The sequence below is a fragment of the Polypterus senegalus genome, chromosome 17 (genome assembly GCF_016835505.1).
Source record: "Polypterus senegalus isolate Bchr_013 chromosome 17, ASM1683550v1, whole genome shotgun sequence".
Classification (NCBI taxonomy): Eukaryota; Metazoa; Chordata; class Cladistia; order Polypteriformes; family Polypteridae; genus Polypterus; species Polypterus senegalus.
Genome location: NC_053170.1, coordinates 13,792,415 through 13,864,503, shown reverse-complemented (window position 1 = coordinate 13,864,503; position 72,089 = coordinate 13,792,415). Strand labels below are relative to the sequence as shown.

The window sequence follows — 72,089 nt, the reverse complement described above, 5'->3', positions numbered from 1 at the left end:
CCTTTTGGGGAAGGGTATTGTAAACTGATGGATTCTGCTTACATGGAATGGAGATCTGAAAATGCCTTGAAAAAGATCCAATGATGTTTCAATATCGATTTTCTTTTTCACCCCCCTTTTGCTATTGGATGTATAAAGAACATGTCAGAATTATATCAACAAATATTCAAATACAAAGAATGGAAACTGGGCTCTATTAATCGCTTCTTTCTAACTTCAGCAGGAAGAACACGGAGTCCGAACTTAATCAGATGCTTTCTCATCTACAGCTGGTCGAAAATATCATATGATTTATTTGATTCATTATAAATAAATAAATAAATAAATAAATAAATAAATAAATAAATAAAAAGATGAAAAAAGCCATGCAACAAAGGCAATAATTTACCAAATTGAATTTCAGTCTCTATTGTTGATGAAAGAGAACTATTTTATTTTTTTTACTAAAACATTAACGATCTGTGTTTACTATTTGCAAATAAGCAAAACTATTTTTTCCTCTGAAATTTAAAGCTCCTAACTTTTTTAACTGATATAACATATAGACAAAGATATACAATAAAAATTCATACCACATTACATATAAACATTTGAAAAAGAAATATGTTTCTGTCAGGACAATGCTGCTGTGATGAAATGGTACCTGTCTGTCTTTATCGCTAAATAAATATGAAGTCAAATGTTTACTCTTGCTGTTGTCTTTTTTATGCTTAAATCTATTGTTTATGTTAGTAATGTGTGCATTATTATGTATGTCTGATAATCAATTGAAGCAATAAAAAGTCATACACAATATCAAGTGGTTTACTGTATGGAGTATGAAACTAAAAAAAAATAAAATCCACGGTAATCATTAAGTATAGCTGGCAAACCCTACTCTAGTCTGAGAATCCAAAAGCTAAATAAAAAAATGGCATGCAACTTGAAATTACAGCAAGTTAATATCTCAGGACAGGGAAAGGAAACATAGAAAAAAGGACTGACATATCAAAAATATGAAGAAAAAAATCAAAGTAAAGTTTTCTTTTGTAAAGCACTACAAGCTGAGCGGTTCAAACTAATTGTCCATTAAGCTGGCTTGCCATATTCACGAATGTGTCATATAGTGAACAATACCATAAGTATGATTAGACGTATAGCCTATTATGCCAAACCATTTCCGAAGAAAGACTCATAAAGTTTGGAACGTACATGTAAATAGTGCAACCTTACCCTCCCCCTCCCTACCCCATCGCTGGCATGTAATTCGCTCAGAATTCTCCATTTTATCTTTATCTTGGTTTGTAATTCACATTAAACGTGAAACACGTTTATGATAGAAAGGATTACATCGTAGGGAAACCTTTTTTTTTTAATGATTTATCTGACAGGCGTCTCAAGCAACCGCTCAAAGAATTTTGTAAAAGTGGGATCTCAGGCAATCGTTTCAGAAGAAATCCCAGTTTTTACGGAAGATTTCTACGGCAAAGAAGGCGTTCCCTTTTTGCCAAATTTAAACAAATCTATCCTTAATTGGTATTCACACACGCTGTAACTCAAGACCCCGAGCTACACAGCTTTCATATTAGCCCCTGATCTATTACTGTAAATCGTCGGCAGTAATCAACTATTGGGAGATCAGCAAAAGAACGAGCAAGTGAGGATATAGGAGAAGCCCTTCCTCATTCCACAATATCATCACTAGCACATCATTTTCACTGAGAAATGATTTATCGAGGACACCACCATAAACAACACAACTCTCTCACAAACACACAATGGCAGCCGCACTACCGCTGACATACATATTGCAATAAATCACAGAATGAGAGTTTGTGGAGAGAGGGAGAGAGAGAGTGTGTGTGTGTGTATGAGAGAGAGAGAGAAAAAAAGACTGGAAGTGACTGAAAGAGGCAGAAGAAAAGAAAGAGGATTGTGTTGCTTTAAAAAAAAAAACATATATATATATACACCTGACATAATGGAGCGATGGGTTGAAAATGCAAACAAACTATACAACAACAGAAGAATCCACGCTGTTATTATGGCTCGAAAGTAAAATGTCATATTTGCAAATATAATAAAAAAAAAGAAAAACAATAAATAATAAAGGAACACTTACTGAAAGGAACAGATGACTACCGATATCGGGATCCCCCCTTGGCTACTTACAATATCCTAGCCCACGGTGTGACTCTGGCTTCCAAATTTGTTTTATTGCAGCTTCTGTGTGCGTCTCTCCCTCTCTTTTTTTCTCAGCTATAGGCTTGTTTTTAAAAGGACAGTTGAATTTCACGTCAGACACAAGGAGACCATGTCTGCGATTTTCCTGACGAATACATATCTATTCTGCAACCTCTGCATTAATTATTTAATGAATCACGTGACCAGTAGGGGGAAGGGGTCCCTTTCAGTTTCGTACTCGAAGGACCAAGATGACCTACCACTGGAACAACAGACTATATTGCAGAAACACATACTTATATATATATATATATATATATATATATATATATATATATATATATATATATATATATATATATATATATATATATATATATATATATATAAACACAATTCTCTATCTTATCCTTTTAACAGGTGAATCGGATTAATGATATAGTACCGTCTGCACGCCTTCAGGTGAAGTAATATAAGTCGTTATTATTTACGATTTTAACACATTTAACAAAAAATGAGAACAATTTCCCTGCATGCAGCATTGTGTATTGCAAATACTACTATTACTATAATTATCCGGGTTCGTTTCATTAATAAAGATTTTTTTTCTTTTATTTCCCTCTTTTAAGAATCTTTACTTGCATGAATAAAAGCTTTATGAACGTTCAGAACTTAATTTTATGACTTTATGCGAAAGTTAAGATAGCGGTATTAAAATGAAAGAGTGCGTATTATTTCAGAGGGTAGTAGTTTACCTGCATTATGCATGATTTATTATCCCCCATAAGCTTTATATCAATTCATTTGTTTTTCACACCATCCTGAATTCATTTTTGCGTAAAAATAACATTTCAAATCAAATAATTAACAAGTCGTTGAAAATACACGATTTTATCCCCATGTCGCAATAGCATCTAGAAACAAAAGACTTTGCAGTATGACAAAAGACTTACAAGACGCCAACAGAATGCTGAAGGTCGAGCAAAAGCACTATGTGGTCCAGTGATGACAATAGAGTATCAAAATGTTTTCTTTAAGAAAGTATAAATACTTGAAAACAGGAGCACGGAAAAGACAACAGTGGGAATAAGTAAATTGTTATCAATTTTAATATTGATTTTAAAAAAAACACGACAAAGTCAAAAACAGAAACAAAGAAAAGCAGATACCTTATGCAAATACATTTTGCAGGTCTCCAAACGGGTCCCTTTCAAGAATAAATACCTGCTATTATTCGATGTGATTTTAAAAGTCCAAATGGCAAAACCTGAAGTTAAACAATGAAACAATAGAACAGGACACATTGAAGCGCATGCAAGTTCATGTTGAAAAGCGAAAGCCGCCGTAAAAATTACATAGTTTTCTAAAACAAACTAGTATATATTCTTATACATTTAACAATAATAAGAAATAATAATATATATTATTCATTCTACAAAATTTAACTTGCAGCATGCATTTACTTTTAAAATAGTGCTTTTTACATTACAATTCATTTCATAATAATAGTGATAATAAAAAAATAGAAATAATAATAATATTTACTCTTAGAAAAAATACACTAACATAGCAAACAGGTTAAAAGATTATCGACTGCAATACTTAAAAATAAAAACTGAATTTGATAAGGTCTCTTTATTATTAATATTTAAAGCAACACAATAGCGTCTCGTTTCACTTACGGTTAACGAATATTATAATATATATGAACTATCACACCCATCATTTTTAGGTATAATTTTGCAAAGAATGTCTCCATCAAATATCAACGCCAGGTATGAAAGTGTGAACGCGATGTTTTTTACGAAGTCTTTGGTTTATATAGTGGAACAAGAGATTGATTTACGAATCTGGACACCGCTGCCTTTATTGGGGATCATAAATCTGTCAAAGAGGGGCACCACGCCGCGGAATCTTTTAAAAATAATGGTACCACCGGGTCTTTACTACAAGAAATAATCATTTTAAAGACGACGACAACGTTTAGACACAGCAATATAAACACAGATAGACGCTGACACAAATGCACGTATAGGAGCTGCGTGAGTAAGTGTGTCTGCAAGTGTGAATCGCTTTTGTACATACATGGTGAAACTGCTTGTACTGATGTTTATTAATGTATGATCAATAGGTACACGTACTTCATCTGTTCGTCTGTAATATTCACCCAATCTACCTTAGCCCTATAGCAACCTCTCCAGCAATGGTAATCGTTTACTTATCAAAAAAATATTTCACATATTGAAATTTGGAAATAGCGTTCAAAACGAATTACACCATAAATATTAAAACTCAACTTAATATCACATATCTATCTATCTATCTATCTATCTATCTATCTATCTATCTATCTATCTATCTATCTATCTATCTATCTATCTATACAAGTAATACCCTCTATGTCACGTTTCAATAATACAGCAATGTTACAGACAGCTGTAAACGAAAAGGCATGTGGAGGGCTGTATCGGTTTACTTGCACAGCATAACAAATGTAATCATCAGAATAAGGATAATAAGGTCATATCTGAGCTGCATACCTATGTTTTCCAGCATAAGAAATAGGTAGGCATTCATTTCAATACAATTCTGTTTCAGTATACAAACTGCTTTGTTTTCATAGGCTGAACAGCAAAATAAAAGATTGGTAAGACAACATGGTTATGACTTTAATAACGTACTCGATAACGCATAATCAACAGGATGGTCGAATTAAAAGAAACTGGCAACTAAAATGCGATTCTCGGAAAAATATCGTTCTTTAAATCAACCAGATAATGATGAACATTACACCGTTCTGCGATTCCAACGAAGAAATTCACAATTTCCAGGCAGCAGTGGTTTTGAATAAACAGTAGGATGCTATAGTTTGTCCTAAGTAATATGCTACATAACATATTGCAACTAAGAGCCTTCTCAGTAAAACCGCAAAATGGATTGAAGTTCGAGGATGCATGGTTAATATTTAATATCTCCAAAACTGTTAGCATCTAAAGGACATGTCATAATAATTAAAATAATTAAATAAACATGCTAAATATTTAAACACACAACGCAGTGATTATAGTATATGAAAAGTGAAGCCAAAACAACTGGAAAGAATCCTTTCAACGCATTCCTACTCCGTCAGGGTACTTTAAAGCACACACAACTGGCTGGAATCTGCTTTGTCATTGAGGAACCCAAACGACTAAGAAAGAATTCGACAAGTCACTCAAAGGTTGAAATAATATCAGCGTTAAAACCCGCAAATAGTCGTTCACGCACATCGTTTCAAATCGAAACACTAACTTTCTGAAAACAGTAATAAAAGCATATGGACTACAAGTGAATTTTGGCGTATACAAATTCGCATTGCAAATCATGCTGGTAACCTGCGGACATATTTTCAAACTATTGGTTTGTGTTTAGATTTAAGTTGTTTTGCTCTCTTGCAGTCCTGGCCTGGGCTTTGTTCTGAAAATGTAACAAAGTGCAGTGTCCAGTCTAAGAAAGGTCAAGGGATCCTGAGGTCAGACAGAGAGTATTAAACAGAGCTAATCGCTCAGAAAACGTGTCCTCTGGGTGAACCCATTGCTACCACGCTGCTGTCCAATCCTACAATCGATTTCTGCGCCTATATATTCTTTTCTATGTATATCTTTTTTTACTTTTTTCAATTACTTTGCTACCAAAAACACGGAGTACACCAAACCAATGAAATTCAGCGAGCTCTGTAAGAGAACGAAAATGATATTCATTGTTAATCCGAATTAAAATACCCAGTAATTACACATTTATTTTCCAGCACTTTTATCTTGATTATGATAGATAGATAGATAGATAGATAGATAGATAGATAGATAGATAGATAGATAGATAGAAAATGCACAATCTGCATGATTAGATAAAAAAGTTAAGTATAAAATTAGCAAAGCAAGACAATAGTAACCAATTAATGGAAAAAAACATGCATCTCTTGGTTTTAAAGATTTTCAAAATTAATAAACCACTTATGCACCAGGGGAAATTACACAGAAGGAATGTGTATGTCTGTGAAGAGTATTTCTTTTATTATTACTTTTTTATTTATAGTTCCAAATATCACAGGTGCAAAACAGATAAGCTGCATCCGTTACTTTATATTTGTCACCAACACCCATCTGCCACCTTCACTTTCAAGCAACACAACTTCAAAAAACTTCAATTTCAAACAGGTCTTCACAACTACTTTGCGTGCTTTTAGGCTATTTTCGTGCCAGGATGTGAAACTAGGGTAATAAAACCATAAAAATAGCAAGCCAGAGATTCCTCATTACCTTTAGTGCATCCATGCTTTGCCGGCATAGGTCTTCTCTAAATGTTTTCATTAGAATTCTTTACTTTAAAAAGGAGGAAAGGCAATAAAAAATGAAATAGTTTATCAGACTTCTTGGTTTTGTGGTCAAAAACTGAAGAATCTTCAAGTGACTTCAAGACTTTCTCATCTCTTAACAGAAGGTCTGTCCAGATTTGCTGCTGAATAACAATAGGAGAGAATAAGTATTTAAAAGAAAAGGAGTGATTAATGATTTTCTGCATAATTCTCACATTTTTCTTAGGTCTGTCTTTAAAATAATGGCTCTGAACCTCTATAGAAACACATTCGATCCTATTCATAAAGCCCGAGACACATGCTTTGATTTAGGGTACAGAAAAGCATTCCAGTGGGCATATTGTATTTGTACCACACAAATTCATTTATTTCAGATTCTGTGATTTTGTGAACCTTTGTATTTGCGTGCGTTAGTATGCGAGTTCAAGCTATATTAACATATTAATATAAAAAAGAAATTGGATTTAAAAAAAAATAAATCTATTTAGGGAGTCCACAATAAAATAACACTTAATGCTTTATTTAAAAAAAAAAAAGTCTAAACAATTTTAGCCTTCCAAAAACAAGCAATATTCAGGAGTTTAAACAACGAGCTATAATAGAAAATCCAATTGGTTTACGTTGTTTAGTTATTGGCCATTTATCAGCTGGTCATACATGATATCGATACATCTTATCAATGCACATCTTTTACGAGTTTACCAGGACGTGGAGAGAAATTTTTTAAGCCAATTTGAGCCCCCCAATGCAGGCAAGGAATGAGAAGGATGCACCAATAACAAATACTTTCACCATGTAATAGATTGCTCCATGGCTTTTCCAGAAGAGCAATTCTAGAGTGTTATTTTGTTTAAAGTTTCTGAAACTGAAAATGGAATGTTATTTTCTTTTGCAGTGTATTTTTCAATAGTTGTTCTAAGAAAGAAAATGAAAATTAATACAAGACCAGCGCCTCACAAAAGAAGTCATTTGTCTTCTTGATTATCTATTTGCTTGTCAGGATTTGAGCTATTGCAGTGGTCCGCTCCTTTGTAATATAAAAAATACACACGAAACCTGCAAACTCCGAGAGACATCTGTGCAAAAATTACACTCATTAATGCATTAAATAGCTCGGAGCAAGAAAACTATTAAACCTGGTATAACGGGGTACCCAATTACAAGCATCATGAAGCATCGAATAGTAAGAATCGTGAACCCCAGCAAAACGAGGAAGGAGATACGGGAAAAGCGAAGGCTTGTGATTTAGAACGAGATTACAGGACGTAATGCTCTAGTATTACTCTTCTATATAAGATATAAATCATAATATAGAAACCAGCGGTAAGCCTAGGTATGTTTTCCAAATAAACGAATTTTGTTAAAAAAAAGATAAATATATAAAACTTGTGTTTCTATAATAAATTACCGTGCGTTAACGAAATCCTTCGCACACATACACACACATACAACAACTATACATTTTATGTAAGAAAAAAATCTTCAGTAAATAGAAACGGTGTCGAGAGTGTATGTGTTTGTGTGAGAGTAGGGGGTTGTGGGTCAAGAAAGACACGTGGAAAATGTATATTTGGTTGTTTTGTTTCTTTATTTATTTCTATAACTATATACAAATACCAGGGCAGATATACGAAGAACAACAAGAAAATCATGAGCTAGAAACCACAACACAGGCTTCGTACTCTCTGAATGGCAGAAACCAGATCTAGGACTATATGGAATGTAAAGAATATTGTGATAAAACATAGATGATAAAAACAGCGTGTCCCGCTTTAAATAATAATGCGTGTTTGAGAAACAACGTTAGAGAGACAAAGAAAGAGTGTGTGTGAATGTGTGTGTGTGTGTGTGTTTGGTGATGGGGTGGGGTAGGGGGTAAAGATAGTAGGAGAAGGTGGAGAAAGAAACGTTTACGCACCTTAATATCTTACATGTACTTAAATAAAGTGTGATTTACAATAGCTTATAGCTTTATATTCAACTTTCTGAAATGAAAGATCGACTTTGTAATTCTGGAACAACAGCAATTAAGAAAACAAATCACAAATGAGGTAATTCATAACACAAGGCCGAAAAAAACTTAGTAACAGTCTGATTCCGTTGGCTATAAATGGAATTTCCACTGGCTAAGTGCAGAGTCTTCGTCCTTTGGGTTGAAGAATGTCATTTTACACTCAGTTTTTGTTCATATGAAAAGTTAAAATGAAGATATTGTCTCTCTCTTATATATAAAGACTTAAACATGGCATTCACGACAGAGTGCATGATTCCTTTACATTCTGCATCAGATCCGGAGAACTGAAATTCACAGTGCATTTCCTGTGATTTCTTGATATATGTCTGAACTGAACTCTTTTTCATTTTTATATTTATTTTCTGTAGAAGGAGCAGTAAAGGGAAAAGAAACACTGTTCCTCTTGACGAAAAAGGACCTCATTTATTAAAGTGAGCGTTACTTGTCGAGGTAATGGTAGGCATAAGGTTCGTCCTTTGTACCGCAGAGTAAACATGACAAATGGGGCTGAGTTTGGCATGATTAAAGATGAAACAGGGATCCATCTTCGCCAAATCTGAAAACTACTACTATCTGCTGTAGCCTTCTTCTTAATGGGGGCGGGGTGGGGGGTGTGGAGTGGATTTGCGGGGTGCTCAAGGACTGCGAGCCACAAACAGAAAATATTGCAAAAGTGTGCTTTTATGGAAGTCTTGTCCACCTCCCGTTTTTAGCATTTTAATAAATAAGCAGTCCCTTGGTTTTCCATGTTTCTTTTAGGCTGTGTTGTTCAATTCCCTTCGAAGAACGGATAATTATGCATTAATACACACAAGACAGCAAAAAAATGAGCGGAGCTATAGACTTGGTGGAGGACCGTTGGAGACTCGATTCTGGGACCCTCCTTGTGCTTGCTGCGCTCCAGCAGAGTTTGTAGCCGGCGAACTGTTAGACCTGATTTTGGTGTTGGGCAGCTTGTGGTCCTTTTTCCATTTCATTCTACGATTCTGGAACCATATTTTGATCTGGCGCTCTGACAAGCACAGAGTATGGGCAATTTCCACTCTGCGTCTGCGGGTTAAGTAGCGGTTGTAGTGAAACTCCTTCTCCAGCTCCAGGACTTGCTGTCTAGTATAAGCTGTACGCGAACGCTTCGGCTCTCCCCCAGTGTAATTTGGATTCACTAAAACAAGAGAATAAAGAGAATAACTTCAGTCATCTATCTATCTATCTATCTATCTATCTATCTATCTATCTATCTATCTATCTATCTATCTATCTATCTATCTATCTATCTATCTTTTTGATAATGCCCAATTATTGCAAAATATTTTAACGCACAATATTTTAAATATTCCGGTATACTAAATGCATATATATTTTCCAATTTTGTTTAAACAATCACATGCTTTTTTTTCACTATCTATATTTTTAAGTATACGAAACTCTGAAATTTCTAATATATTCTGTATGAATTCCTTGTATTTGATGTATATTTAAACAATTCAAAAATCAGTATACACGGATGTTTCGTTTCACTAAAATAATATAAAATAATTATCAACATGAAAATTTCCAACCACTTAAATACGAATTACAAAACATAAAACCTAAGTTACGGACTTAAGAGTCATAAAAGGTTTCCCTGAATGAAATTAGAGTAGGAAGGTTGCAAAGACTTCAAAGGCACTTGGCCAAGTAGAGCAATAAAAATTTATGGAGGATGTAATTATACTGCCCCGCAAACAGACGATCGTAAATCTCGAGAAAGGGCCAGTTTACAACGGGTGGAATAGAGTTAACACCGGACACTTAGCTTTCTCTCTAGTCTGAATAAAAGCTTTGAAGGTGCTGTAAAAGTTAGTTGACTTACCGATGTTTACATGGACTTTTTTCATCCATGGGTAAACTACTGGCTCCTTGCAAGAAGTGGAAGAAGTGGTTTGGTTCGTAGAGTTTTGACTACAGGCGGGCGGAGGACTGGGGGTAACCGATTCACAAGGGTTGCTGGGTTCCGTTACTTGGCTCTGTAGTCCGGTTTGTGCATGGACGTGACCTCTGGAGGGCAAGACTACGGAGGGCTGGCCGGGACCCTGGCACGACGAGTAAGGCTGATCCGTGCAAGCTGACCGCTGATGAAACATCGCCTCATGTTGGAAAGCAGTCTCTCGCCTCTGGCTGCTGTAATAGTCAGGAGAGTGGCTTGGTAGGTAATCATTTTGAGAATATTCCTCACAGGGTGGAAACTTCGGGTCCACATAGTTGGAGTTGATCAAAAAAGAACTCATGGCCATTAATTTCTTTGAATTGCACACAAAAATATACTAAAATTTATTTCTATCCCTTTACTCGTTTTCCTGTTTCGTAAACCCTCCTACTTTCTGTCAAGTGAACAAAGTTAAGATTCCACGTGACACCTATAGCCAATGGCGAGAAACTGTGCATTTCCCGGATAAGGAAACGGGATCAGACTCAGCTTACTCTAAACAGCCGCAGTTTTTCCTACATATTCTATTGTATCGTTTTTTTATCTCTTCCATAAGCATCACGAATGACATACTTCAAAATTATATCAAACGTACCTCTGCCAATAATGAAAACTGCATGTTATCTTGGCATTTTCAAGGGCAAAATTACCATGAAATGTTTGCGCTGATCGGGAGGTGTTGCTTATCTTTCATAGTTAGGAATTTTTTTTTTAAACTTGAAATGATTTTGGCTCGTGTTCATGAAAATAAATTAAAGGCAGGGCGCTGGATATCTTGGCTTGGGTTTTACTTTTTGCTCCTATTAGCGACGATAGAAGGATCTGGAGTTTTCAAAGCACAGCCAACGCTTGTCAGAGATAAATCTGGGCTTGTTTGGATCGATAAAAAATTCATCAACTAATTCGGGATACCAAGCTCCTAAATCACAGTTAGTCTTGCATTAACCTAACGGCTTCAGGGAGACTAAATACCTCTTTGCTTGTGGGCGCGTTTTCTAATCGAGCAGATGATGAAAGTTTTCAAAATATACTTTTTATTCAAATACGTTATACTGTTTAATCAAGAGAAAATATTATAATAAATACTTGAATACAGATTAAAAGCTGAAAACAGTTATACTGTTTTGTGTATTTATTTTTCATTTCTGCATGAAACATGCGTTATCTCAATATGTTTGGAATAAAATAAGAATATAACCCTAATCACACTTCTTGAAATTGACCCGCAACTAAACCCTTATATTTTGCTAACAATCTTCAATTAAATTGCCCTATATTATAATTGTTTACGAATTACGCCAATGCAGTCTAATTATAGTTCTTAACAATATAAAAAGTTATCAGATTACTATTTTCTTTTTAATCAGGCACACGTTCAAAATTCTTGTTTCTCATACTTCTTTATCTCTGGTATCATCTTTGTCAGCTGGCAGCGTAGCGTATATATCTACTACATACTCCCCTAGATACGAATTTGTGACCGCTTCTCTGTTCACACAAATTCGGATCTACAGGGTATATATAGAAGACATGTGTTTCATTGTCATCTTTTTCGCTGTAAAATCCTTCATCGCAGATCGCTGCCTTGCATTGATAAATGTATATATATATATAATGCATCGACTAACTGAAAAGAAAGAAATCGCGTGATCCTTAAAATACCATTGTTACTGCAAAACACCAAAATTATACGTTTATGTGTATATGTCATATCCACTTGCCTTTCTCATTTTTTAAAATTCCGTTTCTGTATCTGCATGTTCGCATAGATGGTTATATAATGTCTGGACAAATTACAATTTCAACTAGAAATTTGAAATACATAAAAAGTCATGTCTTTTCACGACAGTCCATCACGTCTTACCAAACAAAGCAGCTACTGAACAAACAGTAAAAAAATGATCTTGAATTAGTGGCTTGCAATTATTGTTGCCAATACACAGTTACGTAAAATGCACATAAAACACGGAAAAAAAGAGTGCGTGAACTTTGTGGTAGTTACATTGTGTCTGCTACGTTTTAGAAGATGATTTTGATTCACTGTGGATATTTCATGAGATGTTTACAAAGGCAAAATTCAACCTTTTAAAAGATAAACAGGAGTGCTGAAAGTTCGAAGCGATAATACACTAGCTAAGTAATTATTATTTTGCTTTTTTAGTGTATGTACCGTTTCGAGGGCGTATAGAAAATGGCACGCGTCGGTCTTCAGAGACAAGTCATACATTCATAAAAACACCCAGATTCACACTTAAGCAGTTTTTAAAACATTTGATTAAAGACGCATGAAACCATTTAACAAAGACAACACCTCTTTCATTTATATTGGAGACATACTTAAACATAAATATCTCGTTATACATTTTAGATTAATATCACGTAGATATTTAATCAAAATCATAGAGGGTTAATGAAATGACATATTGCACAACAGCACAATTAAAGAACATTTTGCATGTACAAAAAAATCGATTTTTGTGAAAAGCCACATAAAAATACAAAAAAACGATATATTTCTTTTGCGTATATTAACTATTGTGTACAGTAATAATTTATAATCATTTAATAAAATACAGCAGCCATCTCACACTCCCTACCCCCCTGCTAAAGGCACCTCAAATGCATTTACTGTAGGGTATTAAAATGCGATTTTTTCGTTTACGATCTCCAGGTTATTTCCAATACATGAATTATCTCAGTAAGAACGGGTTATATTCATTGCTCCATTTTTAATCTTAAATTCTGGTAATTTCTGATTATATTTATTTTAAAATATTCCATATGAAAGGTACCCTGTTTACAATTTTTACATATAACGTTATAAAATGAACAGATCCAGTGTGTACATCCATTATCAAGCATTTTAATTCCTATTTTAAGTAATAAAAAAATACATCAAGTGAAACTCTTCAATTATACACAAATGTTTACTTATTGCTGAGTGACACAGACATCTTTCTGGGCTTACAATATTCACATTTTTAAAATGTGAATTCTCAATTAAAAATACCATTATCTCAAATGCTATTTGGTCCCTAAACGATCCATTGCGTTTTGTCTGGTTAAAAAAAAAAACTACACCCCTTAGGGTTTTTCCATTTTGTGAATTTGCCCCCAGCCACCCCCCCCCAACACACATATGCACACCCAGCCCCCGCTTCATATCATATCAATGACTCTATCATTCTTTTAACCTCTTACTAGTCTCCATTCACATAGAAAATCAAAATAATAAAGTAAGTGGCTCAGTTTCTGCATAGAAAAGCAAAAGACTAACAAAAACTAACCCGAATTTTAAAAAGGTTAAGTTCACAAACACGTGGTCATTTAAGAGAAGCACCTGCCGCGAGACCCAAGTTAAAATGTCATCTCCAGATTAATTAAACGATCCTGTTTTATCGTGTCTTTGTTCTTTATTTCAGGTTTTAGGAACTTCCATTACTTGCGTTGCTTTCAAGCAACGTTTCAAAGAAAATTCTAAACATCTATCGCACTTTTAAAGCTCTCATTTTCCTTCATTTAAACGTTAGCCTTACCATTTTGAGTTCCGTGCTACAGGTTGTGTCCGTGGCCTTTTTATTTCCTATTGCAGTTTCTGTCCTTTCTTTCCGTAGACTGAGCCAAACTTTTCGCCATTACTACAGAAAACGATATCTTAGAAGATAAAAAGAAAAAAAAAAAACAAAACACTGCAAACCGAGAAAGACTTCGAGAAGAAGCAAACAATAAAACGTAGGGGAAAAAAAAAATAACGTCGTAGAAGATGAACTTCATCTCCTTACACAACCCCTCCTTTGACGTCTTACCCCAAGTGAAACGTACCCTGTACAACATTGCTGCGTAGTTAGTACAACTAAAACCACAATACCTTTACAAGTGTTCTAAATGCGAGAAACCCTCGGGCCTCTCGAACATTTTGCTGTGAAACCCCAAGTTTTCGTATTAATCTAATACTTTGGCAGTCTTTGTTAAACAGCTAGGCGTGTCATGCATCCCAGTACATTTTAATATTTGTTAGACGCGCTGACCTGCGTTTCACCCCTTCTAGAGGGCTCTCCCACTTGCGACTTCTATAGTAATGCATACCGCTTGCTCGGTCATATTGAATTTTGCCCAGGTCATTACTTTGGAGAAAAATAGCCAGAAAGGGGGATTTATTCAAAACAGTCCCCAGAGCCTGAAAAAAAAAAAAGCTCTGAAGAGCCAAGTCTTACATTTCGATTACTGCACAAATATTGCTTTTATTTGCGATAGTAAAAAAAAAAACAACAACTTGTATTCACAGACACAATTCAAACTTTCATTTACAAAATTAATTTATTAGACAGCTGAATAAATCACGACCAGTTATAGACGTAAAAATACATATACGCTGATACATCGAATTAAACAAATTATGAATATGAAGCATGCAGCATAAAACTAATACGGGAAGAACGACACTTATAACTGACTTGGTACATAACCGAGTAAAATAACTAACTATAGTATGTATTTAAATTATTCTTATTGATTGGGAATGTAATTATATGTCAATGGCCATTACTATTTCTTTTCATTTAATTATATTTCCCTTGCAGATATTAAAGATGCATTGCGATTCCCTGCCAGGCAACGTAGAGGGTCAGAAGGGAATCCAAATTAATGCGGTGCCCCGCAGTTGAACTCAAACGGGTTGTGTTTGCTAATGGAATTATTTTCCGTTTACTATGTCTTTTTCACACCACGTCTTAACGAGTATACTGATCTACCACATAGTGCACTTTTATAAGCTGCTATCATACAGTCTTATACCCTCGCTGCCTTGATTAGGTATGTGTGCTTTAAGGTTTAAAATCAATAAAATAGAATGCAACTTGCCTTCTTGTCCTTATAATTTCTAAGTCACTTTGCGTAACACGTGATATAGAAATGACAATGGAAGACTAAAAGGAAAGAAAGAAAGAAAGAAATAATCCAGCTATCGTATTGTGGATTTAGTGGTATCTGAAGACTTTTTTCTAATGCAAAGTAATGTTAACTGCATATTAGCCTGCGGTGCATTTTCAATTTATTTTGCACCTGTGATATTTGGATGTATATAAAAAAGCTAAAATACTCTTCAAAGGTATAAAAATTACTTCTGTGTTATTACCCTTAGACTTAAGTAGTTTTTGAAACCGAAAGATTTCCGGTAGTTATTTACTGGTGTTTTGATTGGTTAATTTTATAAGCCCTTTTAAATAGGCAGTATGTCCCTACTATCTATCTATCTATCTATCTATCTATCTATCTATCTATCTATCTATCTATCTATCTATACACATATTTGTGTACATATTAAAATACACAACTAAATAATGATTTTTTTGTAAATCTGCTGCCATGTATGATATATGCTGTACCTGAGTAAATATGTGCCTAACATTATTGTAACATCCTCTTTTGTGATACAATTAATCAGTTATTACAGCATAGGTACTTTATGTATACCTAACATTTTCTGACTATGTGAGAATTTATTAACTACTAACATTAATAGAAGTAATAATCAATATTTTATAATGTGTCATGTTTAAAAGTAAAGTTTTTTGTATAGCAACTAGAAGTCTTTATTAAAATAAAAAGTTATTGAGTTCATTTAATTTCTCATTCCAAATGGCACGGTATACTCCAGCTCTTTGTATTAGCACTTTATTTGTTTGAATTTCTGTTTAAAATGTCAAGTACAGTTGAAGACAGCATGGTGTTATAAATACATGAACTCTAAGTTTTGATCTTTTATGATCGTGAAGTATGCAGTGTATTCGTTCTCCTTATAGCTCCAACTAAAGTAGTTGTTTTATTGCATTTAAAAGCTATACCAACATCACCAACAACAACACCACCATCACCAATACTACTACTACTACTACTACTACTAATAATAATAATAGTAATAATAATAGTATACAGGAATACACACCACATAAACTTTTCCTATATGTCTTGGCCTAGGCCTGATATAAGCGGTACCTTACAACGGGACTGTCTTAGAAAATATTTTGTATTAAAATAATAAAATTCCAAATCAGCCTTATACCTCCTGACGGTCTGAATTTTTATCATCTTCATAAACAGATATAAATATGGTGATAGTATTTATTTCTAAGTGAAGAGCGCCATATTTAAATAAGTTGAGTTGAGATCGAGATAAAAAAAACAAATAAAAAATGAATTTTCTTTTAAGGTTCAGGGCTTGCAGTATGTTTTTAGAAGCAAATTATTGTGCATATTTGGCACCATAAAACAGAGCTCTCGACTTCCCTATATGTCATCATTTTTGCTAAAATGCAATCTTGTTTAATAGCCAAGCTTATTTTAACAGCACCTTTCGAATTTTCAGTGGTTGGTGCAGCATCTCCAATGTTTAAATCAATTCTCCAAAATCCTTAACCCCCAACCCTTCCCGTACACACATTTTTCTCTTCCTGCGGAGCGGCATGTTACAGTGAAGGTCATGCTTACGGTTCTGTGTTTAGACCACGCACTACCCTGTCCTCCTCCAGCTCTTTAACGTTCCATAATAAGCCAATGTAATTGCGGCTGATTTGACAGCGCCAAACTATTGACCCTCAAGTTTTCTAACCTTCAGATGTATGACGCTACAAATATTTTAGGGACGCTGCGTTCGTCTTTTTTAACTTGTTGAACTTTTTATGAACAATTTGCTTGATTCTTATGCATACTAAACTAGTAAAACAACTATTTCTTTCATATATTTATTCAGGAACTTCAAAAGGTTACAAAACGACCACTATTAACAATTTATTAACACTTTTAAATGCTTATTTAGTTATTTTATATGTTTGTCTTTGGTCTTCACGGATCACAATGACATTTTCAACCAATGAAACATCGATTATTATTTTTAGGCAAGTTTTTAGAAAAGCAAAAAGCTTCAAATATTTCATTACAAACGATATCAAATTTAGTATAATATTCACAATATTAACACAGATAACAAAATTCCTTCTAAGAAGGAAACCAAAGTGATAAAAAGGGCTGCTGGAGCGGAGTGGTGTAGATGCATTGGCAGTGAACTTGGTCTGAAGCGGGCTCTGCTGGCAGTTTGCAGACGTTACAACCCACGGATGCATGCAATAGAAGCAAGTTAAGCATATACAGTATACACACACACACACACACACACACACACACACACACATATATATATATATATATATATATATATATATATATATATATATATATATATATATATATATATATACACACACGTTTTTTGCAGTGTAAGTCCTCCCGGATAGATTAAAACCGATGGTTTTAGAGAAAGAAACTTTAATGTAGCTACTAAAGTAGATGATGTGATTTACTCTCAATTTATTAATAAAGGTTAAAAAATGGAATCCTATAATTATTTGGTTCAAAGTTTCAAAACGGAAATATAAATATTCACTACTGTGTACATTTTTTAAAGCACTGCTGCATCCGTTGCCGTTTATTAAACTCATTCAAACAACCTAATGCTAAAAACAATTCAAAAACGCCGCCTATCCTGTGTGGTTAAAAAATAATCGCATAGTAATTGCCTCTGACAGATGACTATCTTCATGATTGAATTAGTTTTGTATCTTTAAAATTTACAATTCTTTCTACGTTTGGTTTCACTGGTTTCTTCTAATGCTGAACTGCAGTCAGTTTTCTTTTCTGCGAAAATATGCATTGGCTATAGTGAGAGAATAATAATTTTTGAGCTAATATTAAAATGTATTAAGTAGAGCAAATGGACACCTCGTGGTGACGAGCTTCGAAGGAGTTTTCTACCACTTAAGACAATCATTAAATTCAGAGCTTAATTAACTTAACAAAAGATCAACTGGACAATAAAATATTATTAAAAGTTAAATAATATATGTAATTTTGTATTTCTTAATAAACATTAAAACTGGTATTTGAACTTACAATATAAACTAATAAACGAATGTCACAGACACATGATTTAGAGAGGAGAGCAGCACTGCGCAGTGGAAGCTAGTCAATTTATAGTTGATAAAGTAATCATTAATGTTTTATTTATATTAAATTCAAGAGGCCTTTACTTTGTTCATTTAAATTGGCAGTAACTGTTAATATTCCTATAAAAAGGAAGAAAAAGGTCCCCCATAAGGATGTGCTAGATACAGCCATTGAGTTTTGATGGGAAGCGTTGGCCCTCCTTGAAACGCTGAGCAGCAATAGTCTGCTGACCTCGAAATGATCCCTGCTTCAATGAATTATTGATGAGATATGAGCGCAGATTACTCCTATCAATATGCAAACCACATTATATTTGTTGGATGGTAACTTAATCGTTCAGAATTGTTGTCTTTTAATGTTTCAGAGTGAAAAGTTGAATATTTTCTTGGTTTCTGAGCAAGAAAATCACTTATGAAAAAATGTAAGTAAACAAAAGGATATTATTTGCTCTAAACCATTCTGCATTATGACGTTTCTGAAATCGGCAGATATATTTATAAAACAGAAGTAAAGAAAAAAGATTTTCACGTTTCCTGCACAAGTAAAGATTTTTTTCTTTTAATTTGCTATCGGTTTATCAAGTTTGGCAAAAATATTTAGGCGTTACACACTTATTGGTTAAATAATAGTAAATATTATATAACATTTTGCTTATTCCTTTCACTACTTTTATTAAAATACCAGTCTGTTTTAGAGCTACGGGCTATGGGACTTGCCTCTGTATTCTCACATACACAAGACACACTCATGCTCACAGTACAGAGACAGAGTTAATAAATTTACTGTAAATTGAATGAGCGTTTAACATTTAATGTACATTTTACAATAACTAGACATTTTGAACTGGTATCGTAAAAATACATACTACTGCCACTCAGTTATGAATTTCCAACATTCCATCCTGGCTCATTATAATAAAGGAAACTGAAGAATAATTGAACTGAAACCCTGACTTTCAGGACGATCACAGACGTGTTTTCCTGTTTATGATCCCAAATTTCCTTACTGAACCAAAAAAAAAAATCCACTTTCTGAACTTTTGATACGACGTTCGCTAATCCCCACCCCCACAGATGAATACTGTAAGCAAAGACAGTAAGGAATAGCAACATTAGCCTTATAAACTACACAGGAAACTGCACTTTGTAGAGTTAGAAGAACTGAAGGAGAGAACGAGTAGTGACAAACGCATCTCAACAAAGCGGCAAACTCAATCAATACGGACTTACGTAAAGAATCACACAGGTTTGATCAACTCTGTAAGTGAAATGCTGTCATACTCAACATATTACCGGAATCACTGCAGAAATAACCAACTGGAACTTTAAATTATTTTTGCAAAGCATATATGTTTTCAAAGCATTAGGAAAGTTCATTTTACCGTGTTGGAGATTGGGGGTTAAAAAAGATATTTATTTCCATAATTATAATGCGGTATTACTTCGGATTTCGAAAAGGTATGTATGCTGATGGATGTCATTTACACCAACCTTATCAAGAAGGTCCGGGCAACATTTTGGACGTTAGTAAAACGCAGTTCATACTTAGGTACATTAATAACAATTTAAGTAACCAATCGTGGCTTTTCAAAGAGTAAATGATACTCTTCTCCAAAGTGTCAGATGAAAATCAATTGACGACACGACGTATAAAATGACAAAAATACAGCAAACCATCTGTCAATGAACGATACAATAACTTAGTGCACTTGTTTCAAAAAGACTTAAACAAATAATACAATACAAAAAATATGCACTTTGCTGGAGAAATCCTGCAACTACCAAAGAAATATTATTATTTTATTAAACACGTTTCCGTTTCAGAATTTTAAAATGAGTTTGTATCATAAATAATTGAAAGATTTCCAACCTTTAAAAACTTTTCAGATGTAATTCCCTGTAGAGTGTGAGTTATGAATAATGGTTATTACGTTGTTTCAAACAGTCACGTAAGTGTAGTGGAGATATCAAACAAAAAACAAAATCCGCTCGAAAAAGTGGGAGTGAATCAACGTTTTTGATGGGTCTCCTTTTTATACATAGATGTATAAATATATAGAATCCAAAAATTATAAGCTGCATTACTCTATTTTAGTCCTGTAGTGTGAGCAAGTTAACAATATTTTAGCTTTTACACCGTACCTTGTAAGAAAATACAGAAAAACAGTATTTAGAAATAACTCCCTTGAATTATATAGAAAATGATAATCATATCATGTATAAATGAATCAATGGCAATAAAACAATAATAACAATAATAATCCTGGTCATATTATGATGAGGTTGAGAAGGAGCAGAATTCCATTTTATTAGTTCAAATTCTGAATATCTGTTTTTTGACCTGTTACTATGGGAAGCACAGGAGCATTTTAAGAAAATTCAAGAAACAGCAGCGATATATAATGTAAAATTGAACTACAGGGAGCATAAATGACAAAAAATCTTTTCCCTTTATTTAGACATATGATGACGAAGTCACTTATCCCCCGACAACTCGGTTTACCAAGAACATGTTTAATAACTGACACACATTGTGCAGAAATTAAATAAATAAAGGCACAGATAAACAAATAAATAAATACTTTAGAACTCAGAGAATTACTTACTTTAAATGAGGAGTGCCCTCTTTTCAGCTTCTCACACTTCAGCTGTGCTGTGGCATATTTGCCATAGCTGGCAAAGTGCACCAAGTGCTGGGCTAAAGATATGGCTTGTCTAGAACACGTTTCTGACCCTTTACAATCCCAGAGAAGCAGTTAAACCGTCACTTACATTCTAGAACGGGAAATATATAGTACATTGTCAACTCCCCAAAACCATAAAACTAACTTTATGGACCCCACGTGACTTTTGAGAGCCAGTGAGGGGTATCTGTCTATGGTCTGGGCGATTTTTACGATCTAACTTCTAGATAAAACCCTCATCCATTTGACATCGAAATGTCATACCTACTTTTGGTATACTTTGGTAAACGGATAACTCAAATTTAAAGCAAAGGATACCGTGGGCAAGATGGTAACTTCTGCAAGAAGAGTGTTTCAAGCATTACTTTCAAAAAGTTACATGCAGATCTCCGCCAATGACCGTCATTGGTAAGTTTGAAGGTTACAAGTTTACTTTTTTTTTTTTGTAGAAAGTGTAAGTGACAAGAGTTGCCCAAAAGAGGGCAACAGAAACAGATAACACGTTGGCGAGTTGGACTTACTATTCCTGGGAAAAAAGTGGTTCTCCTGACTTGTATTAATGTTAGTAGTATAGTAGTGAAAAGGTGACTTCTGTGGTATTGCAATCTGTCCTTTTCTATTTAACTGCTGTCACCACACGATTTTCGCTTTGGCTTAATATTATATATAAAGTACAATACATATTTTAGCTGGGAAATGCTCAATGTATAGTTGAAAGACATAATATGATAAGTAAAATTAGTTCTGGAACACAGATCTATAGCATAACAGCGATATCCCTGATTCGGGTATTACCTTCAAAAGTCGACTTTGTTTCCTTCCTTCGTTTCTAACCTATCTCCGTGTTCGACAGCAAGAGATTGAGCGCTAAGGGCGAAAGTTATGACGTAAAGCAGTAAAGGAGCGATGCAGTTAACTTTATATGGAGTACTCCTCTATTAAAGTTGTCCCTAATGGTTTAATTCAACGGTACAGTTGCCCTTATCATGGGTGTGCATTATCTTAGTTTACACAAAAGACATCAATACAAAATAAAGTCTGACACCATGTGAAGTGAATAGGAGTCTCTTTATTTTTATTTTATTTATGTTTTGTACTTCAAGTTAAGCTACAAACAAATACAAAAAAGCTTATTCGCAAAATACTAAGTGGCAGTCGCACATGACAGATGCCATTTTCCACAGAATGCTTGTCATTCACACTGCTTACTACAAATATTCTTGATCACATTAAAAATGTATAATTATTTACAACCTTTTTCGCACATGAATAATAACATATTGTACATTTGTCATTCGAGTAAAAGTATACACACATGAACAAAGACAAAACCTAGATTGGCTTTTACAGGTTTTTGAAAGATTTAAGCACATTGACATTTGAAAGAAGAAAGAAAAGAAGAAAAAATATTTAAAAGAAGACGCGAGGTTGCACGTAAGTGCCTTTGTACACGTACCACAGAAGCGACAACGTTAAGCCAAGCTTTCGTATTAGTATAGGTAGATTTCAGGATTGTAAACTTAAAATTATACAGTTGGTATAGATTGGAAATAAGTTATAACACTTAGAAGTTCACATGAAACATGCCGACTTTTAAGAAAGCATCAACATCGCACTTGTCACATAAGATTTATAACGATAACAACGGGCATTATAGTATATTTTCTTCTCTTTCCAAATAATTATTTTATTTTAAAAAACACAAACAAAAACACAAACTTTCTGTTAGTTGTACCACAGTAGAACGTTTCCAAGATGCCTATAACATCACGAGCATGCCAAAAGGTGCTTTTACAGTACTCCAGACTTGGAATAATGTTGTGTATTTTTGTATAAGTCTTAATTCCCATCATAATCACACCTAACCCCCCACACCTGCTCCCCCTCCCACCCCCCGTCCCAAACGCTCCACACACACACACACATTTTTTTTTTTTTAGATCTACGGTTGAAATGCGCTGCCTGCGGTTGCCAAACTCATACTTTTTAGTTTATTGTCCTTCTTCCATTTCATCCTTCTGTTCTGGAACCAGATCTTGATTTGTCTTTCAGAGAGGCACAAGGCATGAGCAATCTCAATCCGCCTTCTTCGGGTTAAATATCTATTGAAATGAAACTCTTTCTCCAATTCTAGCGTCTGGTAGCGGGTGTAAGCTGTTCTGGCCCTTTTCCCGTCTGGTCCAGTCATATCTAAATAGCATGAATAAAATGTTTGTAAAAGCCATTAGCACGTCATGGACAGAAATATGCGAAAGCATTGGAGAAGATGCGATTGATATGCGAGGGGTTCATACGTTACCTACTTTGCAATTCACTCTGAAAACAGAATTGTCACATTTTTCTAATGGTGTTTTAAAAGCTGAACGATAACACACCCTACGCAAAACAGAAACACTAATTACCTCACCATAACACTGAAGTGTGCCTAAAAGATTCAGTACAGAGTTATTTTTCGTAATTTCTCAAATGCATGTTTTCTTTTTCTTTTCTTTTTCGGCGTACCGTATGCTTCCTTTTATTACAGGTAAACTTTTTATTCTCCCCCAATTATTTTTTTTTAAAACACTGCAATGTATTCCTTATTTAATTTGGAATGCCATTTTACTGCCTGCACACCTTGAGTAAAATATTTGTGCGTAAAATAAAATATCAATTCAGTATTATTTCGAAACAGTTTTAGAAACTTAAACGTCAAAATTGTATTCTTCCTACATTATCAAAATTGCTGAGAGGCTGCGATAAAAGCACGCATACCAAGAGAAATAAAAAGACATTATACAAACACGCATATCACAAAATCATTATTTATATATATAGATATATACCATGGCTAATATGCAGTTTCCTCATCCACGGAAATATCTGAGGCGCTTGTCCATCGGTTGTTGAGGTTGCCGAGGTTGCAGTCGCTTCTGGTTGCACCCTGGTAATGTTGTTACTTGGTCTGTGAGTGCCTTCTTCGGGCTCTGAAGAAACGCCGGTCTCGTCTAGCTCTGTGAAATGTGTGCTGCTGCTGTTACTGTTGTTGTTGCTAGTAGTGGTGCTTGCGCTGGCTGTAGTCGCCGTCTGATCAGATGGGGACGAAGAGCTTTTGGCTCCGTGAGTCTCGCTGCTGTTGGAGCAGGGCAAGGACTCGGGAGACGAGAGCGAGCAGCTGGAAGGCTGTCTGAACCTGCTCTCTTGTGTCGGAGATTGGAAACCTCGGGAGTTTTCCCCGACAACCCCAAAGTGGTTCGAAGAGGTTGAACGGTTGACGCTAAGGTCCATTCCATTGTAGTTGTAGCCGTATGAGCCCGAATGCATGGTGCTGGTATCCCTGTAAGAACCGTTCATAGCGCTGTTACTAGTTCCATAATTTAACAACTGATAGTCGGGGCCATTTGGATAGCGCCCTGAGAACGAGTTTACAAAGTAAGAGCTCATTTAGGTTATTTTAGAGGGCTTGATTTGTAGATCTTGGTCGTTATAACGCTGTGCTTCACGATTTATGATGTATTAATGAATTATAGCAATGCACTGTACTTCGTTTTTGCTATGTATGCGGCCAAATATGGGGGTGGGGGTGCGTTAGGGAATCACGTGCTTTTGTTGACCAGTCGTAAATTCTCACTGATGACTTCAAGAGGTAATTCATGCTCTATGGTTACAAATAATGACGAGATGAGAATTGTTAGGCTCAAGTCAGTGCAAGCCTCCCAAAAGCCAGATTGCGTTCCTTGCTAGGAGAGAGCGTCACCTACTGGGAATAGAATTTATTGCGCAAAGGAAGATAAATCCTCAACAGTTACTCATTCTAAATCTTTGTGTTATTCATAACTGAATTTTATGGTAATTTTCTCATAATAAACAGTGTTGTTGACGTTAAAAGGTGCTATACTTATGAGAAATATATAATAATGCTGTTGACACTTCACTTACTAAAACCAGTTTTATCAATCATTCAAATTTTGCCGTTTTCGTTTCGATTTAATTACAATTTTCACAATTTACGTTTTGGTAAAAAAGGTCATATGATGTGTATGACATTTATTATGAGGTTATGATTATATAATATAATAATATAATTTTTATTTATTTAGAAAAGAACCGTGCCCCTCATTTTTGAACTTTTTATTTCTATATCGCGATTGATTTATTTATTTTAGGCTTAAAATTAAGCAGTAAGTACATTAAATTCAAACATATATAAAGTCAGCCAAATGTAGCTGACTTAAATATATGCCTTTTCATAACTTACTTCATATTGCCGTGTAGTCATTACACACACAAATCTATCTATCTATCTATCTATCTATCTATCTATCTATCTATCTATCTATCTATCTATCTATCTATCTATATTCGCGCAGTTTACATACTCACAGATTAATTTAATCTTTTCTATTGCATTCAGAAATATATAGTTTTACTTTACAGTGCTAAAACCTATGCGGTTAAAAGATTAGAAGATAAGCCGATTATAATGAACGGTTAAGGAAACAGGTTATGAACAAGATAGAAAAAAACATGAATTTATGCTGACATTTTCATAACCGGAGAATTTATTAGTGCGATTGCTTTTGTCTTTTGATATAAAGAAATAATCGTTTTTTGTCTCGGTAGTATATGTCTTTTTCGTGTTACTTGTTGCACGCAACATAGAGCCGCTCTCCATGTCTTAAAATTAGATGTTACTAATATTATTTGAAAATTAGAAATATATTATTTTCTATATTTAACAAAAATGTTTTTTCTGTCGTGCACTATTTTGGATGCAAATGCAGAGTTAATGGAATAAAAGGTATTACATATGTTTGGTGAATCATCGAGAAATAAATCTTTATAAAGCCTTTATAAAACGCTTCAGTTTAATGCCATGCAATAAATGGCGCTGCTTCCAAAACATTTTGGCAAATTCATGTCGTTTTAACCACCATAACTTGAAATGATTGTTGAATATTTCAGTTTAAGACCCAAACAGAAGGACTGAACGAGTACAGTAAGTGGATAGATAGATGCATGGAGGTCTTAAATCAGCAGATATACTATTGTGCAAAAAAGAAAAGTGGGTTTATGTAAAGAGAACGTGTAAGTTATATAGTAAGCTGGTCATTGCCAAAAAAAATCATATACACACGCATACACATATATATCTGCATATATATATATATATATATATATATATATATATATATATATATATATATATATATATATATATATATATATATTATACTGTATGTGTGCTTGGGGATGTGGACAGATATACAGATTCAGATTGCCTCTCATCACCAAATTTAGTGAGACAGACAGACAGCCAGACAGACAGACAGATAGATAGATAGATAGATAGATAGATAGATAGATAGATAGATAGATAGATAGATAGATAGATAGATATTACTACAACAGTGTGTATACTCTATACATGAGTGTTTAAACATAAGAGAGAAACAATACCACGAAATATTCAGCCAATATTTTGCTTTATTCCATGGGTTTTCATTATAACTTTGGACAATACTACAGACACCAACACGTACAAAATTAATAAAATATAACCTTTTAAGCCATTCTAGGTAGTTTCTAAGTTTTACAGTAGATTGTTTTACTATCAAATAACACACATTTAAAGACCCCGTATAATAAATTTACAAAACAGCATGAAACACCTTTGCCTTTTTCATTTCTTCGAATTTTGTACATCACCAAGAGCTAGAAATGTTGTCATTGAGGAAACAGCTTTTTCACACAATTCAATACTGACTATTGCGTATAGCGACATAAAGTTAGAAACAGTTTGGTTGTTTGTTTGACTGAAACATTATATATAAGTTGGAATGCCAAAACAGAAGTACTAAACAATATTCTGATGAAACTTTTATTAACAAAAGATTGAGAAAGTTGGAACATATTTGCCAGTAAAGGCATCTTCAGATGTATAGTTAAGATGTGAACAGTCACTTTCTAGATTTTTTTTTTTTTTTACTTTGAACATGTCCTCTTTTCTTCTTCATCTTCTCCGCTTGTTTGCGTCGAGTTGATTAGCTTGTTTTCCTTCTTAAATTTCATACGCCGATTCTGAAACCAGATTTTTATCTGTCGTTCTGTGAGACAAAGTGCATGTGCAATTTCGATACGACGACGTCTTGTTAGGTACCGGTTGAAATGAAATTCCTTCTCCAGCTCCAAAGTCTGGTACCTGGTGTACGTCTGCCGACCTCTCCGACCACTGTTTGCAAAGCCAGAACCTGTCAGCGAAATTAGCAAGGAAAAAATAACAACAGATTACATCTTTTCCCATTGGAGAACATGGATGACAATACAAGTGAGCTGACCACCTAATCTTTTAATTTCCAGACCAGCCGCCCTTTGTTTTGCAAATTTCTGGTTTCCTGCAAGGCAAGCGACCACTGATTTCAATAAAGCATTGCTTTCACGGTTTAAACTGTCAGGAAGTAGCTGTCTGTGGACATCGTGGCTCTTCATTAAAAATCAGGGTAGTAACGTTGTAATTGAAGCTGTGTGTATATTTTCAGTGCGTACTACTGAAGCCTTCTTTAGGTTTGGGTTACTATTCTCTCCGTGAAAGAAATGCAAACGAGCATGTGGTAACGTCTAATTCTAAGATATCCTGAAAGTATAGCTCACTTTCGGAAAAAAAGTACAGCAACCCTCCATTCGGATGGATGCGGTTCTCACTATAAGCGGCAATAGACCTAAGCATTTTAAGAATAATGAATTTTATTGATTTGTGTAACAGCGTGCATTAAGTGATCTACCTGCATTTTATGTAGTGTACTAATGGACATCAATTTAGTTCCTTTGAGCCAACAAATAATACGTCTAAACATGAAGACCTTTTGATTAAAGAGATTGCACTTAAACTTGCTATACATCATTGAAAATACGTCTAATAAGAAAACGTTTTCATTAAATAGGTAAAATCATTTTTACCTAACAGTGAATGTAATATGTCCCTGCAAACATGTACACATTTTGAATAATTTATATTCAACAACTTCTGACGGGATAAATTTGTCACTCAGAGTTTTCAGCCGGTGCAGTTCTTATCCCATCCAATGAATATTTTAATAACTAAGCAGCTTTACTTATACTTCAAATGTCAAACGCAACAATTGCACGCAGAATTGGAGATTTGATGTAATATACAGTGTTCTTATATATTATCTTATATATAACCTCAATGTTCCATATAGCATGAGGCATAAGTTGAGATAATGATAATCGATTAATAACCGTAATGATGAACTTTGTGTTACATTACAGTTTAAAGGTTTCATACTCAATAGTCCAATCACTGAGTTCAAAATACGAGTAATGTACAGTAATGTCTGACAGGGAGTAAAATATTGCAAGCGCCGAAGAGTATCTATAAACGTAACGTGCTTATATGCCTGTCCTGCAATAAACTAGCGTAGATCATAAACAATTATATTGATGCACACTAAAGTCAACTTACCATTGCAGGAATTCATTCGTTGCATCCAGGGGTAAACTGGGGTTGCTGCCTTCTGGTCATCTGTTTCAGCGAATATGCTCTTACTCTGCGCTGCACATTCAGGCTTTCGCTGGTCTTGGCTCAAAACAAGCGAGTGCTCCTCCAAACTAGACAGTGTGCACGAAGGGTCTTTTTCTCTGTAGAAGCTTGCTGCTCCATAATCGCAAGTAGCAACCGTTGTTGAACGAGTATAAGCACCGTTAGCCTGCTGATAGTAAGTGGATGGGTAAGCCTTGTCCTGGACGCTTGTAGCTCCGTAAGCAGCAGCGGGGTAGTGTCTTAAAGAATCCGTGTATCCCGAGGAATATAACGGTATCTGTCCCAGGAAAGACTCCTGTCCACCGGGCAGAGTAACCGGGAAAGTGGAGTTTACAAAATACGAACTCATTTGGAGGCGACGTTTCTTTTCCTTGCTTTATGATTTGTTGTGTTTTATAGTCCAACTGGTTTAGCTATTAGTAGTTTATCGGAGATTGGATTTTAGCTGAAGGGGAGTGGGGGTGGGGGTGGCGAGGTGCCAGTGCGGGACAGAAGGAAACTGCACCATCTGATCTGAAACTGACCAATGGCGAGCGTGTTTGATAGGAAAATAGCACCCATGAGGGACTCTTACAGCACGCATCAGGGACCTTCAGAAATCTGCAATCTCTTATTTCTCTCGCTTCTTTTTTTACTGTAAAAACAACCTTCCTGATCAAAATATGAGCTCGATGTCTTAAAACAAAATAACTTTTGCCCTGAAGTAACGCGACGGAAGGCTTTCAGATATCCTTTCTCAAATAGAGAATTCTAATTCTTTGTATACGTGGCCGTGTAACAGAGTTTTAAACATCTGCTCCATGCTTTTTTCTTATTTTGATCATTTTATTTCAATTATGAAACAGCATTTCCTTTTTTATTTTCTTAGTTCACTATTTGTTATTTTTCATACAAATCACGTTATATTCTAATAAGGGCGATATCTGCATTTGCATTATTAACACTTTGATTTAAAATAAATAATATCAGTTAGAAACAAAATATTTTTCTAAATGCAATATGATCGTTGGTATTTTCTCCTGTATACAACTTTACAGTGGAACTTCATATTTACAACGGCTTTAGCTTCAGTCTTTCCACCTTTAAATAATTTTGCGGCTTTAAAGTCAATTTGGAATTTCATTTTACTTCTTATATCATTTTTCAGCTATGCTTAACTAGCTTCACCTGTTTTCATCTTGTAACTTTCAAAGAAATCCTCCAGACCTCGTTATCGCAATATGATTTTTTTGCACTTTTGTTAACATCTGCGTATGCGAGGCATTTAAACTATGTAATAAGATAGCCCCATTTCCTGTGCAGACTGATATTTTAGAATTATAGCACACAACAGCAACAGATCGCAACTGGATTCTCTTCCAACGCGTTTCTACCATATGACTCGTGCGCTGTGAGCAGATGGAGGAAACAAAACATAATACTAAATTATAAAGGGTTGCTTAATCGGATTTTTAAAACTTAAATTATTGATAGATATGTGTCTTCGTCTTCGATTATCTCAGTGAAGACCTGAAGAAATTATCATTATGAATGGCATTTACAGAAAGAAGTCGTCCACTTCACTATATCCACATTGTAGCATAAGAAACAGAATACATACACCAATACATAAACGTTAAACTGGTTACTTTTCTAGAATATAAAAAAATTGATTTGTATACAAATATTGCTATTCTCTTTATATATATATATATATATTTAGATATACCTTGCATGAGGCGAGATCAAACAGCAAAGTACAGAAGACGTTTAATGGAAGCTCTCTGTAGACTCCGGACTTGTACGAAACTTAGAAATGACAAATTAGAACACAGTCATATTGATTATTTATGAACTTACAATAAGTGTAATGTATACATTCAGAACGGGTTTATTTTAATTTATAAACGAACAATGTGGCTATAATTCAAGGAAATAACATGCAAAGGAAATGGGCCTTCCTTTCTGACATATTTCTGTTGTATTTTCCCCCATGCAGTTCTTTGTGTATGAAGGCTGGACTCTGAGCAACACAAACACCCAAAAGCCACGCTTCTAGTCTGCGGTTATGGAATGAACATCTGTCTTTCTGAAGATTTTTAAAAATACATATATATACACTTGTATATTCAAACAATGCAGCTGCAAGCTGAAGAGTAATATAGAAGAAATTCGAATAAGAATTACTTCTGTCGACGATCATTATTTTGACCTCCAAGCGTAAGTTCTTAAATCAAAATGTAAATGGATACATTTTAGGAATATTATAAAATTGTAACTCGTTTGTTTAATTTGTTAATCTTCAATGTAAAATATGTAAAAACTATTAATCTGTTTATAATATATACATTTTTTATAGTTAAAATAATATCTATCACTATGTTTTGAGTTTTCTTTGTATTGCAATAAAACAAATCAATGCATTGAATTATATGCCATTAAAATGAATAAAGCCAAATACAAGAGATTTGAATCAGAATTAGCTCAGAAATTTTACTTTCATTTTATTGTACTGTATAATTTGTTGTTTGTTTTTCATGTATGCCCAAGATTGAAATAATTAAAAAAAATGTGGCAAAATACATAATTTCGCGTGTGTTTTTCTTTCATAAGTTCTAAAGTTTCCTTTAAAAAGTGTCAGAGTGAGTACACTACTAACAAATGAACGACTGGTAAATGAAAGCAACATCTTGAAATGCTTTGTCGGTTAAAGATTTGATGGAATATTCAGCACACTTTGCGGATCTTAGCGACAGAATAATTAGAATCAAAGTACGCGCTTAACGGGAACTTTTTCCCAGTCTTTTAACACCGAGTTCAGTGCTTGTTTATCAAAGTACTTTATTATGTTTTAACGTTTATAAAATGAAATGATTAAAAAAAAACATTTTAAAAATGACACTTGTCGAAGCACCAAATACAATAACACATCAAATATGTCATTAAACGATTAAGACATTTTCATATCATAATAATAGCAGCAAAATTAAAGCAAAAAAGGTCAGAAAAACTGTGAAAAAAAGAGCAGTGAAGATTTTTCCATTTCGGAGAACTAAGAAAAATATGTATGACACAAAAAAAAAAAAACACCAAATAGTGTAAAACCATTTTTATAATTTGCAATGCAGCCACAAAGCAGAACAGAGATTCTTTGAATCTGGATAAATTCATCTATCCAGAATAAATGGAAACAATCCCTTTTCTTACTGAACACTTTTCTAAGACCTGTACCTTGCAGTTAAAGTTCCAATATTCATGTTTGGAGAGTTAACGTAAGATGACTTAACGACGATGACATGCATTACAGTTTTGGAAAATGTAAATCAATAACTTAAAATAACAATTAAAAAAAAAATACAGCCGGTGAAAACAGCAAACCCATAAGATATCAAAACCCTTTAAAAGTATCGACAAATAATAGAACACCTTCAATAAAGCACACGAATCCTGAACTGGAAGTCTGGTTTCCTTTCAGTTTCTAGTATTAATTACCTTTGTAATATTTCACTGAGAAATAAACCATTTAGTAAATACATGATTTATTAACTCCAACGTGATATAAGTTACTTAAGGTATGTGAAATATTGCAGAACTTTCCTATTCACGAACTACTATTTTCAGAAACTACGGATTCCCCGTTTTAGTTCCACTTGTAACTGCAACTGCACTGACTAAAGTTCGCTACTTACCATAAACTCTAAGGCTTGGTTGAATATATGTAAATAAAGACAAACGCGAACAGCATATTAAAAGTATTCCGTCAGTTCAAGCGAGTTATTTTCTTCAACTCTTCCTCTAGGTCTCTTTCATGCACACACACGCACGCACTCTTTCCTTCTGTGTCTGTAATTCAACAAGTTTTATAACACCCCCAAGACTAATATAATTGCCCTGTAACAAGAACTCAATGAACGCCAAATGTACGATAACAGAATGGGCCTCTTTATTGCCCTCTGACTTCAAAAACACTGAGAGCTCGTATCACCTGAACGCGCCTATCCAGCTCAGATCAATTTCCAAAACACTTTCCACAAATAAACGTTCTACCTTCCTCATCTCTTAGCCTGTATCATTATTAAAGGCAACTCTTGGAAGTCTGAAAAGAATTCGTGTTATCACATGTAGAACTCGACTAAGTATACTCCTCCAGTAAAAATGTAATACTGTAGTGCAGTATTTTCAAAAGGAAGTTTACAGTACATACGTAACTCTATGGTCAGATCTTCAACGCTGCAGTGAAACAGGATGAAGTGTTTTTGACAAATGAGAAAGTAATGATTATTTTTCTTTACTGACAAAAGAATTGTGCTCATGTGATACTTACTTGTGAATGAGCGGACGCTAGATGGCAACAAAGAGCAAGAAAATGTCAAGCAGCACGAAAGCAGCCGGGATGACAGTTCAACAAATGGAAGTGCATACGTACAACACGAACCGACAGCCTGGGCTGCTCGGGAAGATCGGCGAAGTTAATTAAAAGCGCAACTTTCAGAAAAAGGACAAAGCAACAGCATGCAGGTTTTAAAATCAGAAACAAACTCAAATGCATTTTTTTTTACTTTTCTTATTAATACTTGAATGCCACAATTGACGGCAAATCAAATGAGAGTAACCGTTATCATATACGTATTATTATTAGGTAGACGTCTTTATCCAAGGTGACTTTAAAAACCTGAATTAGATGTCATGCATTCCAATTGATTTACATTTGGATGCAGAGACACTGTTAAACAAACAAAAAAAGCCCAAACGTATTATTATTATTATTATTATTATTATAGGTAGACGTCTTTATCCAAGCTGACTTTAAAAATCTGAACAACTGTCATGCATTCCAGCTGATTTACATTTGGTTGCAGAGACACTGTTAAACAAACAAACAAACAAACAAAAAAGCCTTATAATATTATTTAGGTTGCCCTTCATTTTCTTCGTAAGTGAAAAATGTATCATTGGAATAGCAAATTCGCGGCTTTGTCATAGTGCCAATGGATCAAAGAGCTCATTATTTGATAACAATGTAAAAAAAATATAGACTCGTTACTGATTCAGTGTGTTACAAATATTATTAATATGTTTACATTTTAGCTATAAAATCAGGAGAAATTATATTTTTACTGCGAATTTCTTCAAAAAGATAAAAAAGATATTCCCTTATGGGAAAATATTTAGTCTTAGTCCAAATGTCAGCACAATAGAGAGTAAATTACCTTGACCAAACGAACAAACACACACACACACACACACATATATATATATATATATATATATATATATATATATATATATATATATATATATATATATATATATATATATATATATATATATATATATATATATATATATATATATAGAGAGAGAGAGAGAGAGAGAGAGAGAGATAGATAGATAGATAGATAGATAGATAGATAGATAGATAGATAGATCTCACAAATACTCAAATATTTTAAACTTTTTGTTGACTACTGGCAGCTGAATTAATTGACAGCTTCACTTTCTCTCCTCTGGGTTCTTCATATCTGAAACTGGAACGGGATTGTCGCATAGCGACGTGTGCCCAGTTAATGAAATGTTTCACGTAACTGGTGACCCAAGAGAGCCAGACAAAATTGAATTGGCACTACTGCACCTTAGTTAAATGAGCGGACATTCACCGAGCATCGCGATATAGCCTTTCAATACCAGCTATTTCTTAAAAATGAATATAGGAATTATTATTAATAATAACAACAACAACAACAACAACAATAATAATAATAATAATAATAATAATAATAATAATAAATTACTATATTAATTGCAATTTTAACATTTAAAATGCACACCAGCAACACTAGTAAAAATGAATGTACAAATATTGTGAAATGTATCAGGCTACGTACTTACAAACAATTGAAAAAGGAATAAGAGCAAAAAAATATAAGCACCGTTAAGTAAACTGAAAGTGATTAAAAGCAAATTTATCTTACCTTTGCCGTCCTTTTGTCATAACAGGTAGGTGACATACTATCACTCTTAGTGCAGTAACTACGGAATTCTCCTAACAGATAGCTTTCATGGATTGCTCTGTCGTATTCTTCTTCTTCGTATCTCTTCATTTACTCTTTAAAAAATCGAGTAAGATTCCCGTTTGGAAAATGGTATCACCCTTCCACATTATACAGTATTCGCATTCACCCTCCATTGGCGTTGAAACCCCCAATCAAACCGGCCACATTTGTTAGGGAGGAAGAAAAGGCAGACTAATGTAATCTAGTGGGGGCTCCCTCTCTCTCGCTCTCTCTCTCTCCAACTCCTTCTCTCATTCCACCAAGTGCAAATCCCTATTTTTTTCTTTTTAACATAAAAGAACCAACAACCTTAAAGAAGGACACTGGTCCTATACAAGGTGCGGTGGCCAAAAGAATGCTGCAGTGATCTCTCATGGGATATTATAAAAGTTCATGTTCACGGTTGCCCGTCCACATGACCGGCCTTGGCCAATCGAGGATCTGAGCCACTCATAAAGTTCTATCACAAAGTTGTAAATTTTCATAAAACAACAAGGAATTTATTGCATTTCTTCACCACTTGCTTCAGCAGCAGTCTTTCCTTGGTCGCCATCTTTACTTTCAATATAAGCATCGAAGAAAGGACGAAAAACGGAAATAAATTCTACATTAATATTATTTCAGTAACTTTAATTGAAAATATGACAGCATGAAAAAACATGTATAGTTTTCAGTTCTGATAATTACCCTTCCATACGGGTTTTGAACATTATATAAATTAAACACGACCCGTTTAACAAGTTTGAATTAATTGAATGTAGCTGCAAACGTAGCCTGTTTATGTAATTTTTATATTGTGAAGTATATTTAGAGGCCATAATTAAAAAACGCATGTGTTCTATTGAAAATGTGAGACAAACACTGTAAAGGTCTGTATATTACGATCTGGATTGTGCAAATTATCAAACCGTCAAATTCAGTGAAGTTTTCTACTAAAAACAGACATTATAATTTTCACTTTTACAGACTTTTGCACTGAAGGCTAAAGGTTCATGTCGGGGGAAAAAGACGCTGTAAGGACATAAAAACGAAATTCAAACACATACGTAATGTTAGATGTAATCGAAAGATGATTATGGTTGAAGAGACTTCTCAATGTAGATTGAGAAAAATTATAAGTTAAATGACATGTAGACCAAAAAAAAGTTTGAGGTTTATTTAACCGATATAATTTTTATTTGAGAATGCAGATAATTTTATTTTTAAATTCAAAACATTTTGATTATATATATATATATATATATATATATATATATATATATATATATATATATATATATATATATATATATATATATATATATATATAGATAGATAGATAGATAGATAGATAGATAGATAGATAGATAGATAGATCTCTATTGTCCTCGATAAAGAACAAAGTCTTTACTTAAGATTTAATAAGATTTTTTTTTTAACATGTCTAATACGTTGAACGTTAAAATGAATCAAAAATAAATAAACAGCTAAAAAATATACTGGGGCAAAAAAAAAAAAGAAACAAGAAATAGAAAAAGACCAGAAGGATATCCTAATGAAGTCCTTCCTCGGAAGTTCCACTTCTTTTTATTGGTGCTGTAAACGAATTACAACCGTCAATAAAACAATTCAACTGCAGTAAGTGCTAAAGACAAACATAAATACAGAAAAAAAAGTTCTTTTTTATGACTACAATTCATTACATTCTTCAAAATAACGAAATTATCAAAAACAGTTGTTTTCTGTAACAGTGTTTTAAGATAAACAAAGCAAAAGCCTAAAAGCGGAAAAAAATAAGATGGGTAAAATTAAAACAGGAATATGTTCATTCTTTCAATTAGCAAATTAAAAAATGTATTACAACACTTTTGTTTCGTTTTTAGATCATGTTCAAATCGAATCTTAAATGGAAAGGAATATGTGAAAATAAAAAGAATAACGCACGATAATAGTAATATTGCCCTTTTAAAAATGCAACCATTTTGGGTGTATTGATTCTTAACGTGTGTGTGTATGTATATATATATATATATATATATATATATATATATATATATATATATATATATATATATATATATATATATATATATATATATATTAATATAATGCACTTGATAATGTTACTTGATAATTATCCGTGTAGAGACAATAACAGGTTAACTTGCTAGAAATAAATTCTGTAGTGTTTGTCGCCAAAACACCTTTACAAAATTAGCATTTAGTGCAATTATTTTAGCTGATAATGTTTTTGCTTATTTCCGAAATGAACAGTAATTCTAGGTAGTGTAATTAAACTGAATTTTTCTTTTTAAAATCTATATTACCGTAGTTGTTGCTATTTCAGTCCCGAAGTAAACATTTGCAAAGATTAATTCGTTATAAAGTATATTTATTGGTTAAAACTGTATCACTGTGCAAAAAAAAAAAAAAAAAAACTGAAAACAAAAAAGCTTTTTTTCCAGATGTTTTAACTGACAACACAATCATTATGAAACAATTTCTACACCTTGTGATTCACTGTACACTTTGAACAATGTAAACACAATTATTGTACAAAGTTTAAGGGTAAATGGAACATTCATGATATAAAGAAATATACAAACGCGCAATTTATTATATATATATATATACATACATATAGAAGAGAGAATAGCATATATCATCTATATACATATTCTGCGTATAAGGTATACGTGTGCACATACACAGAAATAGTGCTAAAATAGTAGACTTAAATTTCCTTCTGTTATTAAAGTTATACGTACACAATACTTGCACAATAATAGCTCACTATTTCATTATCAATAGCCGTAATGTTTGAATTTAGCAAAATATAAGCAACGAAATAACACGATATCTACTTTAAATAAACAATCCAACCTACAATAGTAAGACGTTATAATAATTTGCATACAAAACAACAAAGTTCAATAGGTAGTGTATTTGTTTTTGTTAAAAACTGAGAATGTTGCCTTTTAATTATTGGTGCCGACATTTACACCTATTTTAATTAATGTATTATTTATTTAAATATTATCCTTAAAACTTAAATCACTCTTCCTCTTCTTCCAATTCTCCACTTATTTTTTCATCGTTTGGTGGACTCTGACTCGCCGCCTTATTTTCCTTTTTCCATTTCATACGTCTGTTTTGAAACCATATTTTAATCTGCCTCTCAGTCAGACACAGAGCATGGGCGATCTCGATGCGTCTCCGTCTTGTCAGGTAGCGATTGAAGTGAAACTCTTTTTCCAGCTCCAGTGTTTGGTACCTTGTGTAAGTCTGACGACCTCTCTTTCTGTCAGCTCCTAAATGAAAAATATGCAATATTATTACAAATGAAAAACTTTTCAATAGTACGTTTTAATCATTATTAAAAAAAAATAAATGTAACTTTACGTATAGAATACTACTACTACTAATAAATGCTTTAACTATGTCACTTTGGATATATTTTCATCTCATATTTTTAAATTATTTGGCGCAGTCTATGAATTGTATACACCTCGGCACCAACATTTTTTAAATGCAAAATGACACAAACTAAATGGAGTAGTTCCCAATTATTATTATGATGGGGAGAAACATAAAAGCATAGGGAATTATATGAATAACCAAAAAACGATTGATACAAATATGAAAATATGATAATAAAAATACAAAATAGGGAAAGTTTAACATTTTATTGACACATACAAAAATATGTAAAGTTATTGTACATTTGCCTTTGTTATAATCTTAAGAAATAGCAAGTAAATAATATTTTTGTACTGTAAACTGAACTATTGACCTATACTTGAAGATACAGGAACAAAGAATTTTATGTAAAAACTATTCGTATTCATAAGAGTTGATTCTACAGGAATAAACAATATTTTTATACAAATATTCCATGTTCTAGTTGAACTTTATAAATATGTGTCTAATACTCTAGACACAGTAGTTATTAATGTTATTTGAAAACTAATCGCACAATATGCGGAGTTCGTGTAATTTTATAATAATAATAATAATAATAATAATAATAATAAGAAGAAGAAGAAGAAGAAGAAGAAGAAGAAGAAGAAGAAGAAGAAGAAGAAGAAGAAGAATATATTTTATTTAAATAGCGCCTTTCCCATGCTCAAGGCTCTTCACAGAGTTTAATTTTCTTCATTTTTGCAGACTCATGGTTGTTTTACATCTGCTTATTGATCAGCGTGAGGTCAAAAATAATCTTAAAGTGAAAATATGCCTTTTCAGTAATAATAATAATAATAATAATAATAATAATGTTAGTACTGTCACTATTAAAAATAAGAATGACATGACGTTGAATCAAAAAAACGGTGATAGATAGATAGATAGATAGATAGATAGATAGATAGATAGCGCACATATATGAGAACATGAAGTATAAATAAAAAGAGTCCGTAGCTGAATATCTTTTCGAAGGTATGTGTTTTCCCCATTGAATTAAAAGTAAGTTTATATGAGACAGCTGCGAGGCCATAAAATCTGTTTCACTGTGAAATGCAAGCTGTAAAACCCGCTGTGAGAAGTGGCCTTAAATTTGGCTGAATTAAGGCTGCTTAATCTAGTCTTCAGGACTGGCTAGATTTACTCAGGTAGATGAGTTAAATTGATCTTTAAATGTTAGCTGCAAATTAAGACAGGAGTATCGTGTTGTATGTAAGCTTTTTTTTTTTTAACTGTTTTTGAGATTCCGTTGTCAGTCTTTTAAATGTATTTGGCAATACGTAATGAAATGACACACGTTTTACATTCCGTCAACTTACTTCCTGTCAGAAGAATGGAATAACGGCGGACGTAAGAAAACGAGTGCCTTTAACTCAAGGTAGGCCTCGGCTGTAATTTGAATTCAACAATAATTATGCCAATTACAATTTAGAAGTATATTAGTATGCTGCTTAATGCGCTTATTATCTATCTTTCATACAATTGTGGTACCCTGATCAAAACAGGAATTACAAAAGAGAGCAAAGAGCGTTTAAAAGGGAGCCTCGTGTCATATAATCAATCTAAAGCACACCTGTGTCAAATGAGCGGCCTGATTGCGTTTTGGGGTTTTGAAGGAGACATAAAAGTAAATTAAAATGTATTCAGATGCGCGTTTTTCACATTTTTCGAAAACGTGAATTTTTTTGGAAAGTATATAAATCGACGTTTATAAACCAGCGTATATAAGGCAAACAAAAATGTGATATGTTAAATGATGATAATCTATAATAACGGTAGCAACAATGCTGAAAGTTAAAGAAAAGTTACATGTTTAGTCTCTTGCATAACACAATTAATTAAAACTATCCCATTTTTAATTTATTCACGTGTAAAATATGCATTTGTATAACCCTAATTTTGTCAGAATAAGTGAAATCTGTTTTACCTACTGCAGCTTTTCAAACCAAAGGGAAAATAAAACAATCGTGAAACAAATTTATAACCAACCTACCGAAAGCAGACTTAAGCAAAAGATAAAAGAAAGCACTTGCCACTTGCAGATGCTTTATTTAGATAATACCTCTTGAAAATGCACTAAACAAGGTGGACAGAGATGTAATATACCTTCCAGATAATGAAGACTCATGAATATTCACAAGCTAAACTATAGCTTGATGGGTTCCACGCAGCAATAAAAAGGTCACGATAGCAAAACGTCATTAAATTAGTGTTCGTACAGCCCTAGTCTGTGCTGTAAAACATTGCTGGATTTTTAAGGCGTTGTTTTTTCCTCAGTCCTTCTCTGATCCTCTTCCTTTCTGACTCCCGTTTCTTTTGCTGGACTCCCATTATTTATCTACTTCTATGAGCATAACACAAAGCTTCTTTTTAACCATACCTGTGCTTCTCATCCACGGATAGATCCGGAAGTTGGCTTCACGGCTCTGGTCTGAGTCTTTCTGCTCCAGCTTGTTGCAGCTTTGCTTGTTCGTGTCAGCAGAGCACATCATGGAGAGATTCTGGTCAAAAGCTGAGCAGTGCATGTTGAAAGAGCCAGTATTCAGGCCATAACTAGCGGAGTACATATTCGGGTTTTGGGGATGCATACTAGCGCCGCTGTTGTATAGCCCTGGCACAGAGGAGGAAAAAGAAGCGGCACTGGAACCTGAGCCATAGCCGGCGGCTCTTTGGGAACTGGATGCAAAAGCGCAAGAAGTTTGCTCTGGAAAAACCCCGGTTGGGAATACCGAATTTGCGGTTTGATATTTCGAAAATAAAGCATTCGCATAATACAATGAACTCATAATTTGACCGAGTGATTTGTAGGTCTGGACGTTTTAGTGTCGGTTTTACGATGTACCGTGATATATTACGGAATTAGAGTCCAGATTTACACCAAAAAGCACCCCTTTTTCTTGTGGAGACACGTGACAAGACACGTGCTTCTCGCTGATCCAATAGAATTCGGGATCCCTGCAGCTCCAGTAATGTGGAAAATTTGTAATACAGTTTAAATGTATAAAATATGTCTAATAATTTGCGCCATCTAATTGTAAAATGTATCGTTTTGATAGGAAAACGGAAAATAAATTAAACTGAGGAATTCAGTTGCCATTCTCAAGTATAATTAGCATAAGCCTGAATTATTGAAAATATATCTGTAAAACATACTACATAACTAATTATTGCGAAATTAGCTTCTTTTACCACAGCAACGTTTAACGTCAATCATAAAAAGAAAAACGATTTTCTCATACACCTTTCGAATTTGGTAAGTACGCATCTGTCAGTCAATTAGCCTTTTATAGCGTGCGCACGCCCCGGTGTATGCGTGTGTGTGTGCGTGTGTGTGTGTGTTCGTGCGTGAGTATGTGAGACATCCCCTTCTTTATTAAATGAGACTGAATCTAGCCTTTACAGTTTGATTTTGCCTAAAGACAATTGAAATTATTATTTTTGTCATCTGTACAATACAATGTTTATTTTCTTATTCTATAAGCTCAAACTTGATATGAAAATGACGTAAGAGTTTAAGTTTTTCCTTTTTGAATAGTTATTTAAAGAAGTAATGATCAATATAATAAACTTTTCAAAAGAACTAGACACTATGCTTAAAATCAATAGGAGGCAAAGATCAATGTTGTTTGCTGCATTTTAAAACATTTTGTCAAAGAAAATAAATAGAGGAAACGTGTAAATACTTACATGCCTGTATTGCTTTAAACTGCAATGGAAAAACCTTAGTATGAGGTTTTGACTGGATTTGCCCCCATGTACACACATATACACGCACGCAAACTTCCACCTTTAGAGCATTGGATTGTTCTGGAGATTTAAGTTCATTGATGACGACTGAGATTCTCTGTAGCTTTCTTCACACAAGGGCATTTTTTCATTCATAATTCCAAAGAATTTATAAAAAATCGGTTACAGAAAAAAGTATATATTCCTGGGACTTCACAATTCATACACATTGCTTTATACTCAAAACACAGAATAAATGCACATAATGTTTCAGAAAAGTTTATTTATTTATTTGACGGTTTGTGTTGAGAATGAGCTTTAAACCACGATTTAATGAGCATTTCATTTAAAATGCATTGGTAAGAATATCCGTGTACTGATACAAATTACTTTTATCGCCCCTTATATCAAAGTAGCCTCAAGTAGGAAATGAACCAGAGCGCAGCAATGATGTCACGGATTCTCGCTTGTAAACTTTATTGTGCCCCTTTCTTCCGCTGCTTCCAGGTTTAGACAATAGAACAAAGTAGCGCAAAACAACAGAGTATATCACGGAGTCCCCATAAAGTAATTCACGAGTACAGTATACATTCTTTTCACAGTAAACAGAGGGTCACGTTACATTTTTTTTAACTGTGCGCATGCTTACTCCTTAAGGGAAAACAATAAAAAATATCTTGATTTGCATCAACTAGGAATGACGAAAAAAATCTACAGCATAAATAGGCAGTTTCATGTTGCTGGGAAACCAATGATTCTAGGTTAATATAATAATAACATAAGTAAAAAAAAGTGCACAATTTTAACTTAACACAACCTATACAGCTGCCAAATGCAATAATTAAGAAACCATTCTAATAAAAAGTTTCACATTTATTGTTCCACCAAAAAGTAAGCTATCTTGATTCACTACAACATATTTTTCAAACAGCTGGTAAAAAGTAGAAATGTTGCTATAGTTTCTCGCTTGTTATAATTCAGTTCTTTGTTTCTTCACACACCAATCATTAAATGCGATGTCCTTGCATTTCTTTCAACATACGGATTCAGTGGACATTCTCCTTTCCTTAAGTTTTTAAGTTCTGCGTGTATCAGATTTGCCAGAATTGCAGTAGGAAGCAACTATCAATGATTTTTTTCGCAATATATATATAGTATAACTTCTATTGTTTAGATTTCTCCTCCTCTTCTTCTTCTGCCTTAGTATCCTGTTGAGCCTTTTCTTGTTTTTGTTTTTCGATCTCCTCTTGTTCGGATTTGCTACTGGGAAATTTATCCTTGTTATTCTCCTTTTTCCATTTCATTCTCCTGTTCTGAAACCAGATTTTGACTTGCCTTTCAGTCAGTCCCAATGCATGCGATACCTCAATTCGCCGCTTGCGCGTCAGGTATGGGTTAAACAAAAATTCTTTCTCTAGTTCAAGCGTTTGATACCGACTGTAGGTCTGCCTTCCTCTCCTTCGTCCGGCAGCTGCTGGGAAAATAAACGCATATGTTATTTTTGTATCATAGGCTCCAATTATTTCACTGCCAAACATTTGTGTTAGGCGCAAACTGGATTGCATACTCGGACGGTATGTGTGGCCAGTAAGCACGTGAGTTTAAATAAAAACACAATAAGATATATTACTAACTGAATAACAATGCAATGTAATTTAATCTCTGAAAATTTCAGCACACGTTTAAAAATCTATAAAAAAAACACTGTTAATATAAAATTTTGTGTACTCAACTAATAAAAACATCAACATAAACAATACACGAGTAAGGTGCACTAAATCCATTACCACATGATGCCCAATGAGCCGGGCTTACAAATAGCTTTTAGGGACAGCCTGCTTCGGCGGAGGATCATAAAACTATAAAGTAATTCACAAGTTTGAACCCCATAAAGCTGTAAATGGGCTATTGTGACTGTATTCTGCGCAAGGATAGCTTTCAGCTTATTTCACATCTCAACACTGCCCTAAACATCTCCGCACGATGTGATTTTGCTTCGTCTCACCTTGGGGTCTCATCCATGGGAACAGCTGGGTTGGAGAAGGACTCTGTTCTGTGCTTTCCGTCTCTTCTCCAATGCTACTGGCAGCGAGCTTGCAGTCGCTATACTGGACTAAGTCCGAGTCTTGAGCTCCGAAGAGGGTCTGCCTTTGTAAGGCATCGTATCCATAGAAATTGCCTGGCTCCCCGTGGCAGGTTACAGCACACGGATTCTGTTGATAAGGCGCGGAGGAAAGCGAAGATGCACCGTGATGATAAAATTCCTGAATCTGTGTCGGATGCTGAAAAGTGCTCCCGGTGCTGGGTCCGTAGACCACGGTGGGTCTTGCCCCAAGGTCCTGGGCAAACCCACATTCGTAATAATTGGGACGTAATGCATCACCACTCTTATACTTGGAGAAGAGAGAGTTGACAAAATATGAACTCATTTTTTTTTCCTTCTTTTGAAAAGACCCAGATTTTAATTCATAAAGGAGAAACGTTTTGTTGTTTTTGTTAGGTTTTATATTACAAGGAGACTGTGATTCCAGTGTTTTTTTTTTCCTCTTTTCTTTTAACAGCCCATCTAAATTTTTAAGCCTCTATCATGTCGAATTCCATAAAACCAACACTCAAGAGTTCTCGCATTGCATTTCCAAGAAGGGGTGCCAGTTCATAAACAGTTTTCTGTGATTTACTCCGCCGCAAATGAGTTGTTTCATATTTTGCAGAGTCTTTTCATGATAATTTGCATCTATTACCGGATCTCCATCCCATTGGCTTCAGGTTTTCCACACGGACACTGCACTGCGCGTTTGCGATATAGAGAGAGTGAGAGAACGAAGAAAGGAGAGAAAGAGAAAGAGAGTGGGAGACAGAAAGGGGGAGGGGGACAGCAAAAGAGGAGGGGAGAATATGCGCATTAATATGTTCAACCGGGTTAGTTAATGAGATATCTGCCGCTTTGCATCAAATCAAATACATACGCCGCCCGAAAAGATTGATTTTTAGGGAGTTGCTAATAGACAAACTAAAAAGGAAGCGCACTTAGTCGTTAATTTTGAAAATCTAACGAGGTGGTTTTGGTATTTCTAATGTCAGGGTCGCTTTAGCACATTGTAAAAGTACACGACTTAATTACTATCAGTTTTAGCAGGTCATATAAATGTAATTGGCATTTTAGAACATCTTATGAAAACGCAGTATTCCACCAGTAAACGTTTATATAAAGCAAACGAGGTGGTCATATTTAACGTTTTAATGATTTGTTATAAATATGTGTTTCATGTATATTTAAGTTGTATACCCGTGGATATTGTATCTGCCGTAATAGAAAAATAAAGCGGTAAATGGTTTAACAAATCCCATAAACGGCAAGGTTGCGCGTTGTTTATACAGGAATGCAAAGGAACACAAGCTGTTAAATTTTTACGAGAGTCTGCGACTGAAGCTATAAAAATAAAGACTTTATTCGGAACTCTTTCATTTATGTACAATTTTCCATGTATTTACTTATTGCTTTTGTGTATACAATATACTGTATATTTACGTCTATATTTTGTGAAATAAAACTAATATGTAATATAAATATTAGCGCTTTGACGAGGTAATATTCCAGTATCCTTTTGAAAACTCACTTTCACGTAAACACGGATTTGTTCACAGTACATTATACTGTGTGTAAACCCGAATCTAATGGCAAATTCTAATATGTTTTTAGTTTGCAGGTTTTAAACGACTAACCTACGAAATGAAAGAAAAAGAAAGCTTTGCGTTGTGATTTCCTTTAATTTGCGCAGTCGTTTATAGTTTTCGAAGAGGGCCAATTATTAATATTCGTTGGTACACTAATAATGCTGAAAAGGCAAAACTGCTGTAAAGAGCTGTTCTCTTGGGGAGCCGGTTTCATAAAGTATCATATTAAATTTAACTATCGGTTGTTTTAGAAGAACAATATAAATAGTTGATTTCGAGACGTAGAAATTTCGGCATTGCTAAATAAAATTAACTATACGTATCAACAATGATTGAAAAAGTTAATATGATGATTAAGCGGCATAAAAGAATATACTTTGCTATCTACAAAATATCAAAAAATATATCACTTTACTCATAAAAAGGTGTTTGGAGTGAAAAGATTCTCAAAAGCAGCTTAGTCATGTGCAGGATGTTCTCGTCACTGCGTGAAGGTAATTGTGCTGGTTATTTCAAAGTCTGAGAATCTAAAAACAGTTATTTATTTTTTTGTATGGTAAATCAGTAATATTACATAAATGTAATGTAATGTCTCTTGAAAAACGTATTTTAGAATTATGGTAGCAAGATTTAAAGTTTTGATTTTTAAAATTGCTTTGATTGCCATTGTGAGTGTAACTATAATGAGCCAATATTTCTGTAATGTTCTTGTTTCCAAAACACGAGTTCTACAGTATTCTTTTCAATTCTCAAAAAAAATTTGAACATAACAGTGGACAACTATTGATTAAAATTAACTACGTTTATGTAATTTAAAAGCAGGAAAAATTCTGCGGAAACTTAATGAAACATTACAAACTGACTTAAAATGTATAATCGTTTGGCTTTAGTAAACTATTAACAAATGATAATGTTCTCTCATTTTTCAATATGTATTTTAGTTTCTGTTATATTCTTATTTTTCAACTTTTTAAATTTAAACGTAGCATGTGTTTATTTATTTTGGTGAAACAAACAGAAACTTAGATACACGTTTTCATCAAGTTTGTTCAGGCGTCTGTGGTATGAAAAGCGTATGTAAAGTTTGATTACATATAATAGATAGATAGATAGATAGATAGATAGATAGATAGATAGATAGATAGATAGATAGATAGATAGATACCAGTACTATTAATAAATGAATGAATAAATACGTACGTTCAATTCAATAAACAGTATTACAAAATGTAAAATGCTTGTTGTATATTTGATAAGGAAGTCATTAAGGCTGAATCATTTTTAGAAAATTAAATAATAATCTTACATACCGTTTGTTTAATTTAGATGTTTAACAGGTTTAAATGTAATCATGAATGTATATTTTAAATAAAATTAAATAATACTTATGTCAGGTTACTTGTTCAGTACTTGTAGCTATGAAAGGAAACGGGAAGATGGGAAGATTAGTAAGGTAATATTGCCATCTAGTGGAAAAACTTGGGAAGTAACTAACGTGTTCTATTTCCACTCTGCATTCTCAAATACAGGTTTCATTTTTAAGTCATTAATGTAAAGTGTGAATTTATTTCACAATTATAAACTTGATGATTTTGTATTAAATAAACACATATATTTTGAAATAAAATGGCTGAGGTTTCCATTAAGTACTCCGGGCAGTGTGTTAGAAAATAATACATTAATAAAATAATGCCCATATAATATAAAAAAAAAAAATAGTATTTATTGTTATCATGTATTATGTATATGGGTACTCAAGCAACAATAATATTTAAATTAAATTAAAGTATAAATTCACTTTTTGAAATCCTCCTTTCCAACTAGTCATTTTAACCAATATCTTGAAGTAAACCGAAGCAATGTTTTTTTTTTTTAATTCATTTGCTCCAGTTTAAATAAAAATGTTCAAATGAAATTAAGTTTCGTTACATAGTTTTTATTCAATTTTTTAGCCTCTTACACAGAAAGATTTTTACATTCGATTTTGCTAAGAATGTTAATTGTATGAGGTGTGTGGAATTGTCGATAACAGACTTACTAATAAATATATTTAAGCATTTATTTGGTTTGTTTACGGATAGAATGTGTGTTATTTTATACTTGTGGGTCAGAGATATAAATTATGAGGTAGTCTTTTTTAGGGGGATTTCATTTTCGTGATAAAAAAACAGACACATGTTCTTCTTTTAATAATTCTTCCATTTATTTATTTTTTTAAATATACCTTGTCGTATATAAGGAGACACATTAAAATGTAAAAGAAAGAAAGAAAGCAAGAAAGAAAGGAAGAAAGAAAGGAAATTGGGAAAAGCACAATGTCGAAAATACCAAGACAAACAATTGTTCATTGTACAGTCGAATAGAAGACGAAGCCCGATTCTTTGGTTGTAAACAAATTATCCGCAATTGCAGACGTCTCGCCAGAATCTTTTTTGTTTCGTTTATTGCCGGGTATCTGGCTTATTGGAATTGCTCGGACAGAGAACAAAGGATATCGATTCAAAACACCATGGCTTACTAAACTGTGCGGGAGATCAGAGTCGAATAGCAAACCCCAGCCTTAGATTCTTCAATTCTATTTAAAATAAATGATGATATTGAAAGTGATCAAAAAACACTTCCGTGTAGCGTGCCTTACAGTTTCCATTTAGAAACAATAATTTAAAGGGTCTTGAAAGTTTTGCTTCTGCCGTGTTTGCTTTACAGCCATTTAGTTCTTAACCTTCAGAAATTTATACCCTATAAAGTTTTATTGCAGTCATATTCTTTTATTGCAGCGCACTGCATTGAATTTTCTTTCTTTCTATGACAGCCAACTTCCCATCCCCTCCTCCAAACTGAATATCGGTTTCCTTTCTTTTGTTTGGTTCTTTAGAAAATAGTTAACAGTGAACTAAGTGCTTTTACATTTCATTTTCCCACATTTGAGTTTTTATTTTAAGTCGTTATTTTAGCTTTATGTAAATTAAATTAGATTTCTGCTGGTAATGATTCAACCGAACGTACAGATCTTCCAGCTTAAGTCTTTCATTTGGAACTCTGTTTACTTCGTATCAAGTAATTATATATATATATATATATATATATATATATATATATATATATATATATATATATATATATATATATATATATATAATTTATCTTGTCCTGATTATGATCATTTGCCAATATTCACATTCATTTTTGCTGCATCCTCATAAAATTACAGTTCAAAAAGCACCTGAGTGCTTTTATATTTATTTTATTGCATCTGCACATAATATATTTTAAAGACCGAATCTCATTTAAAAAAGAACAGTGTATATCTTTGTTGATGTTTCAGCTATATACAATTAAGAAGCGTTTTAATTATTACAGAAAGCCGTTATCAGTAAATATAGAAAATAAATGACAAATTATTTCCCAGGTAAATATAGAAGTATTCAAAAAAATTTTGGAATACACTTAAAGTATCGACGTTACCAAACTGATAACAGAGTAGAATGGTCAATTTAAAAAATGATTGTCCATTATTAAAAATCAAAATAGAAAAAATATATCTGACTTTTAAGGTATGAAGAGAATCCTGCGAATTGCCTTAATTATAGCAAAATAGCCACGCTTTCAATGCTCTAATAGAAATCATAAAAGGTGAATAAATTAATGTGAAGGAAAAATATAGTAAACCTGATTTCAAAAATCTCATTTCGTAAAGCTGTAACTAGATTTTATCATATACTTGAAAAGGGTTTAAAAACCATCGAGCCAAAAAAATGATTGGTGACAAGTTCAAACATTAGCATTAGAGGCTCTGTAAATTCATAAAGTGCTTGTGCACAATAAAAAGGCTATTATTGTATGCACACTTATATCTGAATAATAATAACAACAAAAATAATAATAGTAATAATAAACCTAAAGGTTATCTTCCAGCCAAAATTTCTTCACTTAGGAGCATTTGGTTTAAAATCCGTTCAATGTTCGCTTCAAGAGATTAGCATCGTTCAATGACAGACTATGTGTCCCGTGCATCAGTTTATTCTGAATAAATTAAGAAATTGACAACGAATGGATGCCATTTACAATATTAAATATATGAACGTGCTGCTGAAAAAGTAAAGTACACTCTCAAAGACAGGAAAAATTACAACACCAGCTTTATATGCTGTAAAACATTTACACAGAGTTTATGTGCAAAACACTTTTAACATACATTTTAAACACAACGATAGATTCGAAGCATATTAGCCTGGAAAAGACAATAGGATCAAAAGGTTAACGAAAAATCAATACACAAGTATTTGCATTTCAGTTTATCTGTTTGTGTGTGTCTGTATATATATATATATATATATATATATATATATATATATATATATATATATATATATATATATATATATATATATATATATATGAACACTATGTCTTTTGCGTTCTCAATCTGGAGCTCTCCTCTCTTATACATGGTAGGGGGTCTGGCGAAATGGATGAAAGAAAGAGACTCAGTGTCATAGGCAGTTGTTTACACAATTAACAGTAACGCTAAGAAGACGTCAAAAATACAGTAAACAAGACAATTTCCAAACTGAGAGTTAAGATGCACTTCCATATAAACATACAAAAAGTGTAATGCGCTGTAACAGAATAGTGTAGAATGAAATGTAAACAGATCTTCTACCGAGTCGTTACACTGCATTGTCATTCAAGTATCATTCGAGACGCGGATCTCCAGTTAACAGCGACTAGACACAAACTATGTACAACAAGCAGGGCGTACACCATAGACGATCTTCATATATGTGATTAATGTTTGCACTTTATAAGCACCAAAAGCGCACTTTCATTATCGTTAATTTTGTTTCTATTGGAAACAACAGTATAAACAAGAACAATATAAAAGTGGGTTACAACAATTACAATGAAATATTAGGTTTTGCTTTAAAAAGTGGAAAACATTTTCGTAAACTAGTATTATTTATGTCATTCAAAAATTACATGTTCATCATAAACCTCATGAGATTCAGTATGTCTTTACTGAAAATTACTTGGAAGGCTTTTATACTTCTAAAACACAACAGTACAATACATCTTACCATTTCTTAGTTAACAAAATATTTGGAACGGTCATCTTCTCTATCTTTTTAATTTTATTTATAGTAACATTTATTCCGTTTTAGGGCTTAGCAATCTGAGTAAAAAAACTAATATATGTCATGCATATTAGCGCTGGGTATTTTAGTTTAAGGTTAGAGAAAAAAATATAAGAATTACAGCACCATAGTGTATAAGTTATATGACTGACCAGCAGTGTGTATTCCGAGCAAAGAAACTCCCTTGCTGTAGACATTTTAGCAGTAATGTGTGAGGTTAAAAACATTCTTGTTGCGGATATTCCTGTTTAATTAATATAGTCAAAATATTTTTCATATGGTGAAAACTTAAACAACCTGAGGAACACAATTGACTCTAAAACAGGAGTGTTCTAACGTAACAACCCATACAGACATAAAGAACATTTATTTATAAACTGTACAAGGTATTCAAACACCACCATGAAGGAAATGCACCTATGGACAGATATACAGTAAGGGTGAGTGACATGGAATTGGAATCACTGTCATTTAAATAATAGAAGAATTTTGAAAAAGTGTTTTTATTCATTTGGTTGCTCCTTCTTCATTTTTTTCAATTTCATTCGCCTGTTTTGAAACCATATTTTCACTTGTCTTTCTGTCAAGTTCAGTAGACGGGCCACTTCGTGTCTTCGGTCTCTAGTCAGGTACATATTGAATAAAAATTCCTTTTCCAATTCCAGTGTTTGGTACTTGGTGTACGGGCATCTTTTCTTCCGAGAAGAACGGGCATGCAACCAATTGGCGGATGGGTTGCCTGGAGATATGCAAATAAAAATGATTAACTTGAGATTCACTTAAAAATAATATATAAAAACAGTTACTTGAAATCCCCAATACAAGTATATTTATCGCACACAAAAATCTATAATATCGTATGAAATTAGAGCACCACAAGACCCCTGAGCTTATCTTGGCACCATTTCTCTAGAGCTGTTTTGAAGCTATGAATCAAGAGCAACAGTGAAATTATCAATGGTCTTAAAGGAATCATATATGATACTATGAGTACTATGAGTACTGTAGCCACAGGCGATTATAATATTGCAGTTTCCATTACACCGTTTAAAATACCAATTCTTAAATTTCCATTAGGAAAAAAGTGACGGAGCCGATTCTCCTCACAAACAGAATTTATTCCAACCAATCCTACAGTGAAATGCATAGGAAGAATAACCGTTATAATCCTTAACTTTCACGCGGCTGCTTATTTTGGATTGCTGCCTGCTCTAACACAAGGGTATCTTTGTTTTCTGTAGAATATTACACTTCTTAAAGAAACATCTCATTTATTTCTTAGAATAGAATCACTCACGTTATAAACTAGAGATATGCACGATAATATGTTTATTCTTGGGAGATATATTTATTTCTGAAAATTAAACACAATATCAAGAATATGTTCTGTATTAGTGTGCTAAGAAGGGAAAGCAGCACATTTTTTGTACAAAACTGCATTACACAGTTTCGAGAGGTTTATTTTTCTTGCCAAGAAATGCTTTATTATACATAATCTTTTACATATGTAAAACTACAATCTTGAACGTGTATGCTATGGTTGAGTTATTCATAGTCTTGTGTAGATCTCTCAATGTTGAATCATTTTTCAACTTGCTTTATTGTAAATAAAAAAAAAAAAAATTTCCAAAGCTTATGCATATGAACACACATTAATTATATAAAGCCAACTTTTAGATACACTTACATTTTCCTTTACAGTCGTTAAAGTACTTTTCTTTTTTTAGAGCATTAATACACCAAGAAATCTTGGCAATCTGGTGGTGGTGTACTGTTACTTTGTCTTCTGACCGTTTCTAATTTAATTTAGTAACAACAATGATTTTTCACAGAAATAACGCAGAAACAAAATATTCATCACATTCAGAAAAAAGAGATAACACAATAAGCATGTGTAATTATTTTTCCCAAGGTGCAATTGGGTTCATACTTTTTTAATCACTTTAAATTTTGTTTCAAATATGGTCATTGGAAGTCCTAAGTAAAAACGTTAATAGCAATAATAATAATAATAATAATAATAATAATAATAATAATAATAATAATAATAATAATAATAATAATAATGTGCTCTTATTCTTACTTTTCGGCCTTAGGTATTTGCAAAAGGAATCATGAAGGCTAACAGTACACCCAAACGGTCACAGAAATTGTTTTCCTTGCAGCATCCTCTGCTTTGTTCTTGTTTTATGGCACACTGTAAACGCTTTAAACACTGTTTACTTCCTCTTTTTATAACTTACTTTGATCTGGCATGTCTTTGTCCCGCCTAACTTCACAAATTTCATTATTGTCTTCGAAGCTGAGGCCTTGATTGGAATTAATCTCCCTTTCAGAGGAAGGCTCCAAATTGTAATCTTGCGCTCCAGTTTTCTGGCTCTCCGCAACATGTCCAGCCAACGGCTCAACTTTCACCTGTCCCTGCAGAGGCAAAGGGTCTGTCCTTGGGACTGAATCGAGCCAAGTACGTAGGTACCTATTGTCCGAAGTCGGGGTACTCTGGGACGAGAAGTAAGGATGGTAAATAGTAGACAACCCGGGAGACGAATGTGGATTGAAAGGATTCCAAGATGCGCTGAAAACTGGAGATTTAGGCTGAAAACTGCACGAAGGAAACTCTAGATGTTCGCTGTGTCCCGGCTGCCTCGAACCTGCATAAGGTCCAGCGGAGAACTTGGCTGAGGCGACATCTTCGCTTTCGTGACTTATAATAGAATCGACATAATAATTGCTCAGAGCTCCAGAAATGGACATTCTCAGACATCATACAAAACACGGTTCATTGAAGGGAAAATATATAGGACAGATGTAGATTTGTACACTACCCTTTTTTAACTTTCCAGCCAACAAAATACAGCTTGGCTGCTGTGCTGTGAGCTCCCAGCGAATGATTGGTCAGACTTTTTTCGTGTGCCTGATAAAGCGTCAATGAGGCGTAAATCAATCCGCCAGAGGGGCAGCCCAAAAGAGTGTTCTTTTCTTACAATCCATATCTTCGATAACATACTATACTTTTTATGCAAATGTATACCCACATGCTCAAACTGCATCACGACCATTTTAGTTTTTACTCCATTATAAAATAAGAAAACATTATGTTCATTCATATAAAAGTTAAGCGCATTGTACACAATCCACTATTTTTTTAAAAATTGTCTGCAAACTATGTTTGATTGTTAGGCACCAGCAGTCAATATTTTTTTGTACAAAGAATGGTCTTCTGTGCATTATACAGAACACACACAAGAATGTTGCCTGTATTATTTTATTTGTTTTGTTGTTACAATACTTATAGTTTGTCGAGATAATTTACAAATAATTTCTTACTAATTCATACAACGGAGCAGGTGCCTGCGCCACAGCAGTACTAACAAAATATACCTATTCTTCTCCTTATTATTATTATTATTTTTATTAAACTATTATTTTATTATTATAAAACTGTATCTTCTGAAATACTTGTTTTTGCGAATGGTCGAAAAGTCTTGGTATAGTGTATCTGGAATTCAGTATTTTAAATGTTCAGACTGAATAATTATACCACCGAAATAATTCGTTATGAATTTCGTAAAAGCAGTCCACAATAACAATTAAATAAAAATTGTTTCCAAATCGCCTTTTCAAAAAATAAAAGATTCCTCTAACAGTTTAAGTTGCAGCAAAAAATGCCATGAATGGTCTTATTTTTTTCGTTAATCCTTTTTCTCTAATGCACGATTAGGGTGCTATTTATGACTAGGCAGAAACAGCCTTTGCTCATTCTGAAAACAAAGTTCCACACAACGCGACCCTTTCCTGTTCTACAGAGTAAACAAAAGTGAGCACTAGAAACTCAGTAGGAATTTCTTGCTTCATCCAAGATCCACAAATCCACAGAGCTTTCATTCCTACTGGAATACAGACATACAACTATATATCGTATGAAAAAAACAGGTAATGCAGAAGTGAACAGTGTGCGTAAAATGTTATGTTTGCAACGAGAAAGGCTGTGAAGCTGAACACAACTGTTTTTCTTTCACAGAAATAAACACACTGTCGCCGGGACTGCATTCTGAAAATCTAATTTTCTGCAATGTTATGAAATGAAACAAAGAATGAACAAAAGATGTATCGGGGAAATGAATTGCCACGGTTCACTTATCATTTTCTATGAATCAGCTCTTTAATTTTTAAATTTAATCCCATGTAAATTAATCCGTGGAATTATTAGGGAAATACACGTTGAACAAAATGGATAATTTTGAATGTATAATACTGGAAAAAAATTACATTTATCTTACCGATTTCAATTATCTAATAATTTTTCGTGGGCCCGAAGTATTGGAAGATTCGTAGCTCAAAGAATCCTTAGCCATTCCAGGTCACACAGACACCTCAACGGGAATCATTCTCGTTTCCAGTGACCGCTGATAAAGCTTTCGAATTTATATTTAAAAGTAAAATGATCATATTTTGTTAATTTTGATTTTTTTAGACTTTAGGTATGGAGTCAGGATTTTCAACAATCGGTTGTATGCTATTCGACGGGCACAGAATAAATTAAATATATAGAGATACGTAACAGCAAATAAAAAAGTGAATCACACTAACACAAATCTTTAAATTCCTGATGCTATGTAATACAATCAAAATATTTGCCCTTTATTAAATTGTACACAAAACGATCAATGTGAAATGAACTTTGGATATTAAAGAAACCCTGAAACTGTGTGTACGAAAATCGTGCACGTGCAAAAACAATGCATTCATATATACGATTGAAGTATTAATTTAACAACGGCAATTTCGCTGCTTAGCTATGTACAGAATATATTGATAATATTGTAGCTGATGTCCAATTCTGGCGACCTTTCCTATTAACATTAAAATCACGGGTCATTGGTGATTGTGATGTTCCACCGCCATTGTTTTTTTACCCTTGATATGAAAAAATGGTAATTTCCTCTAAAAAAAAATCACCATGAAACGTTTTGAATGATCTAGAATTTCAAATACAAATTTTAATTACAATAACTGACTTATTTCGGGTATCTTTTAAAAACCACTTTGGAATGGCTTAATTCTGAATCCTCGTTTACATTTACGACGCTCTATCTATCTATCTATCTATCTATCTATCTATCTATCTATCTATCTATCTATCTATCTATCTATCTATCTATCTATCTGTGTGTGTGTGTGTGTGTATATATATATATATATATATATATATATATATATATATATATATATATATATATATATATATATATATATAGCTGTATGTGTGTGACCTTACTTATTTTATGTTAATTAATGTTGACTTAATTTTATTTTCTTACTGTGTCTTTTATTTTTCTATTCTTCATTTTGTAAAGCACTTTGACCTACATTTTTTTGTATGAAAATGTGCTATGTAAATAAATGTCGTTGTTATATATATGTCACAACACTCAATAGAAACGATCGAGAAGATGAGATGATATTTAATTTTATGTCATTATTTCATTATTATTCTTTTTCTGGATATGCATTGAAATGTAGTCATATTGTGTGTTTTTAATGAATTATTGAAATTTGAAAACAAGTAGTCTTTGGAAAATTTAATAAACCGTATAATATAAAAGAAGTAATGCTTTTTTGCGTCTTGGGATTAAAGAGGGCAAAGAAATGTTATCTGCAGCAAAATTCAATGCTTGTTAATTATGTCATATATGCATACATACATGCAAGCATATATTAAAACAAACATACTAAGATATATAAATGCATGTATATAGTATACATTATAGATGGTTGAGAGAGCAGTAAGAGAGTACTATTTATCTTTGCTCAATATCTTTTCAATTATTATGAAGTATGTTTTCAGTTTTCGTGTGTTTCAAGAGCTTGTGTGTGCGCGCGTGTGTGTGTGAGTGTGTGTGTGTGTGTATGTGGTTGTAACGAGAGTCCAGGATTTAATACTTAGGAAAATGTATTTCCACGAAAAGTTACCCTCAAGAAAAATTAGCCGAACCGTGGACATATTTATGTGGACATTATGAAATGTATAATTAAAGTTAACAACACTGAAATAAAGCCAAGGGTTTCTGCGAAAAAAAAAATAAGTGTCCAGCTTTTGGGAAGATAATTAAATAACAGGAACAACCAATGTCCTGCTTTCAGAAGGTGTTCTTTCTATCCATTTTATCAACCTTCTTTTCTTAAATTTTAGTTTTTGTTTCCACCTCCCATATTTATAGAAATGTCGCAAAAATGTACTTTCATACAAACTAACAACACCCGTCAGAATAAGTTTACTTCTTAAATAATCGTGGAACGTATATCTTATCTTATCTTATATATATATATATATATATATATATATATATATATATATATATATATATATATATAAAACTTCGCGGATTTCTAAAGGAAATCAGAAAAGTAACAGCAAAAGCTGGTTTGTTACTGTATGCTTAATGCGTGTAATCACTGAGGCAGAGGACTGGAGTAATTCAGGCAGTTTCAAGTTCCTGTGATTTTATGAAGCCCAACAACATGGAACTACCTAAATCACTTTACAGTTTAGCTCTTGTTATGTAAATGGCAAATTCGTTAGATTTGGTGTATTGCGTTGAACGATCCTTGCATGACATCACTTGGTCTTACCTCACTCAGTTATGGGTTTTTGTGTCACAGCTCAACAAATCCTTATGTTAGTTAATTTAAACATTAACTGCTCGTCACTTTTGTCTTACATGCCCAAAAACTGAAAACATCCTTGTTGTGGTTGTTTTCATACATCGTCCACACTGAAATTAAGATTAAAGCTATCAGTTCAGTCGGAGTTGACTACGAGAAATACATTTTAGTAAAAGCGGGAATAGTTCAATGTCACACATACGAAAATCAAACTAACGTGTTCAGTGGATGGTATTGAAAACACAAATCTTAATTTTGAATCAGAAGTCTTGACTTATGCCAATTGAGCCTTTTTCCTTAAATCAGCACAGATTTTCTTGCAATGTTTGACTTTGTAATGGAATCACAGGCTGATTTTCTTCTTCTTCTTCTTCTTTTTAAATAAATCACAGTTTTTCCTTATATCCAGGTCCAACCGCCTTGAAGATTATTATCTTATTGAAAAGATCACTTCACCAAGAAGTTTTATCTGACTTTTAGCACAGCAAGAATTTTAGAAAACATTTTGTTACTACCCGCAATTAGCAGCAACATCGGAGTAAACAGATTTTGATGCCTGTTATTGCATTTATTTATTATACATGAGATTTTATTTTATAATATCAATATAATGAAACATTTCATATTATTCTCATTTCAGATTTATTGCAATTACCCAATTTTGGTTTAATCATTCATTTTTTTTTATTTTTGGGTTTTACAACACTGATTATTATTCTTATAAGCATTATTTCACCAAAAACGTATTTTTATTTGATTTTGAAGGAACAAAATTAAACTTTCACATATTCAAATGTGTCAATTTCACGATTTCTCATTTCCTCATTTACAACTAAAATATTTATTTTTACTCTGGCAGTAACAAGGTTTCCATGTTACCGTCCAATGGTTACTATGTGCAGCCAACCAGAGTAGCTAATACAGAATATACATGCATAACACACACGAACACAAACGCACACACGCATGTATATATATATATATATATATATATATATATATATATATATATATATATATATATATATATATATATATATATACGTAATAGGGTCTTTGTGCTTTAACCTGTCAATATACCTAATGAGCCTTTCACTAAATTAAGCACATAGTAGAGGGTTTCATTCTTTTCTAATCTTTTTTCGTGTTTTAATAACAACTAACTGGCTATAAATTTCATCTTAAACGCAAATTACATATTACTAGTACTACTACGACTACTACTACTAATGATAATCCACTATATCGAATCAGGTAATAACGGACACGAATGGATTCACTCGATCATCCAAACTAATAAACGGAGTCATGCTTAGAGCTCAAACAAAGATAGACATAAAACGATTAATCTGTACATACGATGTTTTAAAGTAATTGAATTCTTAGTTTCCACTCATTTATGATAAAAAGTGAACCGTATGAAAACTCCCACAAGCATGATATTCCAGTCTTACAATAGGAAAAAAAATGGCCACGCTAAACAAGGGGTCTTAAGACACGTGATCTCGACCCAAGGCATTTTCAGTTTTCTCCACAATGAATACAAGCAGGGTTTTGCACGTTTAAGGAATGTTTTTGCCGTAACCATATGATTCAATCAACTGTAGAATAAGTCACATTTAAGACAGGTAACTCACGTTTTCAAGAATCGCCCTTTTAATTGCATCCTCTGTGTGCAGAATTCAATATACCTTTTCGAAAATGGGAGTGGAAAGGCAACATGGCACTTTTCTAAATGAGGAAACCGTTAAAAGAGACGTACTAAAATTGGAATATGAATCAGATCATATGCAGAACAAAATGAGACCTGGTAATAACCAGACTATATCCATTTATCCTTATACATTATTATTATTATTGTTTTTTGCTGTAATTCCACAAGAGCAGCAAGATTCGTTTTATGGAAATTTTTTGCTTTACTTGTCAGCTCTCTGATTTTAAGTACATCATTTTAATCCCCTTTCATATCACACGGGGAAATGTGTTTGTACATCCCTGATTCTTTGCTCCCGGGTCATTTTTTTCAGTTTCATCCTCCGATTCTGGAACCAAATTTTGACCTGTCTGTCCGAGAGGTTCACACTGCGGCTGATCTCTAGGCGGCGCTCTCTAGTCAGGTACATATTAAACAGGAATTCCTTCTCCAGTTCCAAAGTCTGGTGTTTCGTGTAAGGGCTTCTTTTTTTCCTTCCGGCCTTTGCTGTCAGCCAGTTTCCAGGAGCATTTTCTCCATGTGTGTTTTCTGCCAAGTGAGAAATAAGACGTGGATAAACTTCAAATGTTATTTTTAATCACGCAAACATGACTGCTGCTACCATCTAAATAATAAAAAAAAATCATTACATAACATATAACGCATTTTGTGGTGGTTATACGAGCTAATACAGTGCATACTTTAATGAGTCATTTTAAGTGTGCTAAAAAAAAAAACTCGATTTAACAAATGAAAGTAAACGTTAAGTCCTCAAAACAAACTAAAATAGAAACGTTTCCTTGAGAAGGCAGAAATACATTGACTGAAAAGTCGAATATACTCTTGAAATTGTGGTCTTTTAATGGCACTTTCCTGGGTTGTGTAGATCCTCGTAGGACTACTGCTTGCCACAGAACCTCTGCTAATGAAGTTGGTACTTGAGGCGGCGAAAAGGACACACCAGAAGTGTTTTAATGTCTCGTAGGTTACCTATAGGATACTTACGAATTAAGAAAACCGGAACTTAACTTCATATATTATTGTATGCAGTAAGTCCTTTTGAAATTAGAAGCCCATTAGAATTTTATAAATGTTATCATCTATCCAGGGCAATTTATGGAACCTGTTATCTAAATAAATGGTTCCTTTTTGGACCTTTATGTGAGAGATTTCTCTATAGCATCGCTCTCTTCGGAATCTTTATTTTTACGAGTGTAATTGCTGTGTTTTTTTCTTAGGGACAAAAGAAAAGTTTCATCCAAGTGGTCTAATACTTACTTCAGAGCAAAGATTTCTAGTAGCTGAAGTCGCTTAAATATTTTGAAAGATTATTTAGGTCATTGTAAAACGTTCCTAATTGTTCCTCATTGTAAAGCGTTTCTAATACGCAATGTTTAAAAACGAATGTGATTATGACTTACATGTAGGCATCCCATCTCTAAAAGTAAAACAATTGCTAAGTAAAAACGTTTCCATTTAAAGCCTTTTCAAGAAGGTAACACAATTAGCTTCTTTAAAAATTATTATTTTTTAAATCCTGATGCTCAGTAATTGTGTCTCATTTTTTTTTCTCTCAGATTGCATTTAGAATGATCTCCATCTGCTGTTTACTTTACCAAGTGTATAGCAAACGTCAGAGTTGTATTTTTTTTTTTCTTAATACATACGGAATATAATTTTATTCCAAGCACAATTTGTTTCTATTATGGGTTTATAAAGTTTTGCAGAGTTGGTAAACAATTCACAGACTGTGTTATTCAATGTGAAACATAAAAAAAAATGATCTTTCTTTACACGTTACAATAAAAAATAACGGTTAAATGTGCTGTGCCCGACCCTTGGTGCAATAAGTGAGTTCAAGCTAAATGTGTCGGACTTTCTTTTTTTTAAACATTAAGTGTATTTCGTGCCCAAAGATTACAAACTAATCTTTTTGCATACGGTGAAGAGTAAGTATATATTGCACATCTTATAAACAAGCCACTAGTGTACTTGAAAAAGCAATGTAATATCAAATACAACAGCTTGTATCGATATGCAACGTGTTGCTCGAGTAATGAATTCCACTAGGAATTCTTAGGAATTCTTGTTTTTCAGTCTTCATTAGCAAAAGAGCCATCCGCTTTCTGTATCCTGTAAACAGCCCTGTAAGCAAATTGCAAGTTACTTCTGTGACAGGGCCAGGTGCAATAAATTCATTTTACAGCTACGATTCTTTTTGTCTCTGTCTGCTGCGGCTTTATAGCCTTTCTAAAATCACCTTGTTTCATCTCAAAGCTAAGTTGCCTTTTCCTGTCGTTTCGGCCATAAAGGCCATTTTCTCTTTCTTTAATAGATTCATTTACCCACCTTGCGTGTCTTGAGTTGATGTTGTGTCATCATCTGGGAAATCTACTGAGGAAGTGTCTTGCATTGCAGCTGCTTTGTCCCTTTTTGTGCTGTTATTGGCCTTAGGAGGGAGGGAGACAGAGGTACAAGAAATAAAATCATCTGTGCCTTTTCTACTTGATTCCGAGCCACCTTGTGGATAGTTTAGATTAAATAGTTGACAGCTGCCTGAATGTGACGAGACTGGATGTTCGACAGTGGGTAACTCTCGACTGGAGCATTCGACGCCTTTAATCGATGCATAGGGCAGATCTGGACAGAAATGCCCTTGGATAGGTCCTGCAGCGCTGCTCATAGAACCCATCTCTGACATCAACCTGGTAAATGCGGAAACATCGGGTAATGGCTTTGAATGCTTTTCCGTGTCAAAAAAGAAATAAGCGGAGTCCTCTTTTACGTTAGACGCCAAGTAGTTGTAGTCAGTAACATGGTTCGTGCGACCGGGTCTGGAAGGTTCGGTCCAATTCACCATCCCCGAGTGAAATTGATGCTGAGGCAAACCCATACTGTGTTGCTGAGAGTGATGGCTCATTTCTTCTGACTTCGATTGAGCTGACACTGATTTCCAAAAGTGTGGAATTCTACTATCCTGGGGAAAGGTGGTCGGTTGATACGCAGAACAGTTATACGTCCTCGAACCAGCGTTGATTAAAGAGTTAATGGAAAAAGAGCTGAAAACGAGTTTTTCGGTGCATGACATTGCTGGGACATATTTTAACGAAGGCAAAGGGTTCTTCTCAATTGACTTTTCAAATAGAAAGGAACGTACGAGAGCGACTTCCTGTGCAATGTCCAATCAGAAAATCAGATTTATGTGGATGCTCCACCCATGCAGTCTCTGTTTTAATATTAAAGATGCGACTCGTTTTTATCATTTATGTGAGAAACTGGGTTAAGGCACACTTGGCAATTTTATTTAAAGATGCTGACAAAACTGAAATAACTGCTTAGGAGACATGTTGCCAAATAAAAATGCAAATGTTAGGTAATTCCTGAAATTGTTTACCTTTTGAAATGTACACATTGACCATTTCAAACAAATTTATAGTACACGTACTGCCGAATTACTAAATGCATGAATAAATCAACTTGAAAATGAATGTCATGTGCCTTTACCTTTAGAATTTGAAGTACTTTTCAATATAAAGTATAAGGAGGTTATTTCACGGCCGAAAAAATAGAAAACAAAATTAGAGAAATTAGGCTTCGGGTTTATCCCTGTTAAAACGCATTGAGTCAGAACGTTGTGTCGCCTATCTTCTGTATTATTATTATTATTATTATTATTAAAATTATTGAAATAACCATTACCTTTTTCAGTTTGCAGATATACAGTGACGCACTCCTTCACTCCCTCTGGTATTTAAAGCACGCCTGACTTAAAACACTAAACATCATAAAGAGTTCCTTAGGAAATATAAACGCACTAAATCAAAAGAAAATAATATCTATAACGTAAATTAAAAAAAAAAAAACCTTCATTTTTTATTACTTCAACAGGTTTATATTTTCAAAGCCGATCTTGAATTTTCCCACAAATGCAGGTTTAACCATAAAGAAATCAATGTGTTAAGAAATGCATGAAGTGTTTTAAAAATTAGTAAATGATTTGGCGACTTCTCCTATTTAAAGTCGAAGTCCATTTTAGCACTTTTTCCGATGTAAGTTTTTTTTATTGTTACAGTTAGAAAAACTGGATTTCCTGTTAAATTAAAATGAAACTATAATTCTGCTGTCCGCTTAGGTATATCAAAACAAAGGCATATTTTAAATATATTAAACAGTTACGTTATGAATTCAAAACTTCCTTTATTGTTCTTTAGTACTAGGATGTTGTACCGTGTTAGCCATTATGAATGTAGAGAAAAGCCAAGCAAAATGACACCTTTTATTGGCTAACTAAAAAGATTACAATATGCAAGCTTTCGAGGAAACTCAGGGCCCTTCTTCAGGCGAGATGTATTGTTCTTTGTAATTTTGATTTAGACACAAAATGTTATGGTAAAAATAAGGCAAATACATAACACTCATTTATAACGATTATTTGAGGTTTGGCTGCACTTAGTTTAAAGGATAATTTAAATATCATTTTACTAATTCAAATAATCCTTATATAGACAACATAATGCAATTATTATTTTTTTTTTACCTTATTCGGTAATGTTAACAACGCTAAATTAATTATATTACTTACTCGATATATACATTTTAATAATTCATTCAGTCGAGATTGCTAATATATTTAAGTACATTTTTAGGTCTAACAATATAACAAGGGGGTTTATTCATAATTTGCACGGAGGGCTTTATGTGTTAATGAATATACATTACTGAAACAAAAAGTGCCAACTTACCTGTTAAGAACGTTATTCATAATTAAAGAAAACATGCATTAAATAACATTGTCCTCATTCAAACACAACCTAAATATTTCATTCCTCAATTGAAAATGCTATTTTTTTAGATTATTTGTACAAAATAGACATTTAGTAACCGTTGAACGATGCTCTTCCACAACAATACAGATTAGTTTTAATTATCACATTAATTGTTAATACTGATATAAAAGTGACACCGTAAACAGGTATGAATGTGGAACAGTAAACTTTATATACATAAAAATGAACGTGGCTTCATTTTATTGCCTGCAGATGTCGCCAAAGCGGAAATTAATACCACATTTAAAAGACAAAAAGAAGCCTATTACTCTCTGTGTAGAACTCTTGTCAAATTCTAATGCAACAGAATTCAGTATATTTTAGTTTATAAGACGCATGTAGTGCACACTCATACTTTCCTCAATATAGAATCTATTGGATTTCACTTTCATTTTTAAAAGTATGGTTACATTTCATCCATCGGATATAGAAAAACACGAAGTGCCGTATAGTCAAAATAACTGAGATGATCTATAATATACATTTAACGTTAAACTCAATTTGTATTATATTGATTAAATCCAACATTAATAGATATGTGAACGACCGTTTATTGTTTTGCTGTGTATTTTTCCCATCACCTTTACGCACTTCAACGCAGTTCTTTCAGGTTGCGAGTTATCTTTCGTAAAGATAGCAGGAAAAATAAACCGGAGAAATTAACTACCAATCACCTTCTTTTAAATTTCAGTAAATGTGACATTTGAGGTGCACTAAATATTAGGAACAGTTCTAGTAGGAACTACTCCGATACAGCATGTTACCGTATATCTAAATATATTCATTTCTGTTCTTTTTTAATACAAGTGTAATATTAAAATACGTGAAATGATAAAATAAAATGACCAATTAAAAAAAATAAACCTACAGTGAGCATTGTACAATCTAATATTATTAAATATCGTTTTAGTCTCATTGGATTAATTTAGATGTGCCTGCACGCATTTTGCTTTTGCCTTATTGATTTGCTGATTATTCTTTTGTCTGTGAAACGGTAATATGAAGTTCTGAAAGTACTCGAGACACTCGGTTATTAACTCAGACGTCCAATCCATACACTGTGCTTACCATCAGTACCTGATAAAGGAATTCGAAACAACTTCATCATCCAAAGATGCAAATTTTAAACAACTTTAAAGTCCTTGCTGTTTTTCTGCGCATAGTATCTTGAATTTAAAAAGGTTTTCGGGTCGTTTTACTAGATGCCAGTATTCCCGATAATATCGTTTTGACGTTTACAGCGACAGTTGGAGATTTGTTTAAACTGCCCCCCAAAAAAAGTTTATTTGTTAAGGCAGCTATAGAGCCAGCTTGATCTTCCTCTTTCATCGTGAAAGGAACACACTGAGCATTCATTTTCTTTTAAAATCAGTTCCATAATCACAAACAGAAATGTTCTTCCCTACACTGGATGCAGATTCTTATAAGCCACAGTCGTATAACTGTATCCATGACAACAACCGAGCCTTGCTATTGCTATTAAAGTTTTATGGAGGAATGATTCTAAACTACACCCCACGTACAAAAATCCGTACAAATCAAACTTAATTCTAAAGTGTTTGAATATTTTAAAACCAAATAGCAGATTCCGATTGAACCAATACTACAATATATCCAAGATCAGCATTTTGATCTTTATTCATTGAACACTAGAAGTTTATTAGTAGGAAGCAGGGACCTGCGGAGGGAGGGTATCCAGCTCTTGTAATAAACAACGGGCACAACCTTGAGGTTCAAAGTTCCAGAAATTCTACATGACGAAATCGCACGAGAAACTGTAGAAAAGAACAATTCAAAATGGTAAAAGCGAGCTCGCTGCCTCACCAACGTCCGAGACTGTTGTATTCATTCTATAAACTTTATTAAGTTACCTTTATTTAAAAAAAAAAATGTTATTGCAAAATTCTAAATTTTTTATCAGAAATCCGCCATAACGTGCATCAAAAGCTCGGAATTAAACATTGTATAGACAAAAAAAAAAAAAAAAAAAAAAACGAAAGCTGCATTTATAATATACATGACCTTTAAAAAAAATCATAAATCGTTTAAATATATATTTTGCATTGACTTCCGTCTTGTCGCCAGTAGGCTCTCACCGCGAGCTCATAAAGAATTAGGCGGGTTTTAGTAAATTGTAATGTAAAAAAGTGTTTTTAGAATGCAGTTTCTATATCTGGATTCAGCTGTAAAATATAATTCTTAGCATGTCTTTGAATTTAATTGAAAAGCCTTTTTCTATACCATATGCTTTTCGGAATAAACAAAAGTAGGGTCCCGAAATGAGTCAAAGACGATGATAAGTATTCATGAAGGACTTACTCTTGAGTTTTATTTGACACATTCATTTATTTAATGTAAATACTGACATGACATCATGGTAATCTGTTCATATTTAGCTTAGGGATTTGAACTCTTTTTATGAACATCCATTTGGAGTACAAAGCCCCGCCATGTTAAATGCTAAACAGTCGTACAGGATTTTTAAAATTATCAAATAAAATTTGATAGGTTACCTTTCTGGCAGATTATTGCTTTCAGGAAAGAAACGTGCGAATTCACCGTGTTATTTAGAAGGTTGTACTTTATACACAGCTTTCTGACAAAAACAAAGTAAAAAAAAAAGACCCAACAATTTATTATATGCTTTTATTCGGGTGTATCAGAGGAATGACACAAAACGTGTTTCCTAAATTATCTAAACATTGCATTCATTTTTGATCTTAATTTAAATTTTAAAGAAAATATTTGAGCTTGTGGGATTAATAGCTAAACACCGTATACTTCAAAAAGAAGAAAGTAAAAAAAAAAATCCCGTTTGTTGTGTTACGTTATTTAATATCTGAAGGTCTCACGTCTGAAATGTTTGGAGACCCCAATAATTATTTTATCCACAATAATGTTTCCTTTATGTCTGTAGAGGCGATGACTTAATTGCGCTCTACTGATTATTTCTTAAGCTTATTAACAAAGGAAAAAACGGACTCTTAATAAAAATTAATAAAAATACAAGACCTCATAAACCCGCTGTCTACTTGAATTTATAGTAAACCAGTTTTTAAATGTGGAGGATAGTTATTACAAAAGTCTCTTATAGACACAGACTAGGTATAAAACACGCTTTTGGAATATGAAAAAATTATGAGAATATTTAGATTCAACTTGAATGTAATAATCTTTTATAATTTAGCGTATATATAAGGAAATAGTGAATATTGCTATTTATTTCAAATGATTTTAAATACAGTTACACTTTCTTTTCGAAAATAACGAACTAATGAACTAATAACCAGTACACAATACATCTACTGCAGAGTATAATTCGAAAATGCCCCTTTTAAATAAAACCTGTACAACTGAATGAAACCTTTGTTTTAAAAATGAATATATATAGCTTAAGCCAAGTCAGAAGTTGCCTTTCTTTCTTCCTTTCTTTCTTTCTGTTTAAGCTACTCTTTTAGTCTAAGATCATTGCAAAATAAATTAAGTACTTGTATAATAAATATGATGTGATTGTTAACGCACAGAATGTGAATTTGTCTTAAAATGTTGTCAAGTTGAAATTCAAGGCTTCATATTATTGAAATAAGCAAATGTTTGGTAGGCATCTAATTTTTTAGAACTATTAAAACAACCTAGGCATGGCAAAAGTGAACGCAGAGCAAAATGTAAGCCCTTTAATTCAGTTATCGTAAGTGAACACCAGATGGCGCTAATATGCAAAAAACGATGCCTGAGAAAAGACTCCATCCTTCTGTTGTTGTTGCTTAGAAGTAAAATGATAACTAAAGTTTGGCAGTTATTTATTGGTGCTAAATGTATTCTTAAAAGGAAAAAAGTAAACACTATAAAAAAAACGAAAAAGAAAAAACGCCCAAAGTTTACGTTTATGTAATTGCATATATTTTAAACGTATTTTAAAAAATGCAGTCCTTTGTTATTCGATTTGAAGTAAAGCTACAATGTTAAGCAAAATGTAATATTTTATAGTCAATACAGATATTGGAAACACATATTGTAAAATATAGTATTTCGTAATTAGTAACTTTAAAGAGAACAGGCTTACAGGCTCTAAATGCGCAATTTGATCAGTTAATACGAACATTATACTGTAATACGGTTTAAAAGCTTTCGCCTTTAATTCTGGGGGTATGTCTACAGTATAGTTATTTGTATTTCGGTCCACATTTTACCTGCAAATGTATTACGTTAAAGTTTTGTTAATCTTTTTTTTTTCTCTCGTAAACAAAAGCTCGATGTTCACACTGAAATGAATTGGGAGATTCAAACATAGTCTATTGAATTCAGACACCACTAAATATAATTGTTTCATTTCACTCTTACGTTACTATAGATCGTTCAGTTTAAGACAAAAATGGTTAATAAACAGAAACCCCCCGACAAAAAAAAATCCAAGTTGAATTAAGAAAGGCGGGAGAATACGATAACGGAATAACAACATTAAAATAAAAAAGGCTGTGTTTTGTCATGCGTAAATTAGTCAAAACGCGAAATTAATATGTTGCATATTTTTCATGAAAGAATGGTGACGAAAATGTATATTAGAATGCTTTCTTCTTGGGAAAAATATTTCACATAAATAGATAAGGTCATAATGCTTGCAAGAAAAATCGATGTTTTAGGTTTTTAGTTTGTATAGGCAAAAAAAAAAGAATATATTATTACATTGCTGATGATAAGCCTGTTCCTATTAAAATAAATTGCTTTACACTCAGGGAAAGTTTGAAGCATCTTTTCTCTACGACGAAAAACTACCCAGTTGTGTACTCTGGCCTAACAAATCCTTAGGGGTACGATACTTTAAGATATGGCACATTCATTCAGCGTGTAGTTTTAATAGTTATTTTTTCGAAACCCGTTTTAAAATTCATATGGTAGATATTTTATTTACAACTTGGTATTTTTCCAACTGGAAAATTAAATTATTTGGAAAGTTTTAGTTTTTTTTTTTAATACCATGAGTAACCAAACGATGATGGTTGTGAAAAACAATACCTTTCACTAAATGACATAGGAGTTATGCTTATGATTGTCAAGCACAAATTTTACCTGACCTACTGTTGTTAATTAATTTTGAGTAACATGTTTGAGGAAAGGAGGAAACTGATGAACCGCAGTAACGTAACAAATAATCTCTTCCATAGGTCTTTTCGGGTGGGCTGGAAACTTCCCCTGTTAATGAATTTATCGGTACATTGCGTACTTACTAATTAAACGGTTACATGGCCTGGTTCATTTAGGATTTCATAATTATTTCTACGTGTTCCGGTTATAAAAATACCAGCAAGTTTATCGTCTTAGCTATTGCACACAAATAGGTTTTCATGTTATGTAAAGAAAATCTAGGCAAATGTAAAGTTATTCTAATATAGAGAATACAAATTTGAAAACGCATAATAATTCCGCTTTTAAAGGAAGACAAAACGTGGCTCATATATTCTAGTGCTTTAATTCTTTCTTTACCTTAAAAATAAACTTGACTCGCATCTGTACGTTTCATCTTAAGCGAGGTGATGAGAAGGCCCTTTACCTTCAGAGACAAAGAAGTCAATCCATACATGTGTCTTCTGGAGCAACTTTTGGAGTGTAAAGCGAGGAGCTGCAATGGATAAAAGGCAACTCGGTAATCAAGAGAAAACGATATCTGCCTTCAAAACGCGTTGGGTGTTATTTCTTCGCGGGCACCCAGCTATCGTTGTATTTGCAGGAAAAAAAAACAAAATACAAATCCCGACCTTACAAAGAAACCAAAAACCCATCTAAAATGAATAAACTACGACTGGGTATCAATCAATCAATCAATTAATCAATCAATCATTAACCGAAAATATATAATTTGAGACAAATATACTTCAGTGTGCCTCTCGGGTAGATCGGTGTCCTTTCTTTGCAACCGTTTTTGGCGTTGGGATAAACTCTGACTCTCAACATGATGGCACCGATAAAAATGGGTTCAGAAAATGGATCACCAGATAATCATAATTAAAATTTAATACATTTCAGTGGAGTTTATTCCATATACAAAAAACAATGAAGGAAACGTCCGTGGATACTTGCACGTTGTCCATTTAAGAATGTTGTGTTAAACCTCTGCGCTGAACAATGTAACTATGGAGCGCGGTAACAACTGGGCAAGTCAATGCAGATTCAGGTTTCCTTAGATCGCTTCCTCTTTCAGGTGTTTCTCTACTGAATTTCTGAAAACATGAAGTTTATTAATGTAGCTTTGTGCGGCATGGCGTTCCAATCTCTCCTCCGGCCGTTGTTTCCGTGGAATCTGCATTGTCTTCCCACGTCTGCTTTTGATGTTTCTCCGGGAACTTTATTTCCTCCCGCCGACAACCAAATCATGTGTTTGTTAGTCGGTTTGGTGTGTCATTGAGACCTGCAGTAGACTGGCACCCCGTTCAGCGCAGATTCCTGCTTTGTGCCAGGATCTTCCGGCACAGCTTGCATCCTTCCCTATCAGGAGCAAAATGGAGGGGTTTTGGGGATTGTTGTCACCAGTGCAGATTATCAGCCCTCATAGAAAAAGTGTAAAGAAACACTGCAAAAATGAGCAATTTGGGGACAATCAAGTCCCAGACAACGTATAGTGGTACATATTAAATAAACAATCTTCAGCTTATGGAGCGCCGGTCTATATCGGACCCAAGGTACTTTACAAGTACCAGTACAAATAGAAACTATTCTTCATGTGTTACACATTTCACACCAATCAGAGAACATCCCCAATAAAGACTGACTTCTCACTCTTTCCAAAGTAGATATGTATCAAATGTACAAAGTCATTTTTATGGAGTTAATACAAACGTTTCATGAAATACTGCTCTACATATGTTATCTTCACCTGACTTAGTCAACAAAGCCCTGCACCCTCATTTCCTTTGGTAAAAGAATAGGCCATGGCTGTGGTTCTCTTATCTTTCTTTCAAGTCCAAGTATATTTGCTGCATGTCTATTGTATTTTTTCCTCATTCTTATAATTTATTTGCATTTAGCTGTGGTTTTAGATATTATCAGTCCAAGGAGGTTGAAGCATTAATGGGACATTTATTCTGCATGGCACACATAATGAGCATTGGTTCCCTGCATTTTCCTATTCTTGCTACCAATACAACAAAATGTTACATTCTTTATACATTTACATTAGCTGGTTGTGTCTACCTTTGGGATTTCTCATGTAACACATACCACATGCATGTCTTGACATTTACAATCTTCTATAAATGGACAAATTCATTTTCCAATCCAAAGCTGTTTCTTTCTTTTGCTGTGTGGTGAGGAGCAATGTGAGGAACTGCGTTGTTAGAACCATTTGTAAATTCAAGCTGGTTCTGTGTTTAAGCTGTAAATGGTAAAGTGCAGGGTGGCACGGTGGCGCAGTGGTAGCGCTGCTGCCTCGCAGTTAGGAGACCCGGGTTTGCTTCCCGGGTCCTCCTTGCGTGAAGTTTGCATGTTCTCCCCGTGTCTGCGTGGGTTTCCTCCCACAATCCAAAGACATGCAGGTTAGGTGGATTGGCAATTCTAAATTGGGCTTGGTGTGTGGGTGTGTTTGTGTGTGTCCTGCGGTGGGTTGGCACCCTGCCCTGGATTGGTTCCTGCCTTGTGCCCTGTGTTGGCTGGGATTGGCTCCAGCAGACCCCCATGACCCTGTATTTGGATTCAGCAGGTTAGAAAATGGATGGATGGATGGTAAAGTGCAATACTGTGCCCTGCCTTGCTGCTCAGTTTACCAGGGGTCATGTTATGTTGGTTAAATAAATGGGAAATGAAGGACAAAGTGTTAGATACATTTATTGTTTTGAGCCATCTTCAACCCAAAGCTGTGGAGAGGAAAGTCAAAAGGGGTCTATAGTGAAACTAAAGAACAGAGACAGTGAGAGATCAAGTACAGAGGTAACTCCAAATACCTACCAAAAAAAAAAAAGAGAGAAATGTGTCAGAATCCCATGCCACTCCTGCATGAACTCCACTAAAATACTGGTTCTGTATGCACAGTTTACTTGCTTGTCTGGACCCTTGTGGAACCGTTGCTTGACAAAAAAACTTTTTTTATTCTGGAACGGGATCCTTAGCATATGAAATTTGAATTTAAGGCTTTGGAATGGTTTCTAATAAGTAGACGAAATAAAAAACTTTAAAAGGCTACCTAGAAG

General features: G+C 33.6%; 7 protein-coding genes across 8 annotated transcripts; all 7 read right to left on the bottom strand.

The window, feature by feature from the left end:
• Positions 1-6,740: 6,740 nt before the first annotated feature.
• Positions 6,741-11,097, bottom strand: hoxb4a (homeobox B4a). Its single transcript, XM_039740172.1, has 2 exons — positions 10,384-11,097; positions 6,741-9,693 (listed from the first exon to the last, which is right to left on the bottom strand). The coding sequence occupies exons 1-2, from the start codon at positions 10,802-10,804 to the stop codon at positions 9,368-9,370; spliced, it is 747 nt and encodes a 248-aa protein (XP_039596106.1). The 5' UTR covers positions 10,805-11,097; the 3' UTR covers positions 6,741-9,367.
• Positions 11,098-23,080: 11,983 nt separating this feature from the next.
• Positions 23,081-24,965, bottom strand: LOC120517715 (homeobox protein Hox-B5a-like). Its single transcript, XM_039740171.1, has 2 exons — positions 24,004-24,965; positions 23,081-23,368 (listed from the first exon to the last, which is right to left on the bottom strand). Exons 1-2 carry the CDS (start codon positions 24,599-24,601, stop codon positions 23,121-23,123), a joined length of 846 nt encoding a protein of 281 aa, XP_039596105.1. The 5' UTR covers positions 24,602-24,965; the 3' UTR covers positions 23,081-23,120.
• A 1,661-nt stretch (positions 24,966-26,626) lies between these two features.
• Positions 26,627-29,171, bottom strand: LOC120517717 (homeobox protein Hox-B6a-like). Its single transcript, XM_039740173.1, has 2 exons — positions 28,641-29,171; positions 26,627-27,408 (listed from the first exon to the last, which is right to left on the bottom strand). The coding sequence occupies exons 1-2, from the start codon at positions 29,065-29,067 to the stop codon at positions 27,143-27,145; spliced, it is 693 nt and encodes a 230-aa protein (XP_039596107.1). The 5' UTR covers positions 29,068-29,171; the 3' UTR covers positions 26,627-27,142.
• A 7,663-nt stretch (positions 29,172-36,834) lies between these two features.
• hoxb7a (homeobox B7a) lies at positions 36,835-41,337 on the bottom strand. Its single transcript, XM_039739807.1, has 2 exons — positions 40,572-41,337; positions 36,835-38,040 (listed from the first exon to the last, which is right to left on the bottom strand). The coding sequence occupies exons 1-2, from the start codon at positions 40,975-40,977 to the stop codon at positions 37,784-37,786; spliced, it is 663 nt and encodes a 220-aa protein (XP_039595741.1). The 5' UTR covers positions 40,978-41,337; the 3' UTR covers positions 36,835-37,783.
• Positions 41,338-42,185: 848 nt separating this feature from the next.
• Positions 42,186-44,745, bottom strand: hoxb8a (homeobox B8a). Of its 2 annotated transcripts, none has more exons than XM_039739805.1 (2): positions 43,923-44,745; positions 42,186-43,391 (listed from the first exon to the last, which is right to left on the bottom strand). In XM_039739805.1, the coding sequence occupies exons 1-2, from the start codon at positions 44,344-44,346 to the stop codon at positions 43,081-43,083; spliced, it is 735 nt and encodes a 244-aa protein (XP_039595739.1). In that variant the 5' UTR covers positions 44,347-44,745; the 3' UTR covers positions 42,186-43,080. The 2 variants fall into 2 exon arrangements, with proteins under 2 accessions (XP_039595739.1, XP_039595740.1); XM_039739806.1 differs by having other exon boundaries at positions 42,187-43,388; positions 43,923-44,744.
• A 5,237-nt stretch (positions 44,746-49,982) lies between these two features.
• Positions 49,983-55,792, bottom strand: hoxb9a (homeobox B9a). The gene is made up of 2 exons (XM_039739804.1): positions 52,971-55,792; positions 49,983-51,466 (listed from the first exon to the last, which is right to left on the bottom strand). The coding sequence occupies exons 1-2, from the start codon at positions 53,479-53,481 to the stop codon at positions 51,231-51,233; spliced, it is 747 nt and encodes a 248-aa protein (XP_039595738.1). The 5' UTR covers positions 53,482-55,792; the 3' UTR covers positions 49,983-51,230.
• A 2,657-nt stretch (positions 55,793-58,449) lies between these two features.
• hoxb10a (homeobox B10a) lies at positions 58,450-62,244 on the bottom strand. The gene is made up of 2 exons (XM_039739802.1): positions 61,436-62,244; positions 58,450-59,635 (listed from the first exon to the last, which is right to left on the bottom strand). The coding sequence occupies exons 1-2, from the start codon at positions 62,172-62,174 to the stop codon at positions 59,361-59,363; spliced, it is 1,014 nt and encodes a 337-aa protein (XP_039595736.1). The 5' UTR covers positions 62,175-62,244; the 3' UTR covers positions 58,450-59,360.
• Between the last annotated feature and the right edge of the window lie 9,845 nt (positions 62,245-72,089).

Bases quoted from the DNA above. Each gene is read 5' to 3' on its own strand.
- hoxb4a (XM_039740172.1), bottom strand. From the start codon at position 10,804: ATGGCCATGAGTTCTTTTTTGATCAACTCCAACTATGTGGACCCGAAG. The intron at 9,694-10,383 runs GTAAGTCAACTA...CTCTTGTTTTAG, and splicing joins AAAAGTCCATGTAAACATCG to TGAATCCAAATTACACTGGG.
- LOC120517715 (XM_039740171.1), bottom strand. From the start codon at position 24,601: ATGAGCTCTTACTTTGTAAACTCGTTCTCAGGGCGCTATCCAAATGGC. The intron at 23,369-24,003 runs GTATATATCTAT...CATGCTATTTAG, and splicing joins GAAACTGCATATTAGCCATG to ATATGACTGGACCAGACGGG.
- LOC120517717 (XM_039740173.1), bottom strand. From the start codon at position 29,067: ATGAGTTCGTATTTTGTAAACTCCACTTTCCCGGTTACTCTGCCCGGT. The intron at 27,409-28,640 runs GTAAGTTGACTT...TTTCGCTGACAG, and splicing joins ACGAATGAATTCCTGCAATG to GTTCTGGCTTTGCAAACAGT.
- hoxb7a (XM_039739807.1), bottom strand. From the start codon at position 40,977: ATGAGTTCATTGTATTATGCGAATGCTTTATTTTCGAAATATCAAACC. The intron at 38,041-40,571 runs GTATGGTTAAAA...TTTTTCATTTAG, and splicing joins TCCGTGGATGAGAAGCACAG to GAGCTGACAGAAAGAGAGGT.
- hoxb8a (XM_039739805.1), bottom strand. From the start codon at position 44,346: ATGAGTTCATATTTTGTCAACTCTCTCTTCTCCAAGTATAAGAGTGGT. The intron at 43,392-43,922 runs GTGAGACGAAGC...TTATTTTCCCAG, and splicing joins CCCATGGATGAGACCCCAAG to CAGCTGCCGGACGAAGGAGA.
- hoxb9a (XM_039739804.1), bottom strand. From the start codon at position 53,481: ATGTCCATTTCTGGAGCTCTGAGCAATTATTATGTCGATTCTATTATA. The intron at 51,467-52,970 runs GTAAGTTATAAA...GCATATCTCCAG, and splicing joins CAAAGACATGCCAGATCAAA to GCAACCCATCCGCCAATTGG.
- hoxb10a (XM_039739802.1), bottom strand. From the start codon at position 62,174: ATGTCATGCACCGAAAAACTCGTTTTCAGCTCTTTTTCCATTAACTCT. The intron at 59,636-61,435 runs GTGGGTAAATGA...CTCACTTGGCAG, and splicing joins ATCAACTCAAGACACGCAAG to AAAACACACATGGAGAAAAT.